Genomic DNA, 72,089 nt, shown 5'->3' with positions numbered 1-72,089 from the left:
ACACATAATTGTTTTCGGAGATCTTCTTCAATTGACACCAGTGAAAGGTGAACCTATTTTTAAAACCTTAGGGCACAAACTCTGCCGTAAAACTGTTGGCAGCATAGGAAATTTCAACCTTTGGCAACATTTCCGATACAGGAAATTAACAGAAAGCATGCACCAGTCTGCAGACGTCACATACGCCAACATTCTAAAAAGTATTACAGTTGGTGTACTATCTCATGAATCACAATCAATATTAAAAACCCGGCACATACATGCACTCTATGGTCATAACTCATGTGCTACTGATGTCATGGAAAAATTACAACACAAAAATGTCAATTGTATGTCCTTCATGCCAACTCTTGCAAGCTGTTCCAAATTCAATGAAACAAAGTTAAAAAAAGAAATGCAACCAATCATTGAAATTTGCTCCACAGACAAACTGGACGTACATGGTATGACACTACCCATGTGTCAACAAGCCACAACAAGATGAATTACCTTAGAAAACTCTATCTCCAACACAGATGGTTTAGAAAAAATACTAATATTATCTTTAAACTGTAGAGTAATGCTTAAACTTAACCTTGACGTGGAGCAAGGTCTAGTTAATGGAGCACTTGGTACAGTTGTTGGCTTTCAAACATACCCATGTGACAACAACATTCAGTTTGTCAATATTCTCTTCAGAAGTTAAAAGGATAGGACACTCAACATCCCAATTCCTTCTTTTCAAAGACATGTATGTACGCAGAGAAACCTTTTTTCTAACTCTAGCATACGCAGTCACCATTCACAAATCACAAGGTCTTACCCTAGATAAAGCATTAATAGATATTGGGAACACAGTCTTTAAAGAAGGCATGAGCTACGTAGCACTATCACGCTTACATACACTTCACAGACTATTTCTAATCCACTTTGATGAAAGTAAAGTAAATGTTGATATTCCTTGCATTCTAGAATACAATAGACTACGTTCAGTGTACACCCCTAGCTAAAAACCTATCCTGTTCCACAAAAAGCAAAATGTTGTAAAAGAAAACTACTTCAAACAGAAATGCAACAGGATCTCACTGCAAATCCTCCAAAGAGAGTAAAAGAAGCTAATACTTCATCAATTACTACAACCAAAAAAGAATCTACTGCTCAAAGTACCTCACGTACTTCTTCAAAGAAGCAACACACACTCCAAAAAAATGACTTGGAGACAAAACTATCAGGTCCATTCAAATTTTCAAATACAACTGGTGTAAATTGCTACGCAGGTGTAGCAATAAATATTCTATTCCAATTGCCACCAATTACTGACAACATTTACTTACACAATACAGACCAATTGTGTTTGCAAATGTTAGTCCTTCATAGAAAGGCAACCAACAATCCTGACAACACCTACAGTGTTCATGGAATAAGACAAGAATTGGCCTACTGTGCTGGAATGGTCAAATTCAGTATAAACTCACAAGAAGATCCACACAAATTTCTAATGTACTTACTACAAGTACTGGAAAACAAAAACGTACCTATAAATGAAATCTTTCAGATTTCATACATGTGGAAACATGCATGCACTCTCTGCAACCATGTAGCACAGGAACAAATCCCAAATGAACGCTTTGTGTATGTATCAATACCTAACTGTGAATCCATTCCATTTCAGCAACTTGTACAAAATGCAAACCATGGCAGATTATGTACTACCTGCAATTCAGATAATCGCTCCATCTTACAAATACAGACACATAGTAAATATGTAATACTAATGCTTTTACGTTACAATGCAGATGGTACAAAACACAACTGCAAGCTGACTGGATTCACAAATGGTCAAGTATCACTTGGTAAGAAAACCTTCACAACAATAGGTATAATATACCACGCAGGAGCCACAACTAATGCAGGTCACTACACTGCATACATAAAAAAGAATTATGGATGGTTTGCATGTAATGATAGTACCATTACTTTAAAGCAGAGATTACCAGCAAATCTTATAAACGCTTATTTAATATTCTTAAAACCAAAATTTAATAACTAATCTGTGCATAAACATTAACAAAACTTAAATTAGAAAACTATAAACAGTTAGAATACACCAACAGGTATCTAACTGCCCCAAGATTCTGCAACAACCAAACAGATAAATCAATACCACTAAAATATAACAAAAAATAAACAGAATACGCCAACAGGTATCTAACTGCCCCAAAAATCTGCAACAACCCAACAGATAGATGAATAACTTGAAAGTATAAATAAAAAACTATAACCAGATAAAAGATTAGCATAAAATTATACGTAAAGAATTAGAATACACCAACAAGTATCACACTGCCCCAAAAATCTGCAACAAGCCAACAGATAGAAGATTAGCCAGAAACAACAAATAAGCACTGAAAACAAAGAAAGAAATATATTGTACCATAACAAAAAAAGGTTTTTTTTTAAATCCAGCATGGATTTTTTTTCCCACAGACCCAAGGATTTAGAAAACAAACACTGAAACTGAGCATATTGCACAGTACACTGGTTTGAACTATAGTACTTCTAAAGTACTAAATATGAGGGTCGAAATAATGCAGAAATGTCTATTGTGCAATGCAATAACTCATTATGAACTACCAACACTAACATGTTATTTTTTCTTTTATCACAGAAATTGAAAAAGAAAATCTGCTCCAGTTACCCAAGACATGAAAAAAATATATCTAATCACAAAAAGTCAAACAGTAAGTATATAATAATTCAAGTCACAAATACAGCTGCAGAACACAACCATTCAAGCAAACATCTAACCATACACCAGAATCCAAAACTGTTTACTTCCATGGATATGTTATACTGCAGTGCTTGTTACTAAACTCTACAATCTTGATTGCATGACTTAGCCAAAACTTCACATACAAACTCTACAAATGAAACAGTACACAAACTTTTGATTTGTGGATATTTGATGGATGTTTGATTTTATGGGTGTGTTATGCTGCGGTGGTTGTGGCCAGTACCTAGAGTCTTGGGTGCATGGCCTTTGGCCTGGCCACAACCACCAAAGCATAACACACCCATACAATCAAAAATTGAAACAGTTGTATATAGGCTACTTATAAGGGATATTAATTACAATCAACGCTCTACTAACAACCCAAAACCAATACCATACTAAAGTAGAATAGCCAGTAGTGCATTTGTTATGTCCGCAGACAGTCGAGAAGACCACAGACATGACAAAAACATCAGGGGCACCTGCCATCTCAACAAATACAACATTTGACCCATCTCTTACTTCCCCACCCTCCCCAAGCACTCTTGCACATCAAATAAAAACCCCTGAAATTGTATTTTTTCCCTGTTTGTCGCTGCGCTGTCCGCAGATTTCCGTAGATCAAAGGTGGCAGGCACATCAAAACAATGTGACGCACCTCACGCTTCATCCCAATCAATCAGCGAACACGTTGCATGTCCGCGTACATGACGCAAGTCGATTAGCCACTCGTTGTCCTGTCCGCGGAGCTAACAGGGAAGTCTGTCAACGGAGCGGACATAGATATCACAAATTTTTTTAGACCTGCTTTTTGGTTGTTTTAAAAAAAACTACTGGACGGATTTTCAACAAATTTACAAAAGCACGGTTTCCGGACCAAGCCGCTGTTCCTACCACAAATTTGGTGAAAATCCATCCAGCGGTTTGGCTGTAGGCACGAGAGCATTTCTTCTCCATTCATTCTATGAGAAAAAAAGACATTTTGGGACCCTCCTATAACTTTGCCCCCCCCAGACCAAACCTCACCAAACTTTGCAAAAGAATTAAGAGTGGGCTATATATCTGCAATGTTGGGTGAGGATTCATCGAGGGGGAGCGAAGTTATAAGCCGCTCAAAAAGTGCTCTTCCGACGGGTTTTGCAACTTAACAATAACTACATGGCACTACTGCAGGCCATGTAATATATATATATATATATATACATATATGTATATATATATATATATATATATATATATATGTATCTATATTACATGGCCACGGTAGTGGCCATGTAGTTATGGTTAAGTTGCTGTTTCCATAGGAAGAGCACTTTTTGGGCGGCTTATAACTTCGCTCTCCCTGGACGGATCCTCACCAATCTTTGCAAAAAAAGTAGTTGGGTCACTCTGAATTTTTTTGCGAAGTTTGGTGAGGATTCGTCCAGGGGGGAAAAGTTATAGGGGGGGGTCCCAAAACTTTTTTTTTCCCATAGACTGAAGGGGAAAAAACTTTGCGCACGGCTACAGCCCGAACCGCTGGACGGATTTACACCAAATTTCCGGCAGGAGCGGAGGCCTGGTCCCAAAAGTGTGCTTTTGTAAATTTGATGTAAATCCGTCCAGTAGTTTTTTTAAAAAATGACCAAAATGCAAGGCAAAAAAAATAGTGATATCTGCGTTCGCTTCGCGGACGGACTTCCCTGTTCGCTCCGTGGACAGCACCCCGATTGGCCCATGGGCTTGCGTCATGTCCGCGGACATGCAACGTGTTCACTGATTGGACGGCGAGGGGCGTGGAGCGCGTCAGATTTTCTGTGGCGCCCGCCATCGTGTATTCGCAGTCGACCGCGTACAGCGCAGTGAAACATGGATAAAAAATTGTATTTAGTGCCGTGTGTTGGTGTGTAAGAGTGTTTGGGGAGGGTGGGGGAGTATGAGATAGGTTCAATGTTTTGTTTTTTTATGTGCTAGACCTTTTTGTTGCGTTCGATTTGTCCGCGGAGAACACGGCTGTTCTGACATTTTGTAAATAAACTAAATGGTGGGGTGTTTAGAGGACGGAGTATGTGTCATTTTTGTTTGCAAGGAAGGTAAAAATGAGCTATGAACACTCGCAGTGTACTTAATTGTTCGTAAATACACAAACTGGGGGTGTCCTCAGGACGCTGTCCGTATTGTAATCTGTCTAGTTGAATGTGTTCTAAGAACACTTGCAGTGTCCCGAAATGGTTGCAATTACACAAAATGGGGGTGTTCTGAGAACGTTGTTTGTATTGTTCGTTGTCAGGGTGAAAGTGTTTTAAGAGCACTCCTTTTGTTTGCTAATAGTACAATTTCCTAGGGGCGTCAACCGACTTTTTGTCCACTAAAGAAACGATAAATCCGGCTGGTGTGCGCCGACATTATGTGATAATCCTATGACTGGCGCTATTGACCTGGCTGACTTGCTTTTGCGACACTAAATCATATATCCCGCCCCTAAGCCTGATATTATCAAAGCATTCATATTCCCCGCCTTTCTCCGTGACGTTACAGGGTGCGTAATGAAAGGCGCCCAGTCGTCACCAGTACTACGCGACTTTACACAGAACCCGGAAGACAACACACATTATGTCACAACACAGCGCGCCACAATTCGGAATATGAAACTGTGATTTAAAAGCAAAGAGCAAGATTGTAAATGTTGTAAAGTACATTTATTTGACATCAAATGTTTAGAGAATATTCAGCAATTTGCATTTGTCTTTGTTGTCGATCCGCAAAAGTTCATGTTGAGACACGCGATGTGTCTTTGTGGTACAGAGAGTGTTAGATCAGCTTACAACTCAGTGCGCCACAATTCGGAATATGAAACTGGTTTAAAAGTAAACAGCAGGATTGTACATTTGGTAAAGTACATTTATTTCACATGAAATGTTTAGTGAATATTCAGCGATTTGCTATTGTCTCTGCTGTCGATCAGCAAAAGTTTATTTGGAGCCACGCGTTGTTCCTTTGCGGTAGATAGGCTGTTGGTTTATGATAAAAGCAGTAAATGGTCGCTCTGATAATTGGAAGGTTGCTCCAACAACGAGCCATTAGACCACCCTTTTGGTTGGTATGTTGTTTGTAGCCACTAGCACTGCGTAAGGGCATATTGGTCCTTGGCGATTGTCCCATAAAATGGTGAGGGTCAGGAAGTTGCATATTTGGACTTGCACCTGGCAGTTGAAGACCCCATCCGCTGGTGTCTGTAAATCGTGACATAGACAAAATGGGGCTACGTACCTGTTTTAAAAAACATAAATTACTCTTACCAGCCGATCTTCATTAAAAATCATCATTTTATTTATTAGGGCGTGAAACTATTTGCTATCGAAGATAGTGCAAAAGAGTATGTTAATAATAAAATAATAATATTTTCCCATTCATATAGCGCTAAGAACCGTGAGATAAGCGGTGCTTATTATTAACCACGGTGTGTGGTGCTCATTTATCGACCACGGAATGATGAAAGGCTGAGTTTGGTCTTGCCGGGATTCAAACTTGCATTAGCAAGCTGTGCACGGATGTCAAAGCGAGAGCTGTACTCGCTGTGCCACTTGACAGGCTACAGTGAAGTGGCACAGCGAGTAGAGCGCTTGACCGCCTATAGACCGGTTAAATTATTTCTATTAACCCACCCTGTGTCGTCTGCCTTTTTCAGAGCCCTCTAAACGACAGGGGATCAATTCGGCGGTGATAGTGCGCGGTAGAAAACATTATGCCACTTTCAACGAACAAGTTCAACTTGAGCGGTCTTTAATGCTACGCTATTGTAATTATATTTGGTATACAATAATTTAAAGGGTTACTTACAGTACAATTGCAATTTCCATTGTCTACGAGTGGTGCAGTCCCAAAATACGACTCCGCGTGTGCCAACGATCTTTTGCATAGTGATATAATATATAAAAGTGGTTTTGTTTCAGAAATTTCATCTTTATCTTCTCTTACGTTTTAGCAACACTCCTTCAAGAGAAGTCTTTCATCACAATCTCTGTCTGTCAAGGTCAAAACACAATACAACCTTATAGTCCGCTTCGTGAGCCTCTCCGGGGCCCGAGAAAAAAATGGAAGCAGCTGACCTTCACTGTGAACGAGCATAAATTCTTACTTTGCAACATTCTGTGTAAAGCCATCTGTAGAAGTTGTTTTTTGCACGCCGTGTTTGTATATTGTTTGCGTGATATTAAAAAATGTTTGTTTAAAGGATGTTATGGTTCTAAGTACAGCCGAAAGACCCCTGAAAATCGCAAGTTATGGTAAGCTTTGAAAAATAACTGGTGCCACCACCGTGCACTGCTAAGACTAACACCCAGGACATCAAAGATGACATCGCAAATGTCATTGATGAAATCACTGATGACATCACTTGTGTATGTACTTTTCATGGAATTTGTGTACTAGGGATTTTTATTATAATGTTGCGAAAAAAGTGTCAAGGATATTGCAATAAATATCATACCGTTATTAGTGCTTTGAACGATGCATTGATATAAATAGCATTGTATTATGGGATTCTATCTAGTATACTGAGCTACTAATGGAGAAACATAGCATTGTGTACAGAGTACAAGATGAAAGTATAATATTTGTAATGTTAATATGTTGAATAATGAAATAATAATTGTCCTGAAATGTTCGAAAATTCACAAAATGGGGTTGTTCTGAGGACATTATTCGTATTGTGTGATTGCTTAGCTGTATGCAATGAGGGAATGGCACAGAGAGTAAAGTGGACGCCGTCCGCGGACACCGCGGCTGTTCGTGGACAGGGCGTGCTCCATCCGGGTTTTTCCAGGAAATCCAACATGGAAAGAAGACTGTACGGATCAGCCAATCAGATGTCGAGGTTGTGGATTTGTGTTGAAAGAGACTGTGTGTGGTGAAGATTGCAGAAGTGGAGAAAGTCAGGGTGTTGGTGCTCGGAGATATGTTTGTGCATGGTTTACAGCAGTACGCTGAATGCAGGCATGTTGCAAAGAACTTTGATGTGAAAGGAGTGGAGGTGGTGTGGAGCAGTGTGCCTGATTCCAATGTACAGGGAATTGTACAAGTTTGTGAGGATATGGCCACGATGAACAGTCCGCATGTGGTAGTTTTGCACTATGGTGCTTTCCATTTGGGCAACGTCAGTGCCCCTACTTTGTTGGCTGATTTGGAACGCTTGGTTCAAGCAGTAATGAAGATCCTTCCAAATGCAAAAGTAATTTTTTCTGGATTACTACCTAGGGCAATATGGGACAATAGTTCACTTTTTTGTCCTCAGCAAAATATTGCTAGGTGTGTCATCAACCGAGGCATGTGTGCCTTCATGCTTAGAGCTGGTATGTTCTTCTGTAACAATGAGAATATTGATGCCAGTAATGCTGTTAATTTTAAAGAAGATGGCATTTCTTTATCTTTTACGGGAAATGCCTTTCTATTTTGGAATGTAAGGGTTGCTTTGGAGAAGGTTATGTGAAGATTTTAGGAGTAAAGTAAGAAAAAAAACAAGAAAAAAAATACAAAATAACAGGTGTCTGTCAAGCATCTGTAAAAAAAAAAAAACGGCTCTTTTCAGAGCCAACTTCAAAGGGGAAATGGGGCACACTATTTAAATTTACATTCACCACGCTCAGATTTTTGATGTGTCCGCGGACATGGCGGTAGTCCGCGGACATGAAAATCACTACGAGGGGGTTAGTATGTTCTATGTTACATGTATATGAAGTCAGGAATATTATGGTTAAGTTGTGCTACTAAAAACCTATGAAATTCAGTGAAAAAACTTTGTTAAAGGGACGTTATGGTTAAGTTGCGCTACTAAAAACCTATGAAATTCAGTAAAAAAAACTTTGTTAAAGGGACGTTATGGTTAAGTTGCGCTACTAAAAACCTATGAAATTCAGTGAAAAAACTTTGTTAAAGGGACATTATGGTTCCAAGTAAAACCAAAAAACCCTTGAAATTCGCCAGATATGGTAAGCTAAGCAACCATAACTCGCGCCACCACCGTGCACTGCTAAGACTAACACCCAGGACATCAAAGATGACATCGCAAATGTCATTGATGAAATCACTGATGACATCACGTGTGTATGAACTTTTTATGGAATTTGTGTACTAGGGATTTTTATTATAATGTTGCGAAAAAAGTGTCAAGGATATTGCAATAAATATCATACCGTTATTAGTGCTTTGAACGATGCATTGATATAAATAGCATTGTATTATGGGATTCTATCTAGTATACTGAGCTACTAATGGAGAAACATAGCATTGTGTACAGAGTACAAGATGAAAGTATAATATTTGTAATGTTAATATGTTGAATAATGAAATAATAATTGTCCTGAAATGTTCGAAAATTCACAAAATGGGGTTGTTCTGAGGACGTTATTCGTATTGTGTGATTGCTTAGCTGTATGCAATGAGGGAATGGCACAGAGAGTAAAGTGCAACCATAACTCGCACCACCACCGTGCACTGCTAAGACTAACACCCAGGATATCAAAGATCACATCACAAATGTCATTGATGACATCACTGATGACATCACATGTCTGACGTCCCCTTTTTTCCTTTCCTGACATATCTAGGCCTCATGATTTTCTTCAGTAACAGTCAGGAACTAAAAATTGTAAATGTACTATATTTGTAGACTTATCCTTCAAGTATGTTCTTACAATAATTCCCTTATGGTCCAGTCATATTGTATGAAACATATACATAGGGGAAGACACAACCTTGAAAGACAGCAATCCTTTTTGTGCATTAAAATTATCAGTAGAGTTATCAGCACTTTCTGATAGTTTTGATGTTTTTTTTATTACTGTACTTTCCCTGTATATGCTCATATTTTTATTTCTTGTACTCACACTATTTTCCTTAGGGTCCAGACACATCATGTGATATATACAGATAGGGTAAGTAACAGCTTTGAAACAGAGCAATCATTTCTCTGCATAAAGGTAATCAGTTAGGTTATGAACACTTTCTGCTACTATTGCTGTTTTTTTTTCTTACTTCAATTCCCTTGTATATATTCATATTTGTATGTGGTGTTGTCTCTTTGTTATTTGTCTATAATAATGCAATTATGTAGTAAATGGGTTTTATTACCTACTTATCACAAGTTTCACTGTACGCAAAACTCTAATGTGAAAACAGTTATCATTTCACTATTCAACATGGCAAGCTTATGAATATTGCACCTCCATCATGTATGCTGCACACAATTCCTATGTTTCTACATGCGTACCTTAGTATGCTGGATTGAAGTTAATAATAGAATGCTATTTATATCAATGCATAGCTTAAAGCACTGATTAGTACTTGATATTATTCCAATAATCTTTGACAGTTTTTTTATTTACATTACACTAAGAATCCCTTGTACAGACTTTTCATGAAAGTTAAATGCACATGTGATGTCATCAGTGATGTCATCAATGACATTTGTGATGTCATCTTTGATGTCCTGGGTGTTAGGCTTAGCAGTGCACGGTGTGGCGCGAGTTATGGTTGCTTAGCTTACCATAACTGGCAAATTTCAAGGGTTGTTTTACTTGGAACCATTTTGTCCCTTTAACAAAGTTTTTTCACTGAATTTCATAGGTTTTTAGTAGCGCAACTTAACCATAACATCCCTTTAACAACATTTTTTAACTGAATTTCATAGGTTTTTAATAGCTCAACTTAACCATAACGTCCCTTTAACAAAGTTATTTCACTGAATTTCATTGGTTTCTATTAGTGCAACTTTATCATAACGTCCCTTTAACAAAGTTTTTTCATTGATTTTCATAGGTTTTTATAAGTGCAACTTAACCATAACGTCTCTTTAACAAAGTTTTTTCATTGAATTTCATAGTTTTTATTAGTGCAAGTTAACCATAACGTCCCTTTAACACATTTTTTTAATTGAATTTCATAGTTTTTTATTAGTGCAACGTAACCATAACGTCCTTTTCAATGGATGAAGACCACTAGCATCCTAGGTTCTCAAAGTGAGAACCCGGGCGGGTAAAAAAAAGATTTTTCTTCCCAAACCGGAACGCCTGCAGCGTCCCGGTGTAGGAAGGAAAATCTTTTACCAAGATGGACACCATGGAAAGGGAAGGCGGGGTGTATAAAGAGAACACAACAGGGCATGGGTAGGGGGAACCAGGAGGGAGACACGGGGCATGAGAGGGGGTGGGGGGTAACAGGAGGGAGACACAGGGCATGAGCGAGGATGGGGGGCAACAGCAGTGAGACACGGGGCATGAGAGGGGGGTGAGGGGCAACAGCAGGAAGACACGGGGCATGAGCGGGGGTGGCAGGAACACGAGTGAGACACGGGGCATGAGAGGGGGGTGGGGGTAACAGTAAAGAGACATAGACATGAGCAGGGGTGGGGGGACACAGGAGGGAGGCACGGGCATGACCGGGGGGTGGGGGGCAACAGGAGGGAGACACAGGGCATGACCGGGCTGGGGGGCAACAAGAGAGAGACACGGGGCATGAGAGGGGGGTGGGGAGTAACAGGAGAGAGACACGGGGCATGTGCGGAGGGTGGGGGGCAACAGCCGGGAGACATGGGGCATGAGCGGTGGATGGGGGGAACACAAGGGAGACACAGGGCATGAGAGGGGGTGGGGGTAACAGGAGAGAGACACGGGGCATGAGCAGGGGGTGGGGGGCAACAGCAGGGAGACATGGGGCATGACCGGGGGTGGGGGGCTACAGAAGGGAGACACGGGGCATGACCGGAGGGTGGGGGGTGATAGGAGAGAGACATGGGGCATGAGCGGGGGGTGGGGGCAACAGCAGGGAGACATGGGGCATGACCGGGGGTGGGGAGCAACAGGAGAGAGACATGGGGCCTGAGAGGGGGGTGGGGGGGTAACAGGAGAGAGACACGGGCCATGAGCAGGGGTTGGGGGGCAACAGCAAGGAGTCACGGGGCATGACCGGGGTGGGGGGTAACAGGAGAGAGACACGGGGCATGCACGGCATGGGGAGCAACAGCAGGGAGGCACAGGGCATGACCGGGGTGGGGGGCAACAGGAGAGAGACACGGTGCTTGAGAGGGGGCTGGGGGGTAACAGGAGAGAGACACGGGGCATGAGGGGGGTGGGGGAACATGAGGGAGACACGGGGCATGAGAGGGGTGTGGGGGGTAACAGGAGAGAGACACAGGGCATGAGCGGGGGGTGGGGGGTAACAGGAGGGAGACACGGGGCATGAGCGAGGATGGGGGGCAACAGCAGTGAGACACGGGGCATGAGCGGGGGGTGGGGGCAACAGCAGGAAGACACGGGGCATGAGTGGGGGTGGCAGGAACACGAGTGAGACACGGAGCATGAGAGGGGGGTGGGGGTAACAGAAAAGAGACACAGGGCATGAGCAGGGGTGGGGGGACACAGGAGGGAGGCACGGGGCATGATCGGGGGGTGGGGGGAAACAGGAGGGAGACACAGGGCATGACCGGGGTGGGGGGCAACAAGAGAGAGACACGGGGCATGAGAGGGGGTGGGGAGTAACAGGAGAGAGACACGGGGCATGAGCGGGGGGAGGGAGGCAACATGAGAGAGACACGGGGCATGAGCGGAGGGTGGGGGGCAACAGCCGGGAGACATGGGGCATGAGCGGTGGATGGGGGAACACAAGGGAGACACAGGGCATGAGAGGGGGTGGGGGGTAACAGGAGAGAGACACGGGGCATGAGCAAGGGGTGGGGGGCAACAGCAGGGAGACATGGGGCATGACCGGGGTGGGTGGGGGGCAACAGAAGGGAGACACGGGGCATGACCGGGGGGTGGAGGGTGATAGGAGAGAGACACGGGGCATGAGCGGGGGGTGGGGGCAACAGCAGGGAGACATTGGGCATGACCGGGGGTGGGGGCAACAGGAGAGAGACACAGGGCCTGAGAGGGGAGTGGGGGGTAACAGGAGAGAGACACGGGGCATGAGCAGGGGGTGGGGGCAACAGCAGGGAGACACGGGGCATGACCGGGGTGGGGGCTAACAGGAGAGAGACACTGGGCATGCGCGGCGTGGGGGGCAACAGCAGGGAGACACAGGGCATGACCGGGGTGGGGGGCAACAGGAGAGAGACACGGTGCTTGAGAGGGGGCTGGGGGGTAACAGGAGAGAGACACGGGGCATGAGGGGGGTGGGGGAACATGAGGGAGACACGGGGCATGAGAGGGGTGTGGGGGGTAACAGGAGAGAGACACAGGGCATGAGCGGGGGGTGGGGGGTAACAGGAGGGAGACACGGGGCATGAGCGAGGATGGGGGGCAACAGCAGTGAGACACGGGGCATGAGCGGGGGGTGGGGGCAACAGCAGGAAGACACGGGGCATGAGTGGGGGTGGCAGGAACACGAGTGAGACACGGAGCATGAGAGGGGGGTGGGGGTAACAGAAAAGAGACACAGGGCATGAGCAGGGGTGGGGGGACACAGGAGGGAGGCACGGGGCATGATCGGGGGGTGGGGGGAAACAGGAGGGAGACACAGGGCATGACCGGGGTGGGGGGCAACAAGAGAGAGACACGGGGCATGAGAGGGGGTGGGGAGTAACAGGAGAGAGACACGGGGCATGAGCGGGGGGAGGGAGGCAACATGAGAGAGACACGGGGCATGAGCGGAGGGTGGGGGGCAACAGCCGGGAGACATGGGGCATGAGCGGTGGATGGGGGAACACAAGGGAGACACAGGGCATGAGAGGGGGTGGGGGGTAACAGGAGAGAGACACGGGGCATGAGCAAGGGGTGGGGGGCAACAGCAGGGAGACATGGGGCATGACCGGGGTGGGTGGGGGGCAACAGAAGGGAGACACGGGGCATGACCGGGGGGTGGAGGGTGATAGGAGAGAGACACGGGGCATGAGCGGGGGGTGGGGGCAACAGCAGGGAGACATTGGGCATGACCGGGGGTGGGGGCAACAGGAGAGAGACACAGGGCCTGAGAGGGGAGTGGGGGGTAACAGGAGAGAGACACGGGGCATGAGCAGGGGGTGGGGGCAACAGCAGGGAGACACGGGGCATGACCGGGGTGGGGGCTAACAGGAGAGAGACACTGGGCATGCGCGGCGTGGGGGGCAACAGCAGGGAGACACAGGGCATGACCGGGGTGGGGGGCAACAGGAGAGAGACACGGTGCATGAGAGGGGGCTGGGGGTAACAGGAGAGAGACACGGGCATGAGAGGGTGGTGGGGGGCAACAGCAGGGAGACACAGGGCATGAGCAGGGGGTGGGGGAACACGAGGGAGACACGGGGCATGAGAGGGGGGTGGGGGGTAACAGGAGAGAGACACGGGGCATGAGCGGGGGGTGGGAGGCAACAGCAGGGAGACACGGGGCATGAGCGGGGGTGGGGGGCAACAGCAGGGAGACACGGGGCATGACCGGGGGTTGGGGTCAACAGCAGGGAGACACGGGGTATGAGCGGGTGTGAGGGGTAAAAGGGGAGAGACACGGGGCATGAGCGGGGGGTGGGGGGTAACAGGAGAGAGACACGGGGCATGAGAGGGGGTGGGGGTAACAGGAGAGAGACACAGGGCATGAGAGGGGGGTGGGGGGTAACAGGAGAGAGACACGGGGCATGAGAGGGGGTGGGGGGTAACAGGAGAGAGACACGGGGCATGAGAGGGGGTGGGGGGTAACAGGAGAGAGACACGGGGCATGGGCGGGGGTTGGGGGGCAACAGCAGGGAGACACGGGGCATGAGAGGGGTGTGGGGGGTAACAGGAGAGAGACACGGGGCATGAGCGGGGGGTGGGGGGTAACAGGAGGGAGACACGGGGCATGAGCGAGGATGGGGGGCAACAGCAGTGAGACACGGGGCATGAGCGGGGGGTGGGGGGCAACAGCAGGAAGACACGGGGCATGAGCGGGGGTGGCAGGAACACGAGTGAGACACGGGGCATGAGAGGGGGGTGGGGGTAACAGAAAAGAGACACAGGGCATGAGCAGGGGTGGGGGGACACAGGAGGGAGGCACGGGGCATGACCAGGGGGTGGGGGGCAACAGGAGGGAGACACAGGGCATGACCGGGGTGGGGGGCAACAAGAGAGAGACACGGGGCATGAGAGGGTGGTGGGGAGTAACAGTAGAGAGACACGGGGCATGAGCGGGGGGAGGGAGGCAACATGAGAGAGACACGGGGCATGAGCGGAGGGTGGGGGGCAACAGCCGGGAGACATGGTGCATGAGCGGTGGATGGGGGAACACAAGGGAGACACAGGGCATGAGAGGGGGTGGGGGGTAACAGGGAGACACACGGGGCATGAGCAGGGGGTGGGGGGCAACAGCAGGGAGACATGGGGCATGACCGGGGTGGGTGGGGGGCAACAGAAGGGAGACACGGGGCATGACCGGGGGGTGGAGGGTGATAGGAGAGAGACACGGGGCATGAGCGGGGGGTGGGGCAACAGCAGGGAGACATGGGGCATGACCGGGGGTGGGGGGCAACAGGAGAGAGACACGGGGCCTGAGAGGGGAGTGGGGGGTAACAGGAGAGAGACACGGGGCATGAGCAGGGGGTGGGGGGCAACAGCAGGGAGACACGGGGCATGACTGGGGGTGGGGGGTAACAGGAGAGAGACACTGGGCATGCGTGGCGTGGGTGGCAACAGCAGGGAGACACAGGGCATGACCGGGGTGGGGGGCAACAGGAGAGAGACACGTGCATGAGAGGGGGCTGGGGGTAACAGGAGAGAGACACGGGCATGAGAGGGCGGTGGGGGGCAACAGCAGGGAGACACGGGGCATGAGCAGGGGGTGGGGGAACACAAGGGAGACATGGGGCATGAGAGGGGGGTGGGGGGTAACAGGAGAGAGACACGGGGCATGAGCGGGGGGTGGGAGGCAACAGCAGGGAGACACGGGGCATGAGCGGGGGTGGGGGGCAACAGCAGGGAGACACGGGGCATGACCGGGGGTTGGGGTCAACAGCAGGGAGACACGGGGTATGAGCAGGGGTGAGGGGTAACAGGGGAGAGACACGGGGCATGAGAGGGGGATGGGGGGTAACAGGAGAGAGACACGGGGCATGAGAGGGGGTGGGGGTAACAGGAGAGAGACACGGGGCATGAGAGGGGGGTGAGGGGTAACAGGAGAGAGACACGGGGCATGAGAGGGGGGTGGGGGGGTAACAGGAGAGAGACACGAGGCATGAGCGGGGTGGGGGGAACACAAGGGAGACGCGGGGCATGAGCGGGGGTGAGGGGGTAACACGAGGGAAACACGGGCATGAGCGGGGGGTGGGGCGAACACGAGGGAGACACAGGGCATGAGCGGGGGGTGGGGGGAACAGCCGGGAGACACGGGCATGACCAGGGGTGGAGGGTAACAGGAGAGAGACACGGGGCATGGGCAGGGGTTGGGGGGGCAACAGCAGGGAGACACGGGGCATGACTGGGGGTGGGGGGCAACAGGAGAGAGACACGGGGAATGAGAGGGGGTGGGGGTAACAGGAGAGAGACACGGGGCATGTTAGGGGGTGGGGGCAACAGCAGGGAGACACAGGGCATGAGCGGGGGCTGGGGGGAACACGAGGGAGACACGGGGCATGAGAGGGGGGTGGGGGAGTAACAGGAGAGAGACACGGTGCATGAGCAGGGGGTGGGGGCAACAGCACAGAGACACGGGGCATGAACGGGGGGTAGGGGGCAACAGCAGGGAGACACGGGGCATGACCAGGGGGTGGGGGGCAACAGCAGACAGACACGGGGCATGAGCGGGGGGTGGGGGGTAACAGAAGAGAGACACGGGGCATGAGCGGGGGGTGGGGGGCAATAGCAAGGAGACATAGGGCATGACCGGGGGGTGGGGAGCAACAGGAGAGAGACACGGGGCATGAGAGGGGGTGGGGGTAACAGGAGAGAGAAACAGGGCATGAGAGGGGGGCGGGGGCAACAGGAGAGAAACACAGGGCATGAGAGGGGGGGACAGGAGAGAGACACGGGGTATGAGTGGGGGGTGGGGGGCAACAGCAGGGAGACACAGGGCATGAGCGGAGGGTGGGGCGCAACAGCAGGGAGACACGCGGCATGAGAGCGGAGTGGGGGTAACAGGAGAGAGACACAGGACATGAGCGGGGGTTGGGGGCAACAGGAGAGAGACACGGGCATGAGCGGGGGGTGGGGGGTAACAGGAGAGAGACAGGGGGCATGACCGGGGGTGGGGGGCAACAGCAGGGAGACATGGGGCATGACCGGGGGGTGGGGGGCAACAGGAGAGAGACACGGGGCATGACCGGGGGGTGGGGGGAAACAGCAGGGAGACACGGGGCATGAGCGGGAGGTGGGGGCAACAGCAGGGAGACATAGGGCATGAGCGGGGGGTGGGGGAACACGAGGGAGACATGGGGCATGAGCAGGGGGTGGGGGGTAACAAGAGAGAGACACGGGGCATGAGCGGGGGCGGGGGCAACAGCAGGGAGACACGGGCATGAGCAGGGGTGGGGGGCAACAGCAGGGAGACACGTGGCATGAGCAGGGGTGGTGGGTAACTGGAGAGAGACACGGGGCATGAGCGGGGGATGGGGGCAACAGGAGGGAGACACGGGGCATGAGCAGGCCGTGGGGGGCAACAGCAGGGAGACACGGGGCATGAGCGGGGTTGGGGGAAACACTAGGGAGACACGGGGCATGAGCGGGGGGAGGGGGGTAACAGGAGAGAGACACAGGGCATGAGTGGGGGGTGGGGGGCAACAGCAGGGAGAAATGGGGCATGAGCGGGAGGTGGGGGGCAACAGCAGGGAGACACGGGGCATGAGCGGGGGGCAACAGCAGGGAGACACGGGGAACGAGCAGGGGGTGGGGGGAATATGAGGGAGACACGGGGCATGAGCGGGGGGCAACCAGAGGGAGACATGGGGCATGAGCGGGGGGTGGGGTAACAGGAAAGAGACACGGGGCATGAGCGGGGGGTGGGGGGAACACGAGGGAGACACAGGGCATGAGCGGGGGGTGGTGGGTAACAGGAGAGAGACACGGGGCATGAGCGGGGAGTGGGGGGAACATGAAGGAGACACGGGGCATGAGCGGGGTGGGGGGCAACAGGAGAGAGACACAGGGCATAAGAGGGGGGTGGGGGGTAACAGGAGAGAGACACGGGGCATGAGAGGGGGGTGGGGGGTAACAGGAGGGAGACACGGGGAATGAGCGGGGGGTGGGGGGCAACAGCAGGGAGACATGGGGCATGACCGGGGGGTGGGGGGCAACAGGAGAGAGATATGGGGCATGAGAGGGGGGTGGGGATAACAGGAGAGAGACACAGGGCATGAGTGGGGGGTGGGGGTAACAGGAGAGAGACACGGAGCATGAGCGGCAGGGGTGGGAGGCAACAGCAGGGAGACATGGGGCATGAGCGGGGGCTGGGAGGAACACGAGGGAGACACGGGGCATGAGCGAGGGGTGGGGGGCAACAAGAGGGAGACAGGGGCATGAGCAGGGGGGTAACAGGAGAGAGACATGGGGCATGAGCGGGGGCTGGAGGAACACGAGGGAGACACGGGGCATGAGCGGAGGGTGGGGGGTAACAGGAGAGAGACACAGGGCATGAGCGGGGAGTGGGGGGAACATGAGGGAGACACAGGGCATGAGCGGGGGTGGGGGGCAACAGCAGGGAGAGACAGGGCATGAGCGGGGGTGGGGGAACATGAGGGAGACATGGGGCATGAGTGAGGGGTGGGGGTAACAGGAGAGAGACATGGGGCATGAGCAGGGGGTGGGGGGCAACAGGAGGGAGACACGGGGCATGAGCGGGGGGTAGGGGGCAACAGCAGGGAGACACGGGGCATGAGCCGGGGGTGGGGGGAACACGAGGGAGACACGAAGCATGAGAGGGGGGTGGGGGTAACAGGAGAGAGACACAGGGCATGAGCAGGGGTTGGGGGACAATAGCAGGGAGACACAGGGCATTACCAGGGGTGGGGGGCAACAGCAGGGAGACACAGGGCATGACCAGGGGGTGGGGAGCAACAGGAGAGTGACACAGGGCATGAGCAGGGGGTGGGGGTCAACAGCAGGGAGACACGGGGCATGAGCAGGGGCTGGGGGAACACAAGGGAGACACAGGGCATGAGCGGGGGTGTGGGGCAACAAGAGGGAGACACAGGGCATGAGCGGGGGTTGGGGGCAACAGGAGGGAGACACGGGGCTTGAGCGGGGGTGGGGGAACAGGAGGGAGACACGGGGCATGAACGGGGGGAACGGGGGTGGGGGGAACAGGGGATTAACGGGGCATGAGCAGGGGGTTGGGGGGAACACGAGGGAGACACGGGGCATGAGCGGGGGGTGGGGGGAAACAAAAGAGAGACACAGGCATGAGCGGGGGTTGGGGGGTGCAGGAGGGAGACACGGGTAATGAGCGGAGGTGGGGGGATACAGGAGGGAGACACGGGTAATGAGCGGGGGTGGGGGGAAAGGGATATCCGCTCCTCGGTCCTCCGCAGGCCACTGTGTACCGATGGTTTGTCTCCTGCAAGTCTGCAGCAGTCTGGGATGTTCAGGAAGTGTAATCCACATGAACCTCACACAGCCCCATTGGAGGCCCCGCTGTCCTCTGATCTTATTGCTCGGAATTTTTGCTTGTTACGTTGTGATAATCACTTGTGAAGTCTGAAGTTGCCACAGAGCTTGCCATAGATGCAAATAAACGAACAATAAACTAAGATGGCGGGCATCTCTGAAAATAAGATGCACTGCACGTTTTACTGCAGCCAATGGGAGAGCATGTCAGATGTCCGCAGTCATCACGCAGGTCACTTGCCCAATCCCCGTCCTGTCCGCGGAGCGAACAGGGAAGTGTGTCCGCAAAGCGGACACAGATATCACTAATTTTTTTACTTACATTTTTGTCTTTTTTTTAAAAAACTACTGGACGGATTTACACCAAATAAAAAAAGCCCGCTTTCGGGGCCAAGCCGCCGCTCCTGCTGCAAATTTGGTGTAAATCCGTCCAGCGGTTTGGGCTGTAGGCGTGAGCAAAGATTTTTCCCATTATGTCTATGGGAAAAAAATAAGTTTTGGGACCCACCCTATAACTTTGCGCCCCCTGGACCAAACCTCACCAATCTTTGTAAAAAAAATTCAGAGTGGGCCATATACTTTTTTTGCAAAGTTTGGTGAGGATTCGTCCAGGGGGAGCGAAGTTATAAGCCGCCCAAAAAGTGGGCAAACAGCAACTTAACCACCATGGCCATGTAATATATATAGATATACCACTATATACCACTTAGTTTTCATTTGTAGCACTTTTATTGGTCCACCCCTCCCTATTTTGGTCATGGCCAGTACTTGTTCTGGCAGTGGACTCAACAATGCATGCACACAAGGAATGCGGCCTGTAGGCCCCAGGCTGTCTGAGATTACTGGAGCAAGATCAGCAGCTTGTGCACTGAGGTGCTAACCAGTATTAACTGGAAAGGACAATGGATCACTCATTGAGACCAGAAGCTGTCATGGCGTGGAGGTCCAATTTCCCTCAGGTGAGGAGAAGACCAGAAGTCATCACAGGGGGTGGGGTTTACGCCCATTGTCTGAGTCACTCTACTAGAAAGGCATCACACTACACTGTACATCTCCTCCAGGCATGGAAAATGAAGATGGGCTGTTATTCAATGAATAGGGGTATTGTTTTGGCAGGCAACAGCATAGGTGTGCCTGAAGGCCTAGCCACAGTGTTTTCGAACATTCCCTAGCCTGGTGACCAAACTCTTTTCTCTATGTATAAAGCAGAAAATCTGTTAGTTTGTTCCTTATACAAATCCACACAATCTGCATCAAATGTTGCATAGTTACCTGTTAGGACCCTCTAGGCATTACTGGCTACATGACATCCGGTCACCCCACCCCTTTTTGGGGTATATTTATAGGGAAACAATTAATGAAGGGAGTTTGTTCCCCCAATCAAAAGAGCCACACTAATTTACCTGATTATATAATTCAATCTAGCTCTGTCTATGAACCATATCATACCACATAGATCCATCGCCCTTTAGAAATAGGTAATTCAAGAACCAGGCAGGTGTTTAGAAAGTACATATATTTATTAAGAAATAGGAAAATTAATATTTGCACAAAATCACACGACACACCACCCTAACCTGTGACCAAAAACAAATCTTAAATACAAATAAGTAGAACACTATTCACTTTTTGATAACAGAATTCACAAATATACAAAACTCCACATGTGTATTTTCAATCCTGCTTTCATGCAAAAAGACATCAGGTCGAATAAGTACTTCAAATGATGGGGTCACTCACAATACACTGACAGGCCGATTCATGGAATAATTAGCGCGGCGCAAGTGGGCAAAAACGTGCGAATCGCAGTGGAATAGCGAAAATCGCAGTGCAATTGCGAAAATCGCACGAAAAGCAGCGCACGTTGATTCATGGAAGGCCGTGCGCGAGAAAACCAGCGGATGTGCGATAAAAAGTGCGCGGCGCACGTTGGCGCACAGGCCATCTAACAGCGTGCGCCAGGTCACTGCGAAAATCGCACAGGCCACAGCGAAAATCGCACATAGCGCGGCGCACGCAACAAAAGTAGGCGGAACACGGGCGTAACACTCGGAATGGGGAACAACTTGCCAAAACGTGGGCGTCACGGGGGAAGTACAGGGCACAAGTGCGCGGAACGCCCACACGCTCGCCTACAACACGTATTCATGGAATAGAATAGGGGAAAAAAGCGCACGCTCAAACCAGCGCACAGGCACAAACACGACCGCCACAAGAAAGCAGGCGGTAGCGTCTCTGCGGCTGTAAGAAATGTGCGCCAAAAGGTGCGCCAACAAATCGCACCTATATACTGCCATGATGAATGTCCCATACTGTGGCCCTCCAGGAAAAAAGACGTGCAAAGGGGTACCCACAAACACGGACACCCGCTGACAAAAAATACGTGTGCGTGTATACCGGGGTGCGCGGGAAGTCTAACACGCGATTTCAGCAGGGTACGTGCATCACAGGGGTTCGCGTGAAGTTCCACACGCGAATAGCCTGGGCGCGTGTATTTCAGGGGTGCGCGGGAAGTTCCACACGCGAATAGCCTGGGCGCGTGTATTTCAGGGGTGCGCGGGAAGTTCCACACGCGAACAGCCTGGGCGCGTGTATTTCAGGGGTGCGCGGGAAGTTCCACACGCGAACAGCCTGGGCGCGTGTATTCCAGGGGTGCGCGGGAAGTTCCACACGCGAACAGCCTGGGCGCGTGTATTTCAGGGGTGCGCGGGAAGTTCCACACGCGAACAGCCTGGGCGCGTGTATTTCAGGGGTGCGCGGGAAGTTCCACACGCGAACAGCCTGGGCGCGTGTATTTCAGGGGTGCGCGGGAAGTTCCACACGCGAACAGCCTGGGCGCGAAGTTCCACATGTGATTTGACAGTGTGGGTCCTCCCAGGTGTACCCTGTACACCCTCCACGGCCCCTGCAGGCAGCCCACACCACAGGGGACTACCCTGCATCCCTGGTCATGTCCCGCAGGCAGCCCACCCACCATGGGCATGCCCCCCAGCAAAGGCACATGTCTCCTTGAACTAATGAACACCAACTCATGTCCCCTTGCACCCCCACCCCCCAGCACTGTGGGGCACCTGCCAGCAGGCCCCCACCCATGTCCAACTCATGTCCCCCACCCCCCCCACCCCCCAGCACTGTGGGGCACCTGCCAGCAGGCCCCCACCCATGTCCAACTCATGTCTCCCACCCCCCCACACCCCAGCACTGTGGGGCACCTGCCAGCAGGCCCCCACCCATGTCCAACTCATGTCTCCCACCACCCCCACCCCCCAGCACTGTGGGGCACCTGCCAGCAGGCCCCCACCCATGTCCAACTCATGTCTCCCACCACCCCCACACCCCAGCACTGTGGGGCACCTGCCAGCAGGCCCCCACCCATGTCCAACTCATGTCTCCCACCACCCCCACCCCCCAGCACTGTGGCGCACCTGCCAGCAGGCCCCCACCCATGTCCAACTCATGTCTCCCACCACCCCCACACCCCAGCACTGTGGGGCACCTGCCAGCAGGCCCCCACCCATGTCCAACTCATGTCTCCCACCACCCCCACCCCCCAGCACTGTGGGGCACCTGCCAGCAGGCCCCCACCCATGTCCAACTCATGTCTCCCACCACCCCCACACCCCAGCACTGTGGGGCACCTGCCAGCAGGCCCCCACCCATGTCCAACTCATGTCTCCCACCACCCCCACCCCCCAGCACTGTGGGGCACCTGCCAGCAGGCCCCCACCCATGTCCAACTCATGTCTCCCACCACCCCCACACCCCAGCACTGTGGGGCACCTGCCAGCAGGCCCCCACCCATGTCCAACTCATGTCTCCCACCACCCCCACCCCCCAGCACTGTGGGGCACCTGCCAGCAGGCCCCCACCCATGTCCAACTCATGTCTCCCACCACCCCCACACCCCAGCACTGTGGGGCACCTGCCAGCAGGCCCCCACCCATGTCCAACTCATGTCTCCCACCACCCCCACCCCCCAGCCACCAGGGTCACCCTCCACCAGGCCCCCACTCATGTCTACCACCCCCCCACCCCCCAGCCACCAGGGTCACCCTCCACCAGGCCCCCACTCATGTCTCCCACCACCCCCACCCCCCAGCACTGTGGGGCACCTGCCAGCAGGCCCCCACCCATGTCCAACTCATGTCTCCCACCACCCCCACACCCCAGCACTGTGGGGCACCTGCCAGCAGGCCCCCACCCATGTCCAACTCATGTCTCCCACCACCCCCACCCCCCAGCCACCAGGGTCACCCTCCACCAGGCCCCCACTCATGTCACCCACCACCCCCACACCCCAGCAGTGCAGGGTCACCCTCCACCCGGCCCCCACTCATGTCACCCACCACCCCCACCCCCCAGCAGTGCAGGGTCACCCTCCACCAGGCCCCCACTCATGTCTACCACCACCCCCACCCCCCAGCCACCAGGGTCACCCTCCACCAGGCCCCCACTCATGTCACCCACCACCCCCACACCCCAGCAGTGCAGGGTCACCCTCCACCAGGCCCCCACTCATGTCTCCCACCACCCCCACCCCCCAGCACTGTGTGGGACCTGCCAGCAGGCCCCCACCCATGTCCAATCCATGCCCCCCTGCACCTGGGTCCCAACATTCCCCAATCATGTCCGTAATGCCCATCCTCCCCTGCCAAAAGGCCCAACCAACTATCACACCCACCCACATATCAAAGGCAATTACATGTTACACCCCCAATGTAAATAATGCAATTTAACACATGTCTGTCACACACAATGGCTGCAAGTGAATGACAAAACACCCAACATGACATGCCTGAAAGCAATGAGATGATACGACACATTGAAGATTAAAAAAATAATATGTATTGAACAGCAAATAAGAAAAAACACAAAGCAAATCAAACAAAACAAGATGAATGTCCAAGAAAAAATTCTGAAAAATTAAAATAAGCCAATTAAGAAGATCATCCTGGGTCCATGAGCCCTACCAAATTAAACCTAACTGACTACTAACTAAAAAGTGAACTATATACAAAAAAGTGGTGCATTGTCCAATCGCAACCAAAAAAAAATCAAAAAAACAAAGGAAACCTAACCCTAACTATACAACTATATACAAAGGCAGCGGGCTATTCGGACGGCTCACTGGTTGTTGTCATGGGCCAGGGCATCATCGAACTCCTGGTCAATGGCTTGGAGGCGGGCATGTTCCCTGGCCCCGAGGTCCCGCAGGGATAACGCAGTGTCCAGCTCAAACTCCCTGCGAAGACCCTCGAGGCACTCAGCCCGCCTCAGCGCCCTCCGCATGGAGTCCTCCGCCCTGACCATCGTGAGCCGTTCCTCCTCTGCCCGCTGCCGCTCCGCACCTATCCGCTGGCACAACCTCTCCCACACGGAAGCCACTCCCATTCCAGGGTTCTCCTGCCCTCCGGCCGATGCCTGCACCCCTGATGTTGATGGCCCCGAGCCATGATGCCTCCCACGTTGAGCCTGCTGCTGCCTCCGACGCAACTGCCTGTGCCAGCACGACGGCATCCAGGCTGATGGAAACCACGGACGCCGTCGTGCACGTGCCCTGCCCGATGATGCCGTCACATCCTCCATCTGCTGGGGTCCAGTTGGTCTGGTGTCCACCCCTGCTGGATCTCTGACTCCCGACTGTGGCAGGGATGGGATCCCCACCGAGCTGGCTGCATTGGTCGGGGCAGGTCCACAGGGGGCCCTGGTGGCATCTGGGCTGGAAGACTGCAAGGAGAACGACTGGTGGATAGCCTGCACAGAGGAGGAGAGGGCCGCCACATTGGCCAACACATGCAGGAAACCCCCGAACATGGCCGATCCCAATTGGGCCACGTCGGCACGGTGCACTTCGTGATGACGTGCGTGCTCCTCCCGGGAAGCACGCACGGCATCACGAATCACAGCCGTGCGCATCGCGACCCCAATCAGGACCTTCTCCGCACGGCCAGGGGTTCCCACATCCGCAGGTGGAGGGGAGTCAGGTGACATGGACATCCCCTCTACCTGCGGACAGGCCTGGGACGGGGCATCCCTGCTGGTGCATGGTGGTGCACTCACAGGGTCAGGGACAGCGACATGCACAGGCCCCTCCACGGTGACCTGTGCTGCCTCCTGCCCCTGGCCCTGGACTGCACCACTTGCACCAGCAGGGATGCCCCCACCAGGCCCCATGTGTGCCCCAGTGGCGGCCTCCTCCTCCTCTGTGCAAACCACCAACCTGGATGGCTCCTCACCGTCTCCCACCGTAGCAGGCCCCTGTGGGGGCTCACCCACCCCTTCCGCTGCAGCCGTGGGGGCATCCCCGCCGCCTTGCTCCACAGCGCCGTCTCCGCCCTCTTCTTCACTAGCCGCTGCGTAGAGGGAGACAAAGAACACAAGCATCAGGGCACTGTACAATGGTCCCCTAGACAGGAAGCAATAGCAGATGAGCACCACTGTCAAAGTACACTTCCATCATGTCCCTCCACAACACATGGGTCAGTCCAGGCAAAACACACACAGTAACAGGCATGGTGCATGCCATGGACATTTCCATGCATGTCCAATGGACTCTTGAAACATTCAATGATATGTAACTCACATGCATCATGCCTCATGCCCATCACATGCACACACTTCACCTCAGTCACATCCATCTGGCCCCAAACACACCAAACACAGCGGTTACAAGGGTAATTTGGCTGCTTTACTGAATCTCTGCATTGTCACACACATGTGTCATGCATCCATGGCATGCACAAGTCACAGACACGCAGGTCAGGCACACAGACATGGCTACCATATATGTACCTGGCATCAGCACCCATCCCTCACCCCCACCCATGTCCAGGTACAGAGACTGGCATGCTCTCATGTTCAAAATCTGAATAGGGCTCCCCATGCGGCATTTCAACACATGCAACAACCATGTGCATCACACATCACTGGTCGCACATGCATTACCATGATGTCCCTGCACACATACATGCATACATGGCCTATGGCACACATACAGGCAAGTATCATAGAACCAGCACACCGCAACATGCCCTGTCTCACACAGTAATGCATGGACACTTACCGCTCAACTCCAGACGGGCCTCCCTCTCAAGGATCTGGGCGTGGAGCGCTGGGCGTACGCGTTCCAGGACCCTCATCTGGATGGAACTCATGCGGCCCCGGCCCCCCTCCACGAGGCGCCGGGCCTTCACAAGGGTCCTGGACCTCAAGTCCTCCCAGCGCTTCTTGATCTTCAGGACGTCGCGGGTTGCCACCCCCTCCGCGTTGATGGCAACCACACAGTCGGCCCAGATCCTCTGCCGTCCTTCCTTGCTGGCGCAGGACGATCCAAAGAGGGCATCATACTGCCCCAGGACATGCTCCACCAGGACACCAACTTCGGTGACAGTGAAGCTGGTGCCCCTCTGCCCCTCTGGCCTGGGGTTGCCACTGGTGCCAGATGTGGAAGTGCCCGACATGGCAACCCCAGAGGCAGGTGTGGGTGGGCAACTGGGTCCTGGGGCTGGGCTGTGGAGCGATGTAATACCAGTCGGGAGTCTTCAGTTCCAGCAGGGGGCAGGGGTGGACACAGCAACTGGACCCCTGCAGATGGCTGATGTGCAGGCACCAAATGGCAGGGCACGGTGGCAGCAGGCAGGCAGGCAGGCAGGCAGCAGCAGATGGCACGTGGGAGGCTGCTCGGGGCACTGGGGGGCAGTAACTCGGCCTTCTGGGCAGGAGCGTGGGCTTCCGTGTGTTTTCGCGTGGCCAGCTTGATACGGAGTGATTTGGCACGTGAAAATCCTGCACGTCAGCGTGAAATCCGAGGAAAGGCCCTTAGCGCGTAAGCGCGTCAGCACGCATACGCGATTCTATTGGACCAGAGTCCCTCAGCGCGTAAGCGCGTCTGTGACGTGACCCGCACGGGTGTTCCCCACTCAGCACGTGATGACGGGGCACACGTGGAGATACTGCACGTCAGAGTGTCATCGCGTGTAATTGGACAAAAGTGCGCGTACACGCGATTGGCCTATGTACGTGTATTTAATGGGTGCGCGGCCACTTACACACGCAAGTACGTCAGCGAACCTGTATCACGTGGTGCGTGTGAATTTCCGCACGCTATTGGACTGGGAACTGGATTCCAGGGGTGCGCGGGTCACACGCTGTATCCCGTGGTGCGTGTGAATTTCCACACGCTATTGGACTGGGAACTGGATTCCAGGGGTGCGCGGGTCACACACTGTATCCCGTGGTGCGTGTGAATTTCCACACGCTATTGGACTGGGAACTGGATTCCAGGGGTGCGCGGGTCACACGCTGTATCCCGTGGTGCGTGTGAATTTCCACACGCTATTGGACTGGGAACTGGATTCCAGGGGTGCGCGGGTCACACACTGTATCCCGTGGTGCGTGTGAATTTCCACACGCTATTGGACTGGGAACTGGATTCCAGGGGTGCGCGGGTCACACGCTGTATCCCGTGGTGCGTGTGAATTTCCACACGCTATTGGACTGGGAACTGGATTCCAGGGGTGCGCGGGTCACACGCTCGCCTAGAACACGCGCTAAGCATAAATTGCGGACTTTAACAATAACAAGCTCAGACGCCAGGATGAACATACCGTTCCTAGCAGCAGTGGCAGTGGGCTACCAAAGGAGGAGGAGGAGGATAGTCAGGGCCAGAATATTCACACCCAGAACCAGCCTTTTCGGGATGCCTGATGACCAGGTGTATGGGAGGTACAGGTTTCCACCACACATCATACTGGACCTGGTGAGTGAGTGGGAGGATGACCTCACATCACCCACCCTGTGCTCCCAAGCACTCAGCCCCCTGGAGAAGGTCCTCAATGTACTGCACTTCTTAGCCACTGGATCATTTCAGCGGACAAGTGCCATAGTGGGTGGGGTGTCACAGGCCACCCAGTCACGCTGCCTACACCAGGTCTTGAACATCATGACTGCACGCCCATCAGTCCGCAGGCACATATACCTGCCCAGAACACCTGCAGAAAGGCATGCTGCCGCCCTGGATTTTTACGCAGTGGCACGATTCCCCAAAGTGCTAGGTGCCATCGACTGCACCCATGTGGCTCTACGTCCCCCCAGGGCATCTGAGCACATCTATAGGAACCGCAAGCACTGGCATTCCATCAACGTGCAGGTAGCATATAATGCCAAGGAAATCATCACCTCAGTATATGCCAACTATCCCGGCTCCACCCACGACAGCTTCATTTACCGAATGTCCACCCTAAGCCGGGACCTAGAAGCTGGGCGGCATGGCGATACATGGCTGCTTGGTGAGTATGTATGCCACTGCACATGCATGCATGTTGGATACTGAGCAAGGTCACAACCTCACCAATGATACCAATCCCCACCTCCACAGGGGACAGTGCCTACCCTCTCAGCCCCCACATGATGACGCCAATTCGGAACCCCACCACGCCACCCCAGGTAAGATTTAACACAGCCCACATTACAACCAGGGGCATAGTGGAGCGCACATTCGGAGTGCTGAAGTCACGCTTTCGCTCCCTTGACCGTTCTGGCGGGCAGCTGTTATACGCTCCCCCAGTAGTGTGCAGGATCATAGTGGCAGCATGTGTCCTGCACAACGTTGCAACACGCCGGGGCCTGGCCGTGGACATGGTGGTGGCCCCACATCCCCAACCACATGCACAGCCGCTGCGCATGGGAGGGGAAAGGGCACGGGGGGAGGCAGCCCGTACACAGCTAGTGGCTAATTACTTCACATAGAAATCACACCCCTGTGGAGTGCACACTGCCCTGGCACATTCCATCTGACAATCAATGATGACTCAACCTGACACTGATCCTGAATGTGTGGAGAATGAACCGGGAATTCCATGTCAGCCTGAGATTGTTCACCTGGAAGTGTCACAATGTGTGCATCCCTACCCACACAGACACCACCAATGCAGTTTTGTGAAGTTACACATTGAAGCAGCTAAAATGAATACCCACTTGCAAAATGCAACAAGAGGACAGTGCCATGTCAGCCAACCCAACCCCAGCACTGCCACACGACACACCATGCCATGTCATGCTAATTGCAGGTAAACAAAGTAATCCCCACAACATGACATCACTCTCACTATGTACAGTGGCACTATTAGAAACCTGCAACACCTGAAATGCTCACAGCAATGCCGGACCAACAACATACTTGAGCACGTAGTACCATTAACATGACATCAAAAATGTTACATATTAGTAGTCTCACCACCTGGAAATGCCTGCACTCCCACCACTACCAACTGTGCAGTGTTGGCGCCATGTAGAGTTGTAGGTGCACTGCTGCCAACATGGTCCCCATCGCCAGACTAGAGGTCCTTGTGTGGACTTGAGGAAGGGACCTGCAAATTGGGAGGTAGACACAGAAGAAGAGTTACACATCAATGCAACATGCAGTGTACAACACAACAGCAATATGCACTATGAATGTATACACAGTATTGACTACAGACTGGCCACACAGCTCATGGGAGTCCAACGTCACTGTGTAATTCACTGTCACTTGGGCACACCCTTTGCAAGCCCATGGAAACGGGAAGCAGGAGGGGTGTGTGTGACTCAAACCCAAGCATCTGAACCAAATACATTACAAGCCTGCATGTGCCCAGCCACAATGCAGCGTATGCCCACAGGAACCACGGAAGCCAACACATCGAAGCCAACAGATCGGAGCCAACAGATCGGAGCCAACAGATCGGAGCCAACAGATCGGAGCCAACAGATCGTCCCAAAAAAATTGGGAATAAAAGAAATCAAAATAAAAATAAGAAACAATCAAAAATGGCCATTGATGGGCCCGGGGGGGTTGGGGAGGCCACCCAGGAGGTCCGAGGACAGGATGCACACCAGAACCCACCTGCGTGGATCCTGGGAAGATAAAACACCTCCATGGGCTCATGGCCCACACGGCTACCCTATTGTGGGAGTATCACTGCTGTCGCTATTATCACCCTGTGCAGCTGCATCCGGAGGTGGTTGCACTATGGGAGGCAGCCCACGCAAGGCCCTAGTCTGCTCCTCCATGGCTGCAAGCATGCAGGTGTGGTAGGTCTGGTTCTGGAGGATGAGTGTGCGGAGGTCCCCATGCAACAACTCACGGGATGCCCGGACCTCCGCCCTCGTTGCCTGCATCTCAGCTGAGAGCGTACGGGTGAGACGCTCCAGCTGCTGTTCTGTCCTTTGGTGTGTTGAAGCCTCAAGCTCAACAAGAGTCGTCCTGAGGTGTAGGAGCTCCTGCCTCAGGGCTTCCCTGTGGCCCTGGGACTCAATGGAAATGGACTCCTGCAGAGTCGCCAGTGCCGCCCGCCTGTCCCTGTTGGACCCCAACATGTCCTCCCTGTGTGACTGGCAGATGGAGTCGGTTGCCTGCTCTAGTCGCTCCATCAGCCTTTCTGGGGGGACAATGGAAGTGGCCACCCTATCCATGGCCTGAGCCATCATCTCGGATGATGCAGCCTGTTGGGTAGCCATACCGTAAATGGATTGCTCCCATGCGGTATTGCCGGGTGGCGTACGGCCACCACGTCGGCGGGCACCACACCTGTCTGGGGCAAGGCGAACTGCGCCTTGCTGTGCCGGCACTGCCTGAGGCTGCAGGACTGCATTCCCCCTCTGATCTGCTGGCCCAGGAACAGGATCAGATGTCGCGGAGTGTGACCCTGCATCCGTAACCACCGAAGGCGTAGCTGCCAACACTGACATCCCCATGGAGGGTACTGACCCTGGTGCAGGTGGGTGAGACAGAACAGAATCCCTCCCTGGAACACTCACCAGCGACGGCACGTAGGTCTCATCCGAATCAACACCTGAGTACAGCTCGGGGGAGGTGCAGCCAGAGACACCCCTTGAGAGCACGACCTGCAGCACTTGTGGGTTCTCCCCCACCACCACACCACGTCCCTCACTGGTGGTTGGTCGGCCCTGGGACACCACCTGGGTCTGCACCATCTCCACAACCCCAGCAGTATCAGGTGCGTCTTCCCCTGCAAAGACATGAAAACAAAGTAATGGAAACAGGCATTAGCACCATGGCACACATTGAGGGCTGAGAAGCAAGAGAACCAGTACTTGATTGACACATGTCCCACATGACTAAAACCCTCCCATGCATGCACCCTCACTGCGTATGAAGTGCAGGCAAATGGCACACACTGATGACACCAAGATGGAAGATGAACAAATTTTCTGCATGCTGCCTGGCAGTGGCATCACACATTGGCCTGTGATTGGCAGGTGAAACACACATGCCATCACACAGATGGCATGTACCATTGCTATTGAGTGAAGATGGAGAGGAGGGCAGCACCTATTCATTCAGTCCAGTTCCCGCATGTAATAGCTTTTCTGATTCTAACAGGTCAGATTTTTCACCTGGAGCTGCCAGTCTGAAATGGTCAAATTGCACAGGGACATGTGTGTACAAATGATATCCAGGTAACAAAGTCACTCCACTTTACCATACCCATGTCAGACATGTGACTAGTGGACAGCGACATGCCTAGTGAAAGTGGTGGAATGCAAACAAACTGACTGAATGAACAGTGAAAAATAAGCAAATATGTTGTGTCAAGGTGACACTTCAAGGGCAACTGGCGTGCAGTTGTGCTAGATGTCTACTGTTGGCAGAAGGGATACTGCTATGGTCAAATGCAGCTGCGCAGGAAGTATTGCATGAAGCACATGGCTGACCCATACGACTGAGGCGCACACACTCTCACCTGGCACCCAAACAGAAGCCCTCACACACACACCATGCACATGGATGACACACACATGCATGTGCACTCACCGGACAATGCCTCGTAATCAGCCAGATCTCCCACGCCTTGGATCTGTTCCTCCGTGACGTAGGTCCCAGCGACTGACTCATGTGGAGTGAGTTCCATGTCTACTACTGGAGACCCACCTCCAGTCACTAGAGTTGCGGCATGACTTGAGGCCAGCTTACTCTTTGCCCTGCGCTTTAGGTCATTCCAGCGCTTATAGCAATCATTGGCTGTGCGCCTCACGATTCCAAGGGCACTTACGATGTCCGCAACGGTCTGCCAGTGTGCCTGGCGTTGTGCAGGTGTGGTCTTGGATCCTGCAACAATGACCATCTCGTTGTCATGTCCGGACACATACTCGACAAGTGCATTCAGTTCGTCATCCGTGAAGCTGGGCTTCCTGGACGGGCCGGACTGTGTAGCCGTGTCTGGGGCATCAGCCTGTGCCGGACGAGCACTCTTCCTCTTCCGCTTGGAAGGTGGTGGTGATCCTGAGTGTCCTGCGCCGCTCTGGACACTAGGGGCAGGAGCCCTGGTGGACTCTGTATCAGGAGTGTGGGATTGCACACTCAGCATGGGAGTTGGTGCAGGCATTGGCTCTAGTGTGATGGTGTCAGGGGGAATGTCAGCAGCATGGACTAGGACCGACACTGTCCTGGCTGGGTGTGTGAGGGCTGGGGTGGATGGAGCCGCAGCTGCCCCTGCAGCCACTCCGCCCTGCCTCCTTGGTGCAGCAGATGACCTTGCTGCCCCAGATCCACGTGGCATGATGGCATCAACGTGCACCAGCGCACGTGTCGTAGCCCTGCTGACCTGGAAGTCAGCCATGGAGTCAGCCAGGTCTGGTGCCACAATGGGCTGGTCCAACAAGGGCTGAGCATGGATGGTGTCAGCCACTTCAGCCTCAACGGGAGGGGGGGGATGATGGGTGCCCTTGACTGGTCCTCCACACATGGGGGGACAGGCTCACCCTGCAAGTTACGACCACGTCCCCTACCGGATCCACCACGGCCACCACTTGTGGCTCTTCCACCTTTGCCACCCTTACGGAATCCTCGCCTCCCAGCCATGGCACTGATATTAATGTGCGTATTGGAGTGGCTGTAGACAATTGTCCTGGGCAATTGGGGGTCAAAGGGGTTGGGTACCAGATGGTAATTGTACCCTAGTGCTCTAGCACGGCTGATTGTAACCCCTGGGGAAAGATGACGGGTCACGCAACGCACAGGAGGCCCAAAAAAGGGAGATGACGTGCACGCAACCCCTCCTAGACCACGTGTGCAGAAAGAAAAACCTGCACTACGCTGTGGCACCCAGTAACACAAGAATGAACGTATGCGTGTCACACGCAGCCTAGAATGACCTCTGAAGGGGTAGGCTACACACGGGGCAAGCACAGAAGTTGGATACGTGCGTGACTCACCGTCTGCCAGGTAAAAGAGCGTGAAGAATGAGCGCGTTTGGCTGGCTGAACCCCCGCCAAAAGAAGATGTGTACGCTGTCTGAGAAGACAGGACAACAGTAGAAGGGGACACTGTTTGAGGGAACAGGCCCAGGTAAACCAGTAAAAGAGAAAAAAGAGAAAAAGCTGTCAGAGGTAACAGGGAATACGAACTGGAAACGCCGTGAAGTAAATCGCGTGTGAAACGACAAGAAGTACAGAATTCACCCACTCGCTCTCCACGAAAAGCACGTACAAGGAAATGGTGTTCTACATGTACCTTATATACAGGCCCACACGTACAGCGTCACTTACGCGGCGTGTACGTTCACCAATCACACGCTTTGTCACTCCTGCGTGTAGATCCATTTTCACCAATCACACGCTTTGTCACTTCTGCGTGTAGATCCATTTTCACCATTCACACGCTTTGTCACTTCTGCGTGTAGATCCATTTTCACCAATCACACGCTTTGTCACTTCTATGTGTACATCCATTTTCACCAATCACACGCTTTGACACTGGGACGTGTCACGCAACAATTTCCTGCACGTGCAGGTGACTATAGGCGCGCATATGCTGTTGACGGGTTTACGCGCTAAGGGCCTTTGCTGACGTGTGGGATTTCACTCCCTATCAGGCTGTCCACGCGTTCACACACGAGAGACCACGCTCCTGGCCAGGAGGCCAAATTACTGCCCCCCAGAGCCCTGAGCACGCTCCCACCTGCCATCTGCTGCTGCCTGACTGCCTGCTGGCCACGTGCCCCACAGTGCTGGTGGGTGGGGGTGTTGGGAGACATGGGTGGGGGCCTGGTGGAGGGTGCCCCTGCACTGGTGGGGGTGGTGGGAGACATGGGTGGGGGCTTGGTGGAGAGTGCCCCTGGTGGCGGGGGGGGTGGGGGTGGTGGGAGACATGGGTGGGGGCCTGGTGGAGGCTGCCCCTGGTGGCGGGAGGGTGGGGGTGGTGGGAGACATGAGTGGGGGCCTGGTGGAGGCTGCCCCTGCACTGCTGGGGGGTGGGGGTGCAGGGGGACATGAGCAGGTGTGCAGGGTAGTCCCCTGTTTTGTAGGCTGCCTGCAGGGGCCGTGGAGGGTGTACAGGGAACACCTGTGAGGACCCACCCAGCCTAATCGCGTGTGATGATTCCCACGCACCCCTGTAATACACGTACCCTGGCCAATCGCGTGTTGAACTTCCCGCGTACCCCTGTAATACACATACCCTGGCTAATCGCGTGTATAACTTCACGCGTACCCCTGTAATACACGTACCCTGGCCAATCGCGTGTTAAACTTCCCGCGTACCCCTGTAATACACGTACCCTGGCCAATCGCGTGTTAAACTTCCCGCGTACCCCTGTAATACACGTACCCTGGCTAATCGCGTGTTAAACTTCCCGCGTACCCCTGTAATACACTTACCCTGGCTAATCGCGTGTTAAACTTCCCGCGTACCCCTGTAATACACGTACCCTGGCCAATCGCGTGTTAAACTTCCCGCGTACCCCTGTAATACATGCACCCTGGCTAATCGCGTGTTAAACTTCCCGCGTACCCCTGTAATACACTTACCCTGGCTAATCGCGTGTTAAACTTCCCGCGTACCCCTGTAATACACGTACCCTGGCCAATCGCGTGTTAAACTTCCCGAATACCCCTGTAATACACGTACCCTGGCCAATCGCGTGTTGAACTTCCCGCGTACCCCTGTAATACACGTACCCTGGCTAATCGCGTGTTAAACTTCCCGCATACCCCTGTTATACACGTACCCTGGCCAATCGCGTGTTAAACTTCCCGCGTACCCCTGTAATACACGTACCCTGCCTAATCGCATGTTAAACTTCCCGCGTACCCCTGTAATACACGTACCCTGGCCAATCGCGTGTTAAACTTCCCGCGTACCCCTGTAATACACGTACCCTGGCTAATCGCGTGTATAACTTCCCGCGTATCCCTGTAATACACGTACCCTGGCCAATCGCGTGTTAAACTTCCCGCGTACCCCTGTAATACACGTACCCTGGCTAATCGCGTGTTAAACTTCCCGCGTACCCCTGTAATACACTTACCCTGGCTAATCGCGTGTTAAACTTCCAGCGTACCCCTGTAATACACGTACCCTGGCCAATCGCGTGTTAAACTTCCCGCTTACCCCTGTAATACACGTACCCTGGCTAATCGCGTGTATGACTTCACGCGTACCCCTGATATGCACGTTACCCGCTTTGCGTTCCTTGTTTGGCAGCCCTGTAAACTGGTCCAGGGTTAGCGCAGCCCTTTGCGATGATTTAGCGATTTTGATGGCTTTTCCTTGCGCGAGGGCGTTCTTGGGGGCGTTACTGGCGCTGCTGCAGGGTCGCTGCGATACTCTGCGCCACGGCTGGTTTGGGAGCATGAAATCCATGAATACGCTGTGCGCGGAAATCGGTTTTAGCGCACGTGCCTGGCGCAGTCAATCGCACGCGGACACTCTGCGCCAGCCGCTTGCGACACTTTTCAGCGAAATTTTATGAATTACCCTGTGAATGTAAAAAAGTAAGCAGCAGCTTGAAACATGCCCACATCATATGCTTGTCAATCTACTTTACATGAATTGTGATGTAAATAACATGCAACACTTTTCTATTGGGCAAAGACATTGCACACACAATCTTTATTTTGATCTCCCTGTGCACTTGGCAAGGCTAGCAGTGTTGGAGCACAACAAACTTTAAAGACGAAAACATGTGTTATATAGATGGAACCCTTCACCACTATGCAATGAAAATTGTTTCTACTGCAATGAGTCACTTTTCCCACTCTCTATAGAGAGTGTGCTTTTAAATTAGGGACTTCACTCACCCCTCTGCTTTAAGGCAGTGTCTGGGAAATGGAGAACAGTAGGGAGTTTTTTTTTTTTTACACATCCCTCCAATTTAGGGAATTTTTAGGTTGACCACAATATGTTTAGGGATACCCACTTATTTTAAATGACTATACCTTTAATCAGTGCTTGGAGAGAGATCAGAGGTTTCCAACTCCCCAGAGCTCACCCCGCATTCTTTGACTATATGGGAGTTAATTACATTATTATTTAGTAAAAATGCTAAGGATCTACTTAGTCTACCCACCAGATCAAAAAGGCAAAGGTATTAAATCAATCAGATGCACACAAGACTTGATTCTGTTGGACACATTTACTTACATTGAACATCTTTGGGTTTTGTTCTCCAGAAAAGTAATCAAGACTCCGGGATACTGAGGGGAAACATACAGACTTGGTTAGAAGGTCTCTCCAGGTTCAGTCATGGACACCTTCAGATTCCATCCCTTTATTTGCCTCACCAGGTTCTCTCCAGATTTTAGTCTTCCTCCTGGCCTAATCCACCGCCCAGGCAATGTTGGATCTCCAGACATTTTTCCAGCAGTTCCCAGTCAGATGATTTCAGACAGCTCTCTATGTTCCCATTGTGTGTCCCCTTATAAAATCTAAATCCCACACCGCACCAACACAAAATAACAAAATGATCAGGTGCCAGCTTATTGACTCTTGATTTGGATTGGACCTCTACTGTCCTCCCCTTTTCTCTGATAGGCCACTTTTACATAATAGACTCCTTTCTTGTGAGGTTATGATCCCCCTTAAATTATCTTTCTGAACAATTTTACAGTTGCTAGCAATGTTTGCAGATGACATCCTGCTGTATCTCACCCGACCATTAGACTCTATCCCCGGGCTGTTTGAAGACATGAAGGAATATGGAGCACTATGAGGATTCTGAGCTAATTTATAAAAGACTGTAGCAGTCCCTCTGAAGCCAAACACGGAAATCCCTCCCCATCTGATAGCAAGATGGGGCTTTCAAGTGCAGATGCAAGCCATCAGATATTTGGGAGTAGAGATCACAGTGACCCTAGCTAACCTGTTTGATGCAAATTACATCCCCCTATGGAATACTATCAAAGAAGACCTCAACAGATGGGTCAAGTTACCCCTTACTGGGCAGCTCGATTCACTTCAATAAAAATGAACATTCTCCCCAGGTTTCTATTCCTTTTCCAATCTCTCCCAGTGATAGTTCCTGACAACTTCTTTACAGAGGTCAAACGTACACTATTAGCATTCTTCTGATAAAACACGAAACCCAGAGTCCCATACAAAACTCTGATTTTGCCAAAAGAGGAAGGAGGCATGGGGAACCCCGATTTGTTAGAGTATTATGGAGCCTCCCAACTTCGTATCCTCTGAGATCACCTGTGAGAAAACCCTGAAAAGCAATGGGTAGCCCTAGAAAATACCTTCTTCGCACCAGTCACGCTGGGGGAATGGTTATGGGTCCCCTCTCCACTATGCCCTAAAGAATATGAGAACAGCCAGTCCTAACTGTATTATGGACACTGTGGCACCCCTCCCGATCCATGAAAGGCGTTACAACATGTGCATCCCCTATCAGCTGTATCTGGTCTCCCCTCATATGCATCACCTGAGCAAAGTGCTCCGCTTCCAACCTTGGTACGAGGCGCATCTAGTAAGAGTTGGACAAATGTGGAGAAAGGGATCCTACGTTTCCATGGAAGAACTAGAGGAAGCCCTGCATGGTATCTCAATAGCTCCCCTACTCTACAGCGGAGAAGTGTCCTCCGGAACCCACGCTGGGGCCTCTCCCTCCAACACCCACTCACACCATTTGAACAAATCCTCAGTGTGCCCCAAACCTCTAGAGGGCTGATAGCTCACTTGTATAGAGCACTAATCACCAGGGATCACCTAGTATGCCCAGCATGTGAAACCAAATGGGAAACAGACCTTGAGCTGGAAAACCAGCCAGATGCATGGAGATCCATACACCAAGCATTGTGGGGCTCGTCAGTATCTGTGCAGTATAAAATGCACAATGCACGACTTCTGATGAGATATTACACACCCTACCGGCTATCTAAGATGTTTCTGGGGACTCTCCCTGACTGCTGGAGAGATTGCGGGGAGATCTGTGATTACTTGCACCAATGGTGGAAATGTGGGAGGGTCCAGACATACTGGAAGGAGGTCTTTGGGTGGATACAAGCTATAGACGGTATTGTCAGACTATCCACTCTATTATTAGAATTGTTTGGTTTTGAATCAGAAAGAGAGGACTCCCACACAAAGCTCTCGCTCATGCCCTGAAATGTATTACTTGAAGCAAGAGTGTGCCTAACGATTAAATGGAAAAGTAACACCCTGCCCACAAAAAGAGAACGGCTCATGAAAGCTTACTACTGGAATCCCGTGTGCATATAGTCTCAATCTGGTAACCCTTCAAAAAATATTACTCAGTATTTGGGAATCTCTGAAACGAGCAGACTAATACTGAACTGCGTTGTGTCTATAACTGTTTACTGAAAACCCAAGTGCACTTTACTGTAACCAACTCTGATTACATTGCAACTGTGGATTACTTGTGGAAATGAAAATTACTTCCTAACATTCTTGTTACCTCTATGCTTTCTTGAGATGATTTGGGGAGGGGGGAGGTGACAGGGAGGGTGAGGGAGGGTTTATCAGAAGAAAAAAATCATATCATGTTTTTTCTATTGCCAAATACCCTTTACACATTGTACCTTGTGAGCGCCACTATGAAATTAACATGTACCACTGCCACACTTGATGTAAAACCAATCAAAACTACGTTAAAAAAAATACAACAGAGCACACAATAACCCAAATGCATTGACAATTTCCTTTTAACAAGTGCTGCATTGTGAATTAATAGGTGTGATGAAGTGGCTACTGCCCTGCCGGATGAGAGGAATGGGTAGTGGTAAAACTGCCTACTCATCCCACACCACTAATAAACCAGCAATGATTCCAACCATAAGTGTTAACGAGACAAAGCCAGATGGGTATACCTCCTTGGGTTTTCTGGGAACATGGGCTGATGGCAGGCTCTACTATCAGTAGGAATGGAGGTGATAACCAAAGCAACACATATAGTAATATTACAATAGTCCAATCAATGTTCTCTGCAAATCTAGACTTTTAATTACAAAAAGAAAGATGCAAATGACTATCTAAAATAAAATAACGCAACTCCTTTAAGAAAGCACACAGAAGTTTCAGACAGTAAGGGATGGCATTTTGGATGCTTGAGTAGGGGTGTTCAGGCAAGGGCAATGTTCAACAAGCATTGGCAAATGCCTGTAGTTTAGTTTTTTGTGTCATAAATGAATGTTTCTAGCATATTCTTAGCCCCACACCAAAGCAAGGAAAGCAGGATAAAACCTATCTTTCCGATTTTGCATCACTACCACTTAACCCTTGGTGCTCCATAACCACAAGCATAACCAGTGCTTTCCAGTAATGAATTCACAAATGCTATTGCCGCTTATGGTAAAAGTATTGTACACAGCGCTTTTCAATCAGCACCAGATGCTGAATGACAATCTTACTAAGCGCCCAAGCCACAGACATGGCCGCCGCAGCTCAGCCACTTACATCTCCTTCAGAAACGTGTACTGCTTACGCTCCTGGTAAAGGGAAATTTTTACGAGCCATGAAATACAGCATTCCTAGCGGCGCAATTGGCAACACTGAGCTTTCATTATCGACCCGCATCCTAAATTCCCATAACATAAATACACTTGTTTTACATTACTTTGCAACAGTGATGTGCCAAAATTGCCAAAGATTCTATTAAATAAAACTCACTGTAATTGTAAATGAACAACTCCTCACTGCACTTAACGTATAGTTTACAACGCACCATTTACTCGTAGGAATATCAGGATGTGCACCTGTGCTTTTAATGCTTCCTCTCCTCAAGAGAACAAATAAAAGTTGAACCAGGCCTTCTGCTTTTTGACTCAGTAATTGGTAACATAGCAGTCAGATAAGCAGTTTCCCATCTCCCTGGCTCAACTGAGCCTTAACCGAAATGCAGCTTACTTGCGAATGACGTGTGTAGATATATCTTCATCATACCTTGCTCTGCTGCAGTGAAGTGAACAATTGTAATTTCGTTATCTAGCCCGTACAGCTTTTGTTTATCAACATACTATTTTTGACCCTGCTAATTGTCCATCACTGCTTTCACGTACTTTGCCCCCTGCCTGGGTCTTGTAGAAGCCGTTTATCCATGAATAGTACAGTAAGTAGAACATTTCAGCATGCATAGTTAGTTGTTTCGAGCTTAGAAGCCAAAACTGCATCAACGTGACCCTGATAACATGTACAGCTGACAGGTCATTTTTCAATGTAACCCTTTTCCCTTCAAATGAACAGTCACTGCATGAAAATAATGGTTTACAAATTTGGTAAACATGATGCAAACCTATACAAAATATAGGTTTACAAAAGATTGAACCTGTTTAAAACTTGTTAGTAAACCTTTGGTTTACATTTTGTTTACACATAGACAAATCATATAGTTCTGCAACTTCTTTTGGACTTTAAGTTCCAGACATTTGTAAACACTAAGTTGTCATGATTTACAAAACAGAAATACTTTGCAAACCTAATGTACACCTAATGTGTCATGCACAATTGAACATTTCATTTACAAAGAAAATTGTTATTTGTAAACCTTTGCAAAACTAGTGTACACCTCAAATGTGTCAATATTAGTAAACATTTTGTTTATAGCATTTACAATGTGTGTAAACCTTTGCAAATAGTAGTCAGTCTAGCCTTTTGAGTAAACCTTTATTTTATTAAATAATAGTGTAGTATATCCCTTAAAACACAATATTCTAAAGGTTGTGCATCAGGAGTTCCCTAACGAAACCTTGTAAATACAGAGCTGGAATTTAGTGCAGTAGCTGTTCTCTCCTCTCTGCAGTGACTCAGACAAGGGACATACGATTGGAAGAAAAAAGCTTGATTGTGCATCAATAGCAGCATACCTAAAAAAAAATAAAAAAATAAGGTTATACAAATATTTAAAGCCTCTCGGCCATGGGATGCCAACATTACACTGCACACATCACATCAGATAGATTAGTGGGTTTAAAGGTTAAAGAAAATGTTGTATGCTTAATATTAGTAATGTGGTGGCCACTGACAAATTCAATCAAAAAACACGGACGAAGCCAGATGAGGCCCTAAAGCCCATCCAAGATAAGTATAGGTGAAGCTAATGTTTACTATATTAGAAACCTACAATAAAAGCATTTTGAAATTCAAGGTCCTATTTTTGCACATACCCAGCATATGAATATCCCAGCCTGCTAAAATATTGGTAGCACTTCAACCCTGCTTCGACGCAGAGCGCCAGCACTCACCTTCCAGAGGTTTCATTGAAATCACAATTCTTATCCCAGACAGTTTCCAACATGATTTCATATCCTATGATTGGAGTAGGGAAATCTGACTAAAACACAAGCAACTTACAACAAGACTCATGCGTTCACAACAGGGTAATAGCAATTACAATGTGTGTGACTGTGGTCAAGTAGTGGTACAAATTGGGCCTTTCAAGTATTGGGGCATGTTGATTGTGGTCATTAGAAATATAGAAACACACCTGTGGACAGTTAGACACATCTGCTCTGCCGATTCCCTGCTGCAGCAATAATATAGCCATCTTAGCTTCTACATCAGGCACTGATTACTTTACAGAGTTCATAAAATAGTAATATTAACCACTTAAAAATAACTAAACATTAAAGACTTCCATAGTTTGCAGAAGAATATTTCTTATTGGAAAGCAATATCATTTGTGACAAAAAGTCATTAGAGGCTAATAGAGATAGTGGTTTGGCCATGATTCGAGTTTGTGAAGTGGGGGACTTAAAAATAAAGGGCCTCATTACACGGTAGGCGGTAAACCATGGCGCTTTTAGCGCCATGGTTCATGCCGGTAATTTACCGGTACCACCTTGGAGGAAAGGGGAATTACCGCCCTATTCCAAAGTTGGGAAGGCGGTAATTTCTCCATCTTCCATTGCCCTTCCCCATTCCCATTCTTGCCCCATAGGGCATAATGGGAATGGGGAAGGCGCTAATTATGGTACCGCAAATTGCAGTACCGTAATTAGCACCCCGGTCCCTTTGCGGGTTCGTTTTTTAACGCCTGCTGAAAGCAGGCGTTAATGTACCAACCCACAAAGGGACCTCGTAGTAAGGCGGTAAGGGTTTACCGGTACCGGTAAAATACTCGTACCGGTAAACCCTTACTGCCTACCGTGTAATGAGGCCCAGTCTGCTAATTCTCCAGTTTATAGAGGCATGTCACCTGCTCCTTCATTTGAAACAGGTAGCCACAGCAATGTCTTCCCCATCCCCAATTTGTAAAGTTTGGTCTCCCCATTATGAAAGTCGTTCTTCTCTGTGCCTTCATTATGGATCTCTGCTTCCCTTAGACACTTTGTGAAGACTTTTATCCCCCCTGTGAATGTGGGTGTGAAATTAACATGGTATGACTGACCACATACATATGCATAGCTCAAATTCTTAAAAAGCAAAATGAGCACTATTAGTTCATTGTGACTTATTCCTTATGATGAAAAGAAGGAAGGGAGAGCAACAGGGAGAGAAAGAGAGAGACAACCATTAGCACAGAGTGGCAGACCACTTATAGCGAACGCCTCCTCTGTGGGAGATTGTAAGAAAGTAGGCTGACCATTAGCATTGTGTGGCCGACCGCTTAGAGCGAGCGCCTCCACAGTGCCTCTGATTCAAAGAAAGGAAGAGGATGACCATTGGAACAGTGTGATACTGCTTAGAGACAGCTATTTACCAGGGATCCAAGGAAGTGGTGGGCAGAACAGAGAATCCCATACCGGAGGTGAGAGAGAATTGCACAAGGTGGGCACAAACAAGGCTGAGCTTTAAATGCTGGTCTAAAGCTGGTCAAAATCTTTTCACAGGTTAGGGAAACTGGTGCAAATTACATCACTAGGCCTAAATGCTTATGCATTGTCACACATTGTAGAGATTTGCATTATAATAGCCTTTATTACTGCTTTGCGTGTGTGAAGTCTAAACATGTTTAACCCTTCGAACTCCTTTCAAGAGGTTAAACATTCTTCAGTGAAAGATGCCTATGATGCTAAATTGTATAGTGCTTTTAATCAACTACCATTAAATTCACACCTGAATTCGAATAGCCATCCCAAAATAAAGAGGATTTATTGATTAACAATCCTGGATGGCAATAACAATTCATCACCAACATAAGTCTGTGTGGTGCTTCTGTTCCCTCTGACCTAATCAGATTTTCAGAAACCCACAGACTACACAATCTATGTGCAGTCTGTGATTTAATGCTCCAGCATTGTGTCCAGACCAAACCACTCTATTATCCTTGCTTTTTCCTTTGCATTGCCCAGACAGCTGAATACAGACATGTTGACTTTGTCTATCAATACATAGCTTCAAGATTTTATAATCACTATAGGAGGTGGACTGCATGGTAAGGCCACAAATACTAAGGAGTGGCTGACTAGCCACAATTGCATAGTCCAGGCGGCTCACAACCCTACCATTAGTTCAGGTCACATTAACGAAAGCCTTACTACCCACTGGGAGAAGGTATCCCAGCCCATATGCCTTTAATTTGAAGTAAGTGGCATGCATAAATGGAATGTGCAAGATGTACCCCCTCTCTAATGGCCCCAACTTCCTGATCACAATAGGCATTGAAATACCAACATATGAAGATCTCCCCACCAAGATATAACCAATATCATTCAGTAAGTACTCCTTCAAGGACGTTCATGATTTTACATGAGAAGCTTCTCCAGGAGAATTATAAATATTAACCTCCAGTATATCCTCAAATTCTTAATACCACTTTTCTGTAAATGGGCACTTAGCACAAACTAGTTGGATACTCCTACAGCAAATTCATCCACCTTCACGGAGGTCCTAGGACCAATAGCCAGGCCCCCACAATGTCTGCCTACCTTACCCTTGGTTGCATCCTTGGCAATACACTCATAACCATCCATAACAAACTTGTCAGTAAACCAAGTTTCCTGCAAAAGAGAGACATCGCAGTCCACTAATCTATCCAAACCCGGGGCTCCATTGACAAAATAAGCAGGCCCTTACAACTGATTAAAGAAAGTGAGCCTTCCTTGAATATCTTATCAGATCACATCACATTGGGTGAAGGGCCTCCAGACCAATTCACCCAGCAGATCCCCACCCCGTAGGTGGCCTGCATTGCTTGCAGGCTTCCCAATAGATTTAGCAGAGAGAGCAGAGATCTTGGGCTCTGTAGACAGGCTTCCCTCACAACTAGACTTATGAGGAAAGCCAAGTTCGAACAGATAGCCCATTTTTAGGAAGTAAGAAGACATAGACATCATAAACTCTGCAGCACCCCTGTTGTGGAAGTGGAAATAGGACCAATTATCATCCATACTGGTTTCAGGCATCTCAACCAGTTCCATGTCCTTTGATGTAATAACCCACAAGTGAGGGAAGATGTGTAACAGCTGAAGGGCTTCTTGGTCGATTTAAGAACAGGCTCTCTTGGGTGTCAAATATTTCAGTTATCGTAATATTTTGTTTTTGCACCGGATTTGAACACCAGGAGGGCACAATTGAATAGTACATTTTGAGTGAACGGCTTACCATTGTCTGCCTCTCTAGGTTGACTTTCCAGGTACGGACAAGTGCGGGGTGGGGTAAATCTATTTTGCTCACTTCTTCATACCCAGGTGAATTTGTCAAAGGCTCAAAGTCGTTGTCATCAATATGTGACTGATCCTCCTGAATTAAACCTTCCAGAGACTCCGTAGGCCTATTTGCAGATACATGACCCAGTGATCCAGGGTCCCCTTAGTAGTCTCTTGACCTTGCAAAGGTATGATTGGACATGATATGGCATTTATAACGCGCCTATACACAAGTGTTTCAAGGCGCGATGAGGCAAGGGAGGGGGAACAAAGGGGGGACAGACAACAATCCTACTAGGCCAGGTGTCATTCAGATCGTGTCGTCATCTCTTCTTCCCTTTTTTGGGCTTGGTTCTTGCTGCATCAGGGCACAGTCAGGCTCAAGGTCATTGCAAGTGTGCCGGGAATCCCGCAAATCCACCGAAGGTTCAGCATGCTGTTTATAAGAGACTTGACTAGAATGTGTTTTTCAGTTGGGCAGCCATATTTCTATGCTTTTTTACTTCACTGCTTTCTCTTGAGGGGCTGAAAGAAAGCAGCATTAGAATCAGCATTAGATGCAGATTTCTGACCTGAACCCCCCCCCAGCCTGTGGCAAGGAAACATATGTAGCACAAATCCCCACAATGGGGGCCACCTCCCGGGGAACGAATCCTGGATCGAAATATGCACTTTTCTATTGTCATGCCTCGTGCAAGGGTTCTCAACCTCAGCCCCTGGTTCCACCGAGATACTTTGAATCAGATTTGAAGAGTAAATCACTGGTACCCCCATAGCCATGTCGATGGATCAATAGCACAACTTTAAGCAAGGTACGTAGATCACCAAGCTCTGCTAAACATTTGTTCACAGAGACTTCACAGTTACTAAAACACTCACTTGTATGACACCTCGCATCAACAAGCTTCTCCAAGTCAGGGGTCTCAAATAACTGTATGATATTGTGCACCCTGCTTAAGCATGGTGAATATTAGGCAATGTATGGCAAGATCTTACAAACCTAGATATTTCTTCATCACCCATCAGCTATCAACGGCTGACTACACTTGCCACACTCACTAGACAAGTAGGGCTCAATACAATGAACACAACTGTTGCACGATAAACAGAATGCCAAGTAGTGGTGTGTCAGAGTCCCCATCTCATGGCAATTAGTAAATAGGCATGCAAAATGGTGAGAAAATAACTGTGAGCAGGTGTCCCACAAAAACAACTAGGATAGGCACCAATAGCTGCCGCTGGAACCCTTCACTATTCTCCGGTGCTCCTTAGTTCACCTGTCAGAGCTAAGGTTCCAATAGACCTTGTAACCCAGCCTCAGTCACTCTACCTACTCTCGCCCTCATGCTTGTTACTCTGACAGATAATGCTGGCTTGCCACGGGACCGCAAGCTGAGGCTTGCCACTCCATATCAGGAACCACAGCTCAAACTCACTGCACCGCCACAGGGCTGCTAGCCACTCTCTGCTCACTGCGGCTCACCGCAGCAAGATCAGAGGAAAGAACCTCTGTATGGAACAAACTTGTCAAGCTGACAAAAATAACATTAATTCGGCCTAAAGAATTGTGTGGATTCCAGCTCTGATGGACCATAAAATCCAACCACTAACAAAGTTCCTATTATACAGATATTTCACCTGACCATGTGCAATATTATATTTCACCTCAGATGGTGTTGTGGAGTTCCTGATAGGTGTCATTGTGAAGATTGTCAGCAGGTAGGCACTGTCCCCTGTACATGTGTACCTGGTTATCATTGTCATTTATTCGCAGGGTCTGTGATGTGAATGCATGTGCATGACCGTTCATACTCACCAATGAGTCATGCTTTGCCGAATTTTCCTGATACCAGGCCCGGTGCAGTGGTGACGTGCATGCTTAAGATGTAGCTATCATGTTTGCTGCCCGGAAAATTAGCATACACTTCATAATGATTCCCTTGGCATTGCACACTACATGCACATTGATGGAGTGCCAGTGCGTTCAGTTCCAGTAGATGTGCTCTGTCAATCAGGTTGGCCGTAGAACAACATGTGTGCGGTCTATTGCACCTTGTACATGGAGGAAGCATGCAACTGCATAGAAATCCTACATCACTGTCTGTCTTTCCACCAGTGTTCGGGGGATATACACATGTCTGCGCACACATGCATGTGCTGTTATGCTTGGCAGCACCTGGTGTAGACATTGTGATTGGGTAATCTGCAATTTCACACCAACTATTGCAGTCGTCTGATGGATGAATCCAGTGGCAAGGAAATGGAGTGCACTTAGCACTTTTTGTGGGGGTCTGGGAGCAGATGGTGGGTGATGTTAGGCCATCTTCCCACTCCCTGACAAGGTCTAGGATTATATGGGAGGGTACCTGTACCTGCCAAAATCTGGTCATCTGGCACCCCAAAAAGCGCAGTGCGTGTTGTAAAGATCCAGGCCCTGGGCATTCTCCGCCTTCTGAGGTGTCCATGCACGACGGCTCCGACTGTTGCTGGATTCATCGTGGTTGTAGACGTTCGTTTGGTGTGTATTGTGTGATTTATAGGCATTTTCTCCTATATGTGTTGAAGTTTTCACCTGCATTCATATGGCATATGGGTCCAGGGGTTTGCGTGTGCTTTTTTGCGACCAACTTTCTGAGTTCAAATCCATGAATACGGTTGTATTTGCGCTGGTATGGCCGTGCGATTGCTTGGCCATGGACCGTCCCTCAACACGCCCAGATTTTTGCGTGTTCTTCCTCATTCTGCATGTTCCGCCCCCTATTTGGGTCGCTGCATAGGCTCAAACCACACTCTGCTTGGAGTCTCATCCAAGGTGCTCGTCCACTCGCCGAGACGTGCCGGGCCTGCGTCGAATCCTCACAAGTCCCAGAAAAGTCCTGCGCATTCGGTTCCATGAATCGCCGAACAGGGATTTGCTTGCAGATTGGCATGCAAATCCCCGATTTTCCACTGAATATATTTCCATGAATCGGGCACTATGTCTATTGTCTTAATGGAATGGTGCCGAATATACGCTATTTTTTTATAGGTATATTATTTTCTAGCATTAATATTGTGGCCCGATAAATGGTTCCTTGCCTGTCTTTAGTATTTCGACTTTACAAGTGCGTTCTCTCATTTTAGAAAAAAATTGAAAAGATGCATACATTTAGAAATGCGCATGTTGGTATTGAAAATATACATCCAGCACGGATTTGAGACTGAAAGTTCGCAAAATCTTTGCCCAGCCATTCCTAGTTATGATGTGCTTCACTGCTATAACGTTCCTGCAGTGCCACTGTGACACAGCACGAAACAAATGCGCTCACGAACAAGGCCGCAACTATTGCATTACTGGACTGCTTTCAAACAAAATGAAACGAAATACTACCGGGAGGTGAAAAATGGATTTACCATTCGCACATTTTGAAACCTCTAACGTTAAGTGTCATACAAGGAGCTCGAAATGAAATCTTTGCGGTGAACCGTCTCCCTATATATCATGTTACTCTGCTGCGGGCAGTGCCTGGGTTTTACAGCAGACATCCCTGATACTCGTTCAGAAGGCCGCAGACACGCAGCAAGGGAGCAGTGGACACCAGGAAGAGGAGACTTGATACACAAAAATACACAGCAAAAGCAGCAGCCGCCACTTGATCACACATTGCCACTATCTGTAACAGCAAGATTTACAGAAAGAGAACAAAGAGGCGCGGCGCCGTTTGAAGACTACACTGCAGCCTTTTCAAAGCAAGCGTCGGCTGCACGGGAAATACTGTAACCCGTAAATCTCGTGTCTGGCCCTTTCATTTGGGGACTGTTAAACAAGAAAGCTGAAACAGCGCGCAGTGGGAAAATGAATATACTCGCAAAGCCATTAAGCACACCACGGTGACTATCGTCGCCTATTACTCTGGGCTCTGCAAGGTGAAACAAACTACAGAGAAAATCTAATTGATTCGACATTTGCTTGAAGTGATATTTGAGCGGGCAAAGGCTTCGACGATTGCATTCGCGCATGCTGGAGACGCAGGCCGCAATTCCAAGATTTCTCACACATCAATGTTTCTTTTCTTTATAACGGAAAAATACGGATATTCAAGCATTACATTTTCATTAAATTCGGATGCTTTTGTGACTGGTAAAATCCACTTAATCTCTGCCGGCCTAAATGTCGAAGTCTGGAAAATAAGCTTTAATCAATTTTCACGCAGAAAATGGTTGTGCATTCACAGTTACTTAAAATTAACTCAAGTGAACAAAACCGTCTATTCACGAGTGATTTTGTACCCATACCCAGTAATGATAAGTTATTAATGTAGCGTTTTATCCAAAGCACTTTACATAGAAGATATTTACATGCAATATCAATGACTCGAAGTTGGTACTAGTTTATAGACCTTGGATGGATAAAAGGCTAAATCGGCCTTGACAGGATTCAAACCTGCGACCTGCAGATCACACACAGATCTCTGCAATCAGTGCCCAACCCACCGAGCTCTCTAACCTGCATATCCCAATTCACATCAGGGGAATGAATATTTGAGTCTTATTTTCCCACATGCCACTGGCTTACACTAAAGTATATGGTCCTCATTATAACCCAGGCGGTACGGGGTTAAAGGCGCCGGTAAAGGTGCCGGCGCCGTCAACCCCGTACCGCCTGATTACGAGGTCCCCTCGCGGGACCCGGTCTGCATGTCTGGTTTCACCAGACGTGCAGAGCGGGTCCCGCGAGGGGAGGAGGGAGCAAACAACGGGCTGCTCGTAATCGGCCCGTTGTTTGCTCCCTCTCCCATTCCCATTCAGCCCTATGGGGGCTGAAATCGGAATGGGGAAGGTCCGGGCCTGGGTTCCTAGAAGGAGGAATTACCGGGCCGTCCGAACTCAGAATGGCCTGGTAATTCCTCATTCTGGGAACCCGGACGTAAGGCCCTATGGCCCTCATTACGACCCTGGCGGAAAGTAACTGACATGACCGCCATAGCGTAAATAGCGTTTCCGCCATTGCACGATGGAGCTAAGTGCGGCCAATCCCGACCCATCGGGCACGAGCACCACGCCATGGCGGAAGTGCAAAGTCCGCGATGGCGGAAATGACCCCAAAACGGCCCATACCGCCGTCGTACGGCGCCCTAGGTGCAATTCCGCCACCCATCTTAGCGGTCACCGTAATGAGCGGTCAGCGCAAATTACGGTCACCGTAAAAATACGGAAACGGAAGTAAAAACATGGGGCCGGAACGGGAAACAGGACGCCGTACACCTATAAAATCAGAATCCCAACACAACCATTAAAAACCGACCCTGAGACACATCCCAACCCGTTAGCCACCCCATAATAAAAAAGAAAAATGGGAAAAGTTGCTAAAAAAGCGTGCGATCGCAAGCGGCAGGTCCACTTCTCCCATGAGGAACTCACCGTGCTCACAGAGACCCTCCAGGAGAACGCTGCCGTCGTCTTCTCGACGCAAATGACCAGGACGGCACTTGCGAACAAGAAGGACATATGGGCCCTGGTGGCACAGCGGGTAAGTGCGGTGGGGACCGCACCCCGCAACCCACAGCAATGCAGGAAGCGATGGGACGACTTGCGGATACGCGTCCGGAGCATACTTTCAGCCAACCGCAACATTGCCACAGCTACCGGGGGAGGATCTGATTCACCCATCAAGTTGACCCCCTGGGAAGAAATCTGTGCCTCCACCATTGGAATGGAGAGCATAGAGGGAGTCGGAGGGATGGAGAAAGGAGTGCAGACATCCGAAGAATCAGGTAGGTGGGCCAAATTAAACAATGCTAAATCCACAAAGTCCAATCATGTGAAGCACCATGTGTCCCCATAGTGCAATAGAAACACATGTCCAGGAGAACGTCCACATACATTGCCATGATAGCGCCCTGTAAAAGTCAGATTAAATACATAAATAAGTAAAAATCCTAAAAACACCCTCTGCATGTGCAGCATGCACACCCTAACTGCAGGCTGCAAAATAACTGCACCCTCAATCCACACGAAAATGAGACCTCCCCCAAGGCCCTGACCCAAATCACCCTCAGGTACCCCCCCAATGCATGTGATACATTGCCATTCCAATTACAACAGACCCATAAATAACACTTGCCCTCCTTTACTCCACCACAGGGTCCGAATCAAACGACGAGATTCAGGACACCCCTACCAGCACACCTGCAAAGAGGGCCAAGACCAACGGCCAAAGACCCTCCACCTCAGCTGCACGATCAAGACACGTCAGCAGCATGAATCGAGTGGCAGCACACTGGAGGGGACATCAACAGGCACCCCAGCAGCCAGCATGTCCACAACAGCAGCACCACAGGTCCCCCCAATGGATGCCACAGAAGGCACTGCTTCTGGTGGCAGCAGCACCATAGGTGACACTGCTTTCATGCCAGCATGTTCCGACACAGAAAACGGTGCTGTAGATGTAGGATCCATCCATGACCTGTCCCAATCCCCCTGTATGTTTCATCCCGTACACCATGAGGAAACCACGCAGGGGCACCCACAAGACGACGACTGGCCAACCCCCACAAGGTCTGTGGCAAGGCAACATGAGGTGATCAGCCCCTCTGTGACACCACCGGAAATCGGCATGGCCCAGCAGAGGCAACAGTCCCTCGAGCAGATGATAGTGCAACAGCAGCAACTGGCCACGCTCCTCAAGGAGCATGCTGATGAATGTGGGGGTTCTAAGGCAGCCATTGAAACATCTACTGAGACACTTAGGGCAGAAATGGAGCAAAGTACAGAGACACTAAGGGCACAAATTGAGGGAAGCACCGAGAGCCTGAGGGGGGAACTGCATGCGACGTCCAAAGATGTATGTGGTGAACTTGCCGCTGTGCGCCGTGTGCTCACTGAGCTCTCACAAACCCTTAGGGACATGCATGGACGTGAGCAGGCAGAGACATCATCCGTTGCAAGTTCCGTCCAGGGCAGCCCCCAACGCAGATCTGGGAGGAACCTGCGCTCCACAGGCAGGGGTGCCCCTGACACCCGGAGAGGGGGCTTGCAATAGCGTCTGACCAATGACAATGAGCATCTCTGGACACTGGTGTTCTGGGGGGAGGTAGGAGGGTGGAGGGGGTGTGTAGGGTTTTTCCGGGTGGCGGGTCGATTGGGTGTGTAATACCATTTCACATTTGCAATACATATATACACATTAATCCAATGAGATGTGTGGACATTGATCTTTGTGTATGAGGCCTTTCTTGGCGTACAGGCCACATTGTGCATGTTCCCGACACACACAGTGCTACAAGTCCCGTGTCCATGTAACAGCCACCAGGCGTGAGTACTAGAAGCATGCATCTATGATATTCTGACGAATCTCACGGGCCTCCTGTGCCTCGCGGACTCCTTGAGGTGCTGCCACATCCCCACCCTCATCATGACCATCTTCAGGTGCTTGCAGTTCTGCGTCAGGGGGCATGGGCACATTTCTACGTACGCACATGTTGTGTAGCATTACACATGCCATGACCATCTTTGCAACCTTCTCATGGCGGTACAGGAGTGCCCCGCCAGACCTGCTGAGGCAGCGGAAACGAGCCTTCAGTAGGCCGAATGCCTGTTCTATGACTACACGGGTACGTGAGTGGGCATGGTTGTAGTCCTCCTCATGCTGGTTCTGTGGGTTCCGGATTGGTGTAAGGAGCCATCTCTTCAGTGGATACCCGGCATCACCTGTATGTGGACAAAGAAGGATGTTTGTGGAATAACATTGCTACGTACGCATCCCCCCCTTCCTGCCACGTCATTGACGCATCACCTACCCCACATTCACATGCATTAAATGAGACTCACCGAGTAGCCAGGATCGGTGCCCTGCGTGTCGCTCCATGTAGCGTGGTACTGTAGAGTTCCTCAAGACCATAGAGTCATGGGTTGATCCTGGAAATCGGGCACAACAATGTGTAAAGCTCCTGTTGGAGTCACACACCATTTGTACATTGATAGAATGATATTGTTTCCGGTTGCGGTACTGGACCTCCATGGCATGTGGGACAACCAATTCCACATGGGTGCAGTCGATGGCACCAATGCAACCCGGTATGCCGCCAAGTGCATGGAATCCCACTTTTGCGTTTGTGAGCTCCTGCTCCGAGCGTGGTAAAGAGATGTAGTCGTCTGCGTGCTTCAGGAGGGCATCAAGCACTTGGAATAGTGTCCGTGACAATAGTGGCTGTGAAATGCCATGCAACTGTCCGACTGTGTGCTGGTAGGTGCCTGTGGCCAGGAAGTGGAGTACAGACACCACCTTCAGTAGGGGTGGGATGGCGGTTGGGCTATCTATCATGCTGACAAGGTCAGAGTGTGTCATGTCGACAATGGCGGTTATGGTGTCCCGGTCCAAACGGTAGAGGGTGTGGATCTGCTCAGCAGTGAGGTTGAACGGATTGGCACGGAGGCGTGGGATTGCGGTCTGCCTGCGTGGTGGTAGTGGCTGTGCTGGTGGGCCTTGCTGCCCCTGCCTTGTCCTCCTCCTCCTCCTCCTCCTCCTCCTGCGTCTCCTCTGTGCGGCCGATTGTTGCAGTCGTTGTTGTTCGTCTTCTTCTTGGAGTTGGAGTACTTGCAGTGCTATCAGGTCCCCCAGGCCCAACATCGCTAGTCCTGTCGGTAGCATTTGGGAGTGGGTGTGGTTGTGGGAGGGGTTTGGGTGTGCAATTTATGTGTTTTCAGGCTGTGTAGCCTCCACCTGTGGTGATTCATTTCACCTGTGCCAGCTGCAATTACTTTTGGGCGAGCACGTCCCGCTCACAACGCTGCTATTAGACGCATGGCATCTTGCAATTACAATCATGTATATGATCCCGATGGCAGTGAAATATTGGTTAATATGTTGATTCTGCTATGGTCCCATTGTTTCACATACTATTTCTGCAGTCGCGGGCAAACTTGTGAAGGGTCAGTGGAATGTAGTACTCGATCAACGGTGGACCCTCATGCAGCACTGTACCGACGTTCACCGACGGGCGGGGAGTCCCATTAGTGATTGAAGCCAGTTGCCATTTTCACACACAGCCGCACTACATAGATGTATTTGTGAATCCAAGCGTTCACAGATGCCTTTTCGACGTGATGTTGCAAATGAGGAATTCGAAGGACAGCGCTTTTGCTTTTCAACAAGCGGCGAGGAGACGCCCACAGGTCTGACTGGAAATGTAACGTTCTATTGTTGAATGTCCTTGGGACAGGGCCCATGACGAGAATGCAATGTTTGATGTGAATTGAATGGGATGCACAATAGCGTAGTGGACGATGAGGCAGGACGTCCCCAAATACATGTTACTTCACTACACTAGTGAACCGGGCAGGAGCACAGTGGATTTTGCAGACTGCATTACGCACAGACTCAATGGAAATTTCAAATGTAATGTGAGTAAATATTCAGGCGTTTCTATTCCGGGATGAGGGAATGATGAATGGATGCATGGTCAGATGATTTAATTGAGAGTTTGTCATGTGCATGGCTTTTTGATATCTATCCCCTTCCCCTGCGCTATGTGATGCAAAGCTGCCATAGTGGGTCCATCATCTGTCTGCCCTTGTTGAACCCTCCCTGTCTCGACGCGCCTTCAAACACTTGTGTCTCTGCACGTTACTAATCACATCTAATGGATTCTGTTTTGACAGACGCATGCACACATACACTCGTTAGTAATAGTGTATTGAGCTCGATTTATGTCGTTATGATTCGCAAGTGATCTTTTGGTGGCATTAATCCTTTTGAGTTTGCTAGCATGCATATGGTTGTATATTTAGTGTGTTGAATGAACTGAGTAATTCATTTGACATTCGGATGCCCATGCTATTATTTTTTTCTTTTGGGTGACAGGTATCTCCTCCCCTTTTGCCGCTGCCATCTGTACGCCACTCCTGCAGATGGATTTTACACTCGACACCTGCAGCTTCGAGTTAATCAGTGGAGCACCATTACGATCTTATGGGACGATCGCCAATGGGCCACATGCCCTTACGCAGTACTAGTGGCTAGGAGCAACATATGTACCTTTCAGCTGGACTAGTGCCTACTTCATGGGACTGCCCTGCGGTTCTAGGCGCTTCCGTGTTGCCTTTTTGGTCGTAAATGTAGGCCCTGTGTACCATGAAGGAACAGGGCGTCACGCAAGTAGAAGCTGGTCATTCATTGCGGATGCAGCCCACAGTGATGGAAGTCATTTGGGAGTTAGTTTGCGAATAGCTGTATGGGCTTGGTGATTTGGATGTGCATTAAAATTATGTTCAGATATTGACCATGTGGCCTTATTCTTTACTAGTGATGTAGCATATTCCGATTTGTGGCGCGATGTATTGTGAGATGATCTGCATTGGGTTCCGGCTTTTGAGTGGAGTTGTGTGGTACTGTACTGGCCGCGTTTGCCTACGTGGAGTTGTGCAATGTGGGCAGGGAGTGGAGTACAGGCACTCAGTAGGGCCATGTACGGTTGGTTCGCGATGCCGTAGTTCTCACCATGGCGGAAAGGTACTTTCCGCCATGCTTGATGGCGTTGAGTACATGTCCGCTAGGGTCAGAATTCGCGTACCGTTGCGCCATGGCGGAAATTACGGTTTTGCAAGGCGCGCGTGCGCGTGCTTGGTGCAGTTAGCGTTGGCGTTCACTACGGTGTCGCTAATGGCATCGTACTTTACGGTGACGGGTCATGATCGCAACGAGCGGTATTCGATGGCGGTATTTCATTTCCGCCTTCGTTTTTGGGATTCCGCCAGGGTCGTAATGAGGCCCTATATCTTTTAATGAAATGCAGGTTACACCTACAACGTTTGTACTGGTGTCATGTTTTAATCATGTTTGAATTGGAAAAGATATGAATTGGTTTTACTATACTCTTTAAAACATGGAATGGGTGGAGAGCCAATCCCACAATATATTAATAACATTTCCATTTCGTATCACTTAATATTGTATCCCTCGTATCATAACCTGGTAAGAGATAGGTAGGATGGAGACACTACAACTTTGCATTATTTTAGTGTGTATGTCATGAATTGCCATCCGTCAAGGGCGTAGAAGCCCTGGCTTTTTTGATTTTTGTTAATTAATACAAGGATGGGGGTAATTTCACCTCTGAAAGGGTAATCTGCTAACCAGATTCCCCTTTCATAAACTCCACGCGAAAAACAAAGTGTACACCTGTGCATTGCTGCATCCTGAGCCTGATTGCAGTGCCTGCCCTACAATGGCACAGAGCAGATTCAGGTCACGTGTGCCCTCTTAAAAGCTGAAATGGCAGACAGAATCACTGCAACACAAGGGTGCAATTTAAGATATACCCCCGTTCCTAAATATTATGATTAGCCCATGCTGGTGGCAGGGTAAACTCAAAAAATAAGCCATGGTGCATGGCACTCCTCATAATCATTGCAGCCACATCCAATTTACTATCATAAATGTGTCAGCTCCTGTGAGTCAGCTCAGCTGTGGATGATGATGTGCATTCTGCTCCTGCCAAGTGACAGTCCAGGAACCTGAATGGCTAGGCCTCTTCTTCGATCTCTGAATGAGAGTAGCGAATGCCCTCCCCAGGGGCAGCCACTCAGAAGGAAACTTTCCAGGGACCAGGAACCAAGGGAGCACAACCATTCAAAAGGAGTAGCCTCATACCAGGGTGCTGCATACCAAAGGGGCCTTTGATCTTGCTGAGAAAGGGAGGGGGCAGAGGTTTGTGTAGACAGGGAGAGCTCTTGTTTCTCTCTGCCTCTCCTTCCTATCCCCTCCACCTCCTCAGCACAGCACACTGTGGATGTCATGTCAGAGCAGCAAAGTCCCCTTCTTTCAAGAATAGGAATTGGACACCAAAAGCAGCATATTTTTAGTCAATCACCTGTGGGCTTTTCTCTTTAAAAGAAGGGGTCTCACACCTTCAGTGCATCATCTTTTGGACTTCAGACCTTGAAGGTTTCATTGAACCGTGTTGAGAGTGCAGTCCTTTCCAAAGTCCTCCAGTTGTGAGGTGAAGACAAGTTGCCCAAAGCAGAGGCTATCTCTGTTCCCTAACCATCCACAAGGACCCTTGGGGGTTAAACCTGCTGCTGGACCTGCCTCTCTATCAGCCACAGTGGTACCCGGGATCTCACTGTGCTGAAGGACCACTGCAGTTTTATGCCAGCCGTCCCCATGTTTGGGAGCATACGAAAGAGACTAATCTTGTCCCTGAACCCCTGATTTAGGACTCACTGCACCCTGAGAGCCAAGACATCCGGGACCCTAGTATTTTTGATGGTATCCTGTCATTTTACCAACAAAAAAGTTTTGAATGGCAAACTTTCGATTTTTTTTGTTGAAATGCCATTCTTTCGAATGACAATGGGCCACATTATGAGTACGGCGGTAGTGGGTTAACGGCACCGGTAAGGATGCCGGTGACATTAACCCCATACCGCCGCATTCCGAGGTCCCTTAGCGGGTACCACCAGGGCTGGCTGGTTTTCCCAGCTGCCCTTAGCGGGACCCGCTAAGGGACCAGGGAGCTAATAACGGCCCGTTATTTGCGGGCCCGTTATTTGCGGGCCCGTTATTTGCGGGCCCGTTATTTGCGGGCCCGTTATTAGCTCCTTCCCCATTCCCATTGAGCCCTATGGGGGCTCGAATGGGAATGGGGAATGGTTTTCAGAATGGGGATTTACCGGGTCCTCCAAGGTTGGAATGACCTGGTAAGTCCCCATTCCCACTAACCAGACATGGGTTTGGAGGCAGCCATGGTGATAATAGCACCATGGCTACCTCCAAACTCGTAATGACCCCCAATTTCTTTGAAAAAAATGTGAAAGTGCCGTCGACATGGGTTAGGGTTAGGGTTGGGGCTTGGGTTAGGGTTCGGTGTGGGAGTTAGGGGGGCTGGGGAGGAACCCCCCCAATATACACTAAGGGCCTCATTACACGGTAGGTGGTAAACCATGGTGCTATTAGCGCCATGGTTCATGCCGGTAATTTGCCGGTACCGCCTTGGAGGAAAGGGGAATTAACGCCCCATTCCAAGGTTGGCAGGGAGGTAATTCCCCCTTCCACCATTGCCCTTCCCCATTCCCATTTTTGCCCCATAGGGCTCTATGGGAATGGAGAAGGCGCTAATTACGGTACCGCAAATTGCGGTACTGTAATTAGCTCAACTGGTCCCTTTGCGGGTTGGTTTTTAACGCCTGAAAAAAGCAGGCGTTAAATTCCCCAACCCGCAAAGGGACCTTGTAGTAAGGCGGTAAGGATTTACCGGTACCAGTAAAATACCGGTACAGGTAAACCCTTACCGCCTAGCGTGTAATGAGGCTCAATAACTAAAACCTTGAAACGTTATATGGAGCTGCCCAGTGCGGAAATTACAGCACTGGATAGCTCTGTGTAACGTTTCAAAGTTTTTGTGTATATTGGCATTTTTTTTTTGTAATTTTGAAACGTTACATGGAGCTGTCCAGTGCTGTAATTTCAGCAATGGACAGCTCCATCTAGCGTTGCAAAGTTACACACACAAAAAGCATTGAAATGCTACTTTTAAGATGTAAAAGTGCATTTCAATTGAAACCAGTCCATGTCTATTGTCGACGGATTGGTTTCGCAAGAAATGCACTTTGCATGTTAAATATAGGCTGCCACAGCTTTGTTTTTCAAAACTTTGTTTTCGAAACTTTTGTTTGTCGAAACTCTTTTTTAAAAATTATCACTATAAACCTTTTTGACATTGAACTGCTTGCAGCAAATTTTTAAGAACCGTTCGACACATTCAAACCACCAGGAACCTCTGCTGCTGCTTTTTGCCCTCACCTGATCTTTGACTTGCTCACACTAAGAATTCTGACTCGGTGCTGCCGGACCACGAAGAACCACAAAAAGGTACTATTGACTGCTAACTGCCCCCCTTGGTTCATTTTAGGGCTCTAGTTACTGGTAAGGTCACTTTTATCCCTTTTACAACCAAGAACATATCCTTTCAAAGAACATTGTAGATATGACATGCCTTACACCCTGATTCATTACTCAGAGTGCTGCATCTTGCTAGCTTTGGTTATTCTGTGTTCTTCCCTCACAGGGGTGTTTTGTGTAGTGTTTTTCTATTTAGTTAATTTTGTGCATGGCGTGTTTAAAGTATATAAATATTTTTATAGAACCTTCATTGGACATTGCTTTATTTTGAACTGTTATACGTCACTGTTTGGGTTGCTACTGAACCACATTCACACCCCTTTTGAGAGTGTAGCCTTCCCTCGGCCGACGTTACAACAAAAGGTGAAGGAGGTATAGCTCTTAACTGTGCCAGTTTTATCTTTATGATGGTGTTGGGTCTTGGTTTCTAGAATTGTGAGAGTTGAGCAGGCACTTTAGCCTCTGCTCCTCTTTGAACTTTTGCAGGGCGAAATTCACCGTGGGCAACAGTTGGGATTTGGAACAGACTGTGTCTACACCACAGTGATGCAAAATAAGAGTGTTTATTTAACATTCATTTGAATGGTAAGGTATTTTTTTCATTGCTACAATGTGGCTCACAATGGGTATAGTTCACAACCCGGGAGCCGGTTGCCTGCACCTATGCTGTGAGAGATTGGGTCTCACACATGGCAGTAAGGTTAGGAAGACTGCACTGCTAGGAAACCTTCAACATTACTAGGTGGATGGGGATTTTGTTTGAATTAGAAAATCACAAAACTTTCAGTGGGGAAGGAAGTATCTCAGATGGTAGCACCCAAGCACAGCCTACGCACCACATACCTAAGGATGTAGTCCAACCATCTGAGGGGAGAAAACCTTTTGAGGCATTTAGACATTAGCCGTTAGAGTCACAGTGTGGATGGGCACAGGCAAAAAACAGACACAACTCAGGGCATGTCTAATTCAAATGCATGTGTGAATCAACTTGAAACGTATGAGATGGAGTTACACCAGTGTTTAGGGGACATGAGTGACACCAAGCATGTGGAGCCTAAGAAGGCCTCAAGAAGGTACGTGAACACTCAAGTCCACTAAAAGGCTAAGACACATGCACTCAAATCAAGGGCAATGGATCAGGGTCATTTTATAAAGGGAAAGAACAGGGGTTGTGACCCTTCTTCCAAGAAACGCTCCCAGAAATCCAAAGTGAATATCCACACCCATGGTAGGTCAATTTCCACTGAAAAGCAGAGTACAGACACCTTTAGCACTGAGGCACCCACACACTCAGCAGCAAGCGGTTGTTTGCGCTGCAGCGATTTGGCACATAGGAAGGGAGATCATACCTACAAGGGGAAAACTGTACATGCACCATTGACTGTGGGTCCCTTGATAGAGGAGACCACATTCAGTTTGAGCATCTTAAAAGATAAAGCCCCAGTAGGCCGGGGAGTGGCCAAGAGATCCCTCACTCAGAGTGCAGACGATACTGGGTCTGTTGAGGAGTCCACGGGTACCACCACAAAAATCAGATGTTTCCAGAAAGTGTCTCTAGAAAAAGGGAAAAGGCTTCCAACTTGAATCACGCTGCTGCTGGTGCCAGAGCTGTCAGGCGACTGGTGAAGGCAGGGCAGTACACCCAAAGACCAAACCTGCAGGTAAGATTGTTTGATTGTCTGAAGTACTCACCCTTGCAAACAGTAGGGTTTAGTTGGAGGAATGAAATGTTCTTGCACCATGCTGCAGTCAAAAACTACATTCCAGTAGGGTGTCTGTTGGATTATAGCCTCCCTGACTCAGAGGTATTCATGGTAGTGCCTGGCGCGTAAGCTCTGGGAGCAGCACAGGATGAAGCACTTGAAGGCTAAGACCCTGAACCTTCCTCAACTAGAGACTACAAGGGACTGTTGTCCCTGGTAGCTCCCTGTCCAAGCCTCAAGCCCCTCAGGCACCTGCTCTTGCAAGAGTGGACCCAGTAGCCACTGAGGTGATGATTGTGTTACCAATGGATTCAGTGATCTCAGGGTGCCTACTGGCATAGGAAAAGAACCTGATATGGTGGATAGGATAGTTTCTTTTCTGAAGGTTACTCCAGGACTGACTGAGTTCTCATACACTAGAGTCATAGGTCAGGTCGACTATGACCAGGAACAGCAGATCAGTACCATTTTAACCAGTCTGTTGAGGCAGATTACAGAGCAGGTGCAGGGCAGAGGTCCCGAACCATTCAAGTTAAGGGAAAAAGCGCAGAGCGAAAACCCTGGCCTGTTCTAAAAACAAGAGATTTCCTCAGCTGGAGAGTATGAGAGACCGGTCTCACTGGGAGCTCCCAGCCCAGGACTGAGGTCCCCTGAGGCTCCTACTCTTGCAAGAGAGGACTCAGTGGCCACTGAAGTGACTATGGGATTATACAGGATTCAGTGATCTCAGGGTTGCCAACGGGCATAGAAGAGAAACCTGAGCCAGCCATGGGGCCGTTTCAGACCAGAAGGGCATGCGCACACTGGAAGTTTTGTCCCGGGTCACGTTGACTTTTGCCAGAGACAGAAGGACTCTCCCACTCTGGCAAGTTGTTGAGACAGACAGAGGAGCATTTGCAGGGCAGAGGACCTGAACCACTCCTAAAAGTGAAACATGTGCAGAGCAAAATCCCACACTTATTCCAAGACCTGGAACCGGTAGCAGGCAAAATCCCTGGCTAGTTCAATTAAAAGGAGCCCAAGAATTCTGGGGGAGGGCACACCCATGAGGCAATTGTTCACCCAGGCTCCAGGAGTTTCCAACCAGACTTGGTTCCTGACATACATGCTGGTGTCATAGATGTGGCTGGAGCATTTGACAGCTTGTCAAATGACTTCTGTAATCCCAGTTTGGACTAAGAAATGGAAACTGTGCACTCAATCCAATCTTGCCAGGCACTGACAAGAAAGTACTGCACTTTGCCTACCCCCTTCCCACACACTTGCATGATCTGAATGACACCGGGCCTAGTAGTATTGTTGTCCGTGCTCCCTTTGTTTCCCTTCCCTTGCCTCGTTGCGCCTTGAAACACTTGTGTGTAGGCGCATTATGAATGCCATATCATATCATATCATCATATCATATCATATCTTATATCATATCACCATACCCCTTTAAATCCACTGCCTGTGATTGGGTGGTCTTGTGAAAGGAAAGGTAACTTCTTCCAGCTCATAATGGACACGGGATCCCATGTCATATCTGTGGCTGTGTAGACACCACAGAAAGAGCAGCCCCCTGCCTGCCAAACCACTTTCCAGCACTCCGAAGCTGGCTTAAGCAGGGCCCCCATTCCAGAACTTCAGACTATGGGGAGAGAAACAAAAGCTTGACAGACACCGGTAAAACTGGAGTGCACTCAGCGCAGCTGAGCCTAGATGTTACTGTTCAGCCCATTACTTGTCTTCACAGGTTGCTGATGAGTATTGAGAAACACTGGGGCATGGTTCGGAAGATTTCAGTGTTAGACATTGGGACATCTCTCTACTGAGAGTTAAAATGGACACGCTGCCTCATCCTGGACCTCAGCATGCTAGTGCAGATGGCAACTGGTTATTTGCTGACCTTACGGATGTGCCATGCCCTTAAAAGGGTAGTTCTCAACCTTTTTGTCTGGGTGTGTGTGTGATGAATTGCCATCTGGCGTGGCTGTATAAGCGCTGGCATTTTTGATTTGCATGAATTAATAAATTCTATCTCTGAAAGGGTAATCTGTTCATCATATTCCCCTTTCATGAGCTCCATGCCAAAGCACAGTTTAGACCCGTGCATTTATGCATCAGTAGCCTGATTGCAGTGCCTGCCATACAGGTGCTCAAATATAGATTCAGATCACATGTGCCCCCTTGACAGCTGATGTGACAGCCAAAGTCACTACAGCACTGGGGTGGCATTTAAGGTATGCCCTGCATGCTTCAAAATATTATGATTATGAGCAGTCCATGCTGGTGGCAGGGCAAACTAAAAAAATAAGCAATGTCCAAGTTAGGGCATGGTGTATGCCCCTGTTCATAATGATTGCAGCAACTTTCCAATTTGATATCGCACATGCGTCAGCTCCTATGAGCCAGCTCTGATTTGGTAGGTGATGTGTATTCTGGCAAGACAGACTGGTCCTGACAAATGACAGGACAGGAACCTGAAGGTCCGGGCCTCTTCTTTGATCTCTTTGTGAGAGTAGGTACCACCCTACCCCATAGACAGCAATTCAACAGGAAGCTCTCCTGCGTCTAGGAATCAAAGGATAACACACACTGTACAGTTGGAGGAAGGTTCCACTGTCTTGTTACTTTCTGTCTCTCTTTCTCCTTCCTGCCCCTTCCACGTCCTCTAGCACAACACACTTTGGGTGTGATGTCCGATGGGAAAAGTCCACTTTTTTCAAGAACAGCAATTGGACCCCTAAAGCAGGCTAGCTTTAGTTCAATCACCTGCAGGCTTTTGCCTTTAAAAGAAGTGGCTCACGCCACTTCTGTGAATCATCTTTTGGACATCAAACCTTGAAGATTTTGTTGGGCCCTGTTGGTAGAGTTGCCCTTTCAACACTCCTCTAGTTGTGACATGAGGACCGGTGGTCCAAGGCAGAGGCAACGTCTGTCCCCTAAACATCACCAGGGACCAGTGGGGTGAACCTGCTGCTGGAACAAGTCCTGCCTCTCTGCTAATCATAGCGGCACCCAGGACCTCACCTTGTTGAAGAACCCCTTCAGTTGTGTGCCAGCCTCCCCCATGTTTTGGAGCCTGAGAACAAGCACCCATATTGTCCATGAGTCCTGAGGAGTGACCTGCTGCTAGATTGATGACCTGCCTCTATGCTAGCCACAGACATACCCAGGACCTCACAGTGAACTGTTGTATAATTAGATCATTATATCCTGCTTTGGCCTTTATCTCCACTGCATGTGCAAATGTGTATCCACCTTGAGCTGTGACAAGGTACAAGGGCAGAGAAACAGTGTTGTGTTTCAAACCAAGACTAAGAGAATGGCTGAATGAACAAGAATAGATTGCCTTTTATCCACCCTGTTATTTATGTATGCATTAGAACTCTTTAATGTAAAATTCAAGCTACATAAGAATTGTCTTTGTATTAAAATGTACATATGTTACCCATGCCGATAATATATTACATGAATCTAATCCATTGACTTTGTGGCAGCTTTAATATATATGCTTGATCCGATATCCGTAATATCAGCTGTTATTGGTTATTTATTAACTAAATCAAAATTGTATTTGTTCCCTTTAATTTGAGGTATACCCCTGGTATGATTGGGATCGTTGCCCCTACTTCAGAAGACAAATATAAGAAATATGTTAGTGTCCCTTTGGCTAATTATATTGATGTAATTGTATCTTTAAATTAAATGTTCAGAAGTCGTGTCTTCCCTTTGTGAGATAGTGTGGTGGACTGGATGCTGGTGGACTTGAAGCTAAAAATATCTTAATTGCACCCCAATATTTTACTCAAGTTCCCATGCACCGTATAAACTAATCTTCCAGTTTTTTAAACAAGGGAACACATCCACATCTAGTATTTTGAAGAATACATCTCAAAAATATTGCTTACGTAGATAACGGCTAGTAAGTGTAGTGGTGGGTAGGCATGGCTGAAAGGGCTGAAATTAGCTTTGGCACGTTCTGGGAAAATTCCACTCACTTTGCCAATTGGATATTTGTGTAGGCCTACTAGGTTCTGAGCCATAGCTTGGGTTATGTCTGGTGGCTATGACCCTTTGCCCCTCTTCTGAAGCATAATCCAAAGGTGGCCCTTTCAGTTATCTCAACAACTAGTACTTCCAATCTTCTGACCAACTGTTTCCTTTGAAGACCACCTGGCTCGCTTGTCTGCTATATTACGGGCAGAAACTGCTATTCTTACTACATCTGATACATTCAATGCATTTGAAACACTCACTTTGGCCTTTGGACCCAAACAACAGGGAAAGCAACCTATCAGAGTCACTTTGAGCAGATGGATAAGACACACAAATGAACAACAGCAAGGTTCTATGTCTGTATGCTTGAATGGGTGCTATGAGTTTAACAATGAAGAGGAATGAGGGGCGATACCCTGCATACTTCCCAGATGTAAAGTAGACTGGATAGTATATGTTAAATGAACGTGTTAGTGAGACTTAAACTGCAGATTGCTTATTAATTGTCCAAAGTTATTTGTATTGTTTTAAAAAAGGGACACTCCCAGCATTGAAAATTAGGTGACCACCGTCATTTCCTTCGTATATTTGTGTTTAAATACAACCAAAACATTCAGATCTGAAATGGCCTGTTTCCTGTCCCAGGTTGTGGGTTGGTTTGCTGTGGTATAGGTGGTGGGAAATCAGCGCCATTTCTCCATCATAGAAGAACCAACTAAATCAACAAATGTATGTTCCATTAATAGATCTAATTACAGAAGATACATGTTTTCCCTTACACATGCTTTGCAAGGCCATGTACAAATCTTGCAAACTTGATGAAGTTGCAAAGATTTTCTCAGGCACAATTAAAAACCTGCACATTGGGTATTATGGGTGCCTAATTATGCAGATGATGTAGCAGCAACTCAAATGGTACTCTGGAGGTACTGTATTTTTTCTCTCCACCAAACATCTGTAGCCAAAAAACGAATTCTGCAAATGCATACTTGCTAAACCCAGGAAGTATGCACAGAAAAATATGTCCCAAAACGTTTATATGCTGACATTGTTTCTAAGAAATTACTTTTAGGTGAACGGCCGTAAGGGAGCCAAGCATGCCCTGCACAGCGGGCGGTATAGCAGTAGGCTGGACAGTTCATCACTTCATGTGGCAATTGGATTCTGCTTTTCAGTAATACAAGGATGAGTAGAGTCAAAAATGCAAACTCAGGCTACACACTTCTACAAGCCAACACAGGGCTGATAGGCAAATTATCAACCACAAAAAGGATATGTCTTTGGGTGAAAAAAGGTGCAATTGTGGCCAAACCATTCAATAGGGCCCAAATGGACCTAGGGGGCAGTTATTGGTTGACAGTTCCTCTTTTCGATTCTTTGGCTGGTCGGCGACGTTGACTCTGGCTTCGAGCAATATGTTAGCGGGCACAGTGGATTGTGTGGTGACATTGAGCAGGTTCAAATGTGCTAGCACTGTGTGGCTTGAAGGCAGCTTTCAGTGATGCAGATCGCGGCTCTCAACAGGATCTCTTGAAAGTCAAGTCGGGTTGCAATCATCAGGAAGGGCCAATGAGTGACGCTCCAGTGGTTCGAATCTATGGGCGTCGGTATTTAAAATGATGATGCTGTTACTCCTACGTGCATTTCGGCAAAGCGGCAGTTTGAGAGGCGAGTTGGGTTGAGTTGTGATGTAACTCCTGGTCTAAGTTGACAAAGGATTCTCCAGGTGTTTCATCATGCATTTGGTAAGCCCAAGGTCTGCACAATTACCAAAATAGAAATAATATGTAAAGAATTCAAATAATTTCAGGCCTGGGAAAATTCAGTCAGTGTCACTCTGTATTTAATTCTGGAAGTGCACTATTAATCAACACCCTCATTCAATAATTGATCTTACCACTAAGATAGTTTGATTCTGATCTCAGTTCAGTACCTCTCCCTTTCTAGTTGTATACATGATTTTAAAAATTGTATTACACATTAAAAATCACTCTACAAATCTTGTTGTGGAGTTAGTAAGTATGACGGTAATACAAAGAACCAAAACATATTTCAGACGGTCTCAAATGATTAATATGCAAAGTATAAGCAGTCTTCAAAGACCTGTTAAAAATGTTTAGATGTAAAATTTCAATTCAATGTATTAGAAGGGTTTGACAATACCTACGTTATTTCACATACAGTGACCAATCTGGAACACACTAAACACGTATTATGGTATTAATAGAGACACAATGGCCCTCATTAGGACCCTGGCGCTAAGTGTTTAAAAGCGCCGTAAAAGGCTGCGGCGCTGTTAAACACTTAGCGCCTTACTACGAGGTCCCTATGCGGTACCCGACCTGAACGGCTGGTCTAGACCAGCCGTTAAAGTAGGGATCCGCAAAGTGACCTTGGTGCTAAGTACAGTACCGCAATTTGCGGTACCATACTTAGCGCCTTCCACCGTCCCATTGAGCTCTATGGTGCAAAAATGGAAATGGGGAAGGGCCAATGTTCAATGGGGAATTACCACCCCGCCAACCTTGGAATGGGGTGGTAATTCCCCATTGAACATTGGCGGACCCGTTACAATACCGGCACCAACCACGGTGCTCATAGCGCCATGGTTTAGCGCCGGTGTTGTAATGAGGGCCAATGTAACAAATACGTCAGTCAGTCAATGGCCCTCATTACAAGTCAGGCGTTAAGGGTTTAACGGCGCCGTCGGTGCCGTTAACCCTTAACGCCTGATTCACACTTTAACGCCTGCTTTTTGCAGGCGTTAAAGTCCAAGGCGCTAAGCGACCTTGGGGCTAATTACGGAACCGTAATTTACGGTGCCGTAATTAGCGCCTTCCCCATCCCCATTATGCCCTATGGGGCAAAAATGGGAATGGGGAAGGGCAAATGGTGAATGGGGAATTACCGCCCCACTCACCTTGGAATGGGGCGGTAATTCCGCCATCCACCATGGCGGAATCCGGCATGGACCATGGTGCTAATTGCACCATGGTCCACCACCTGACTTGTAATGAGGGCCAATATATTTATTTGGATGTGAACATCCATCAAACAGACAAAAACACAATACATAATAAAAATGATACGGTCAAAAAGAATAAAATAAAAACCTTAATAACACCGCCAAAACACCCTTTCTTTTATAGATAGCTCTTTTTAATAAAGATAACAAGGCACTAGGAACATATACTGAATCTGCAGATAAGAGAATGAGCAAAGCAGGATGATAACATACCAAATTGAACTATCTAAAAACAGGTAGTAATGACCCAGTTGTAAGGAACTCATGGTGGCAATAATAAAGACATACACAAGTGATCATTGTTCAAGGGTGTTTCTTAAACTGTTGGCAATAAAATTCTAAGTAGAAAGCTTTCATGCACTAATCCTGGAAAGAACCTAGAGAATCCCTTTGAAAGCCTAAAACCATGCAAGGGTATGTGTAATCACTTAGCATAGTCCTACCTGTTTGTATGAAGGGGTGGGTCTAACCACTATGATACTTGGGCATCATCAATGTTTGCGAGCAAACACAGATTCGAGAAAGATCTCTTGAATCACATGTAACACTTGCAGCAAGGCATCATATGCACCCAAGTTTCACATAGGACACCTTGATGTACTATGTGACGAATCTGGGCAAATTGTCCCTTTTTCTCAGAGGGGAGCCATCCCCTTTGAGGCTATGTCCATAAGCCCTCTAAGAAAGACAGTCCCTCGGAGTCTGGGAAAGTGGGACCTCACTGGGAGTGACTCCCCCAAGGAACTCCCTACAAAGAGCATTGTGTCTGGCTATATAGGAATTGAAAAGACTGATAGCATTGCTGTTGATTGGCATACTCAACATACTAACCTCCCACACATGTCTTTGGCTGAAGACAATGCTGGAATCCTGGGGAAGGCAATAGTTGCTGTAGATCAACATGACACGTGGTTATGCAACAGATCATAAAGGGATGAGGAAGCTGGAATGGAGGAGAAGGAATATTACGCAGAGGTGAGCCTCTGACGTCTGAATGTTCTAGAGGGGTGGAGCTGCACTAAAATGTAGAGCCAGCAGTAGAGTGGAGGGGAGACTGAGAGAGAGATGCTGGAAGGACCAACAGACTGAAGGGCGAAAATGGTGAAGCAGATACGGAGATGGTAGTGAGGCTGTCTCACCTAGTGGCACGACCTTGCAGCAGCTGTAGTGGGCCCGGGGCCCATTAACTGGCACTGAGACCAGGTCAGAAGAGGGAAGCCAAATTCCACACCCCCATGCAATCACTGCCGAGCTGGACACGAAAAAGGAAGTAAACACTCCCGAGAAGGTAAAGCTGGGGAGAGGGATGGGTGATTACATCCCTGAAGTAAGAACCCAAAAGGGTTATGGGAGCCCAAAAACATGTTTGTTGAATATGGGAAGACACCCAAGAGACACCCTGCTGAGTTGAGTAAATCAGAAGGCCCACCGTTTTTGGGGAGCCCTACTAACATTCTTTTAACACTTGGAAAACTGGGAACCTGGAGGGTTTCATTGCACAATCCTAAATCAAGATTGGGGAGCAAAAAAGGGTTATGGGAGCCAGAGAAACCTGATTGCTGGACACGGGCAGGCGCCCACATGAGAACCTGTTGAGTTGAGTAAATCAGAGGGGAAGCAGGCTTTGGGGAGCCGTAATAATCGTTTTTAAAAAAATTGCAAAACTAGGAACTTGGAGGGTTCCATTGCACAGTCCGAAATTAAGCTCGAGGAACCAAAAGGGGTTATGCGTGCTAGAGAAACCCAATTGCTGGACACAGACTGATGCACAAGAAAAACCCTGATGACTTGAGCCAAACAGAGGTCCAGAAGGTGTTGGGAAGTTCTAAGAGAATAAGCAAAAATGGTCAACATTCGGAAGATTGGGAACCTGTAGGGTTCCAGTACTCAATTATAAAACAAGGACCAGTTGAAAGACTACATCCAAGGGGATGCGATCGCAATACAAGAATCCTTGCTCCATTTAAGGAACTGGAACTATTGGCTTTTTGAACAGTCTTAAAACTTGCTTTAAAGAACTTGGAAAGAGGATTGAAAGCTTTGTGTTGAGGAACCCTTGAAATCCACATTAGACTGTTGAGAAATATTGGGGAGTAACACAAGTAGTGTTGGCCAGATGAGGCCTGGGTGGAGGGGCTGCTGTTCTGGCCTATTTTTAGGTTACATTGTTTGGAACAGTGGTAGAGCCAGATAGGAGTTAGGTTTTGGACTGAGGACTGATTTAGATTTGGCCAATTGACGAGCACCCCTGGTTTAGTTTATTAGGCAGGGAAGTTCCTTCTTAACAATAGGGATAGCTAGGCATTTTTCTTAATTTGAAAATAAAGACCTCTGAAACTAAAATGTCTTTTCCGACTCCTTCTGGTTCGCCACAACTACCACACACTGCCTCAAAGTATTATAGTATAAAGTAGTATCACATTGAGAATGGAGCTATTCTAGAGGAACCAGTGTGCTATGCTAAACATTCCACTACTTGTAGATGTCAGTCAAGCAACCCATAAAGAAGTGCATCTACACTGCATAGGCATACTAGCAAGGCCTAGGAGCAGCCCCAGCCACCTTACCCTCACTGGTGTCCTCCTGCATGCCGTTCACATACATCATGCATCAGTGTGTACAAGCTGCAATAACATGTATTGTGGGACAGGCGGCCTATGAAATGCACACATAGCAAGGGAGAAATTGCCAATGTTAACGCAAATGCAAAAGACCCTGGCTGCTGGACTATGGAAATACTCCAGGTGTTTCATCATGCATTTGGTAAGCCCAAGGTCTGTACTATTATCAAAATAGAAATAATGTGTAGAGAATTCAAATAATGACAGGCCTGGAAAGATTCAATCAGGGTCACTCTGTATTTAATTCTGGAAGCACACTATTAATCAACACCCTCATTACATAATTGATTTTACCACTGAGTTAGATAGTTTGATTCTGATCTCAGTTCAGTACCTCTCCCTTTCTAGTCGTATACATGATTTTAAAAATGGTATTACACATTAAAAATCACTCTACAAATCTTGTTGTGGAGTTAGTAGGTGTGATGGTAATACAAAGAATCAAAACTTATTTCAGACAATCTCAAATGATTAATCAGCAAAGTATAAGCAGTCTTCAAAGACCTGTTAAAAATGTTTAGATGTAAAATATCAATTCAATTCTTTAGAAGGGTCTGACAATACCTACGTTATTTCACTAGCAGTGACCAATCTGGGACACACTAAACACCTATTATGGATGGTATTAATAGAGACACAATGGCCCTCATTACGACCCTGGTGCTAAGTGAAAAACTATGGCGGTAAATGATTACCGCCATCGTTTTCGGCTAGGTCCGATTATGACCCGTGACCATTAACTACGATGCCATTAGCGGCATCGTAGTTAACGCTGCCGCTAACTGCTCCAAGGACGCACGCACGCGACCTCCCACACCGTAATAACCGGCATAGCGGAAAGGTACGCGAATGCCGACCCAAGCGGACATGCACCTAACGCCATCACCCAGCCCGTTAAATACCTTACCGCCATGGTGCTAATTACGCCATCGCGAACCAACCGTAAATGGCCATGTAAAGTGAATCCAGCTGCCACAGGTGCACAGAAACAGCACAGGTGGAGGCAATACAGACTCAGGAAGTACAAAAAGAACACACCCCACCCCTTCCCACACCCAGTCACACTCCACAATGATACCAATAGGACTAGCAATGTTGGGGCTGGAGGACCTGATAGCAATGCAAGTGCTACAACAACAACAGCAACAACAACAGGCAACACAGAGGAGACGCAGGAGGAGAAGGAGGGCAAGGCAGGGCCAGCAAGCCCCACAAGCACAGCCAGTGCCACCACGCAGGCAGCCCCCAATCCCACGCATCAGAGCCAGTCCATTCAACCTCACTGCTGAGCAGATCCACACCCTGTACCGTTTGGACCGGGACACCATCACCGCCATCGTAGACATGACACACAACGACATCGTCAGCATGATAGAAACACCAACCGCCATCCCACCCCTACTGAAGGTAGTGTCTGTACTCCACTTCCTGGCCACAGGCACCGACCAGCACACAGTGGGGCACTTGCATGGCATTTCACAACCATTATTCTCACATACACTTATCCAAGTGCTCGATGCCCTCCTCAAGCACACAGACGACCACATCTCATTACCACGGACTGCCCAGGAGATTGCAAACACCAAAGTGGGTTTCCTTGCACTTGCCGGCATACCTGGTTGCATTGGTGCCATCGACTGCACCCATGTGGAATTGGTGGTTCCACATGCCATGGAGGTACCGTACCGCAACCGGAAACAATTCCACTCAATCAACGTGCAAATGGTCTGTGACTCCAACAGGATCATCACACATTGTTGTGCCCGATTCCCCGGAGCAACCCATGATTCAATGGTCCT

The sequence above is a fragment of the Ambystoma mexicanum genome, chromosome 5q (genome assembly GCF_040938575.1).
Source record: "Ambystoma mexicanum isolate Mex_15411 chromosome 5q, UKY_AmexF1_1, whole genome shotgun sequence".
In the NCBI taxonomy this organism is placed as follows: domain Eukaryota; kingdom Metazoa; phylum Chordata; class Amphibia; order Caudata; family Ambystomatidae; genus Ambystoma; species Ambystoma mexicanum.
Note: the sequence above shows the minus strand (reverse complement) of the source record.